Below are 67062 nucleotides of genomic sequence, written 5' to 3'. Positions count from 1 at the left end.
TCTCCGTGGAGGACGGCGCCTTCGTGGCCAGTGCGCGCCAATGGGCTGCCTTCACCCTGCACCTGGGTAACTACGTCAGCAGGTGGGGGCTGGGCATTTTGCATTCATTAGCTTATTTGATATCCACCACCACATTTTAGGGAAGGTAAACTCTGCCTTTGGAACTGAGGCTTTGAAACACAAAAGATTTGCCCAAGTTCCCAGTGAGTCAGTGACTGATCCAAGCCCTTCTGACTCCAGTGTCCAGCCCAGTCCCTCACCTCAGCCCCCCACCCCAGGGGGTGGACATTTGCGAGGATGGCCACAAATGGCCCCTCCAAGATGAGAACCGTCAGCCTTAGCTGCCTCCTTATGTGCCAACCCTACCCACAAAACCCATGTGCAAATGGGGTGGAGTCAGAGGCAAGAAGGGCAGGGTTTGAAGCAGAAGCTTGGGGCTCCCTGAAACCCTCCTTTCTTCCTTCCTTTTACCCCCAGCTGATGATCACTCTTCCCAGGGGGACTTCCCACCTCGAGAGGGCTATGTCCGCTATGGCTCCCTGGTGCAGCTCGTCTGCACTGTCACGGGCATCACACTACCTCCGATGGTATGGGAAGGGAGGGCCCCCCAGATCCATGCAGAAGGTACGATCCATGTGGGCAGGGCTGGTGAGGGCCCAAGGCATAAAGACACCTACTCAGTTCTCACCCAGGATACTCAGTGCTTTGTGAGGCTGGATAGAGGTAAAGGGCTGGCATGGGGGGAATCTGCCAGTGCCCACATGGCTATTGAAGTAACAGAAAGCTGGCTGGGAGGGTGGCCTCTGAGCACCCAGTCACCTTTGCTCCCACACTTCCCACCACCTTTTTGTTGTAGATCATCCGCAAAGTAGTCAAACAGTGTGCGCTCCTTGACGTGGACGAGCCCATCTCACAACTGCACAAGTGTGCATTCCAGTTTCCTGGTGGTCCTCCAGGAGGCGGTGGCACCTACTTATGTCTTGCCACAGAGAAGGTGGTGCAATTCCAGGTAAGAAGCAGAGAAGATCAGCACCAAGCATCTAGGAAAGTCAGGACACAGAGAAGCACAGAATGTAAGACCATCACCGTCATAATGAGCTGCACTGCCTCCCAGCGAATGTTAGAATCATAGGCTATGGAGACAGAGAATGTAGAAAAAATAATAACAGTATTACAGCAATATTCCTTCCCAAAGAATTTTAGAGTCATAGAATGTTCTAATATAAAAGTTTAGAATGTAAATAAAAAATAATAATAGTATTGAGTATTATTGAGCAAAGACTATTAGAACCATAAAACGTTAAGTCATAGAATTGTAGAATGTGGGAGATGATGATTATTCTTGTTACTAAGCAATGCTACTCCCCAAAGAAGATTATCGTGGACAGTTGAGGGATGAAATCATCCTTAAGTAGAAAATAACATGAGTGAGCAATATTCCCTCCCAAAGAACTTTAGAACTGTAGCATGTTAGGGCGCAGAATTGCACAGTGTTAAAAATAGAATTCTAGAGTCCTAACAAAATAGACCTTTAGAAGCCGGCTCATATAGCGAACTCATTTAACCCAGCGAGAACTGAAGGGTCTTGTCTAAGCTCAAAGGGCAGGTAAACCGCAGAGCCTGGGCCGGGAACCGGAGCACGGAAGCCCAGGCACTGCCGGGCTCCCCACGCTGGTGGCCACCACCCGGAGCTTCTGCCCCTCCCCGGGTCTCCTCTCAGGCCTCCCCCTGCCCCAAGGAGGCCAATAGGGCGCTGCTCAACGACAGCTCTTGCTGGACCATCATTGGCACCGAGTCGGTGGAATTCTCCTTCAGCACCAGCCTGGCGTGCACCCGGGAGCCGGTCACCCCGGTGCCCCTCATCAGCACCCTCGAGGTGAATCGGGTGCGGGGGACTCTGGCGGGTGACTGCGCTGGGGGGCGGGGTGCTGGGGAGGGAGGGCAGCAGGCCCTTGGCCACCCCTTCCCCCACACCTCCTGGTCCCACCCTTTCCCAGCTGAGTGGCGGGGGTGACGTGGCCACGCTGGAGCTCCACGGTGAGAACTTCCACGCGGGGCTCAAGGTGTGGTTCGGGGACGTGGAGGCCGAGACCATGTACAGGTATGGGCGGGGGAGCCTCCCTTGGGTCCGGGGGAACGGGGAGAAGAGAGGGCTTGTCGTCAGCCCTAACTGACGTCACTGCAGCCCTAATCCCCGTGCCCCACCCCCAGGAGCCCGCGGTCCCTGGTGTGCGTGGTGCCGGATGTAGCCGCTTTTTGCAGCGACTGGCGCTGGCTGCGCACACCCATCACAGTGGCGGTGAGCCTGGTGCGCCCCGACGGCCTCTTCTACCCCAGCGCCTTCTCCTTCACCTACACCCCCGAATACAGCGCGCGGCCCGGCCCCCCGGGCAACCCCCAGCCCCCCGCGGACGCGGAGGCCGACGCGGACGCGCTCCTGGAGAGCATCCACCGCGAGTTCACGCGCACCAACTTCCACCTCTTCATCCAGACGTAGGCGCGCCGGGCCGGGCGGTTCACGGTCCGAGGCCCTCCCTCTGCGCGGTTTGGAAGGGAAGGACCCTTCCGAGCAGCGGGGGAAGGCTCTCGCCACTGAAACCCGCCCCTGCGCGTCTTCCAGGAGTCACGGCTCCTCCTTTGACATCTAGGAAGACAGGACCTGAGTGACGCTCTCTGTGTCCGGTCACGAGTGTGGCTCTCACCGCCTTTGTCTCTGTTTCTAAATCAAACAATCTGTCTCTCTCCCTCAGTAACTTTGTAGATCTCTCTATTTGTGTGCCCCTGTCGCTCCATCTTTGTCTCTCTCATCTCTGTGTCTCCCATCGTTTCACATGCCCAGGCCTGGCCTGCAGGCCCTGGAGCAGTGGCTCCTGACCGGAGTATGAGATCTGTCTTGGTGTGCCAAGTCCCACCTGGAGCAGTGGGTCCCGCCTGGAGCAGTGGGTCCCGCCTGGAGCACCGGGTCCCACCTGGAGCACTGCGTCCCGCCTGGAGCACTGGGCTCTACCCGGGAACACAGACTCCGGCACTCCCTCATGCTCCTTATGGCCGGAGCAGGCACAGTCGCTGGTGTTTCCTCTTTGGCTCACACCTTTAGTGGCTGGGCAGGTTGCCTGGGGCATTGCGAAGTTCTTGCCATCTTAACTAGCCACCCAGGGATTTCTCTCAGAGGCCCAGTAGGATGAAGTCCTGAGGATCAGGGGTCCCTCTGCTGTGCTAGCAGTGCCCCCAGTCCAAGGCAGAGCCTAATCTATATGACGCACCTGCACAAGGAGGTGCCCAGTGTACTCCCCCTCCTCACACACACACAGAAGAAGGAAACTGCGATGGAGCAGAGAGCCTGCCCTTTGGGCCCTTTCTAGAGAAGAAGCTAGCATCCCTGACCCTGTTCCTGCCGCGGGGGCCACCTGTCAGCTCTGGCAATGAGTTACCCTACTAGCTATCCCCCACCCCAAGCAAAGATGCACCCCAGGCCCAGAGACAAACACAAGATACAGAATAAAACTTTCCCAGGACAATTCTGGGCACAAGTCCTGCGATCAACTGGGCAGTAACCCAGCTGAGAGGGGAGCTTCCTTGCATGAGGCCTGGGGACTAAATCACAAACCATCCCTGCTCAACCTGCCCACCTTCTGTCTGGTCTGTGCTCTACAGGGAAGCAGAAGAACCAGGCAGTATCCTTGCTCAGGCTGCTGGAACCAGGGACACAGATATCACGGGTGCCAGCTACCTGTGCTAGCCCCGGATGGTGCTAAATGGAGAGAACTGGTTTGAAATGTTGGTTCAGGGCTTTCACTTCCCCCTTGTCCTGACCTTCCTTGAACTCTGAGGAGGCGCTCATTTCCTGCAAAACTCCTCCCCCAGAGCATGGAAAGCCCCGTGAGAGAGAAGATGCTGACGTTTTCCAAGAGGTTTGCTCTTTAGACTTCCCAAAGTGTGCAGCAGCAGGCTGAACCCACTATGACAGGGAAGGAGAAGCTTGTTCAAAGCCCCTAATAGCTGCTGAGAGCGAATCCTGGCCAAGGAATGCAGGGCACAAGTTGAATGGAAATGTCCCCAACATGAGTGCACACCTCAGGAGAGCTCGGGCTCAGTGCCTGTGATGATGTGGAAGCAGGAAGCCACTTATAAGGAGGTTAAGAGGAGTTTTATAGCACACCACACAGGAAGTTGGTGCTGAAGGGCCCATCCAGCCCTGTGCTCAAGGACTTCCTCTACCACTCTACAAAGCAGGAGTGTCAGAAGCCAAGAACCTAGGTTGGCCTGAAAGCCCAGGCCCAGCCATGCACCTCTGTCTTCTGCACTCCCCTCAGGGCACCTTAGAACCCTTGGTCCCACCTGCACACCCACCTGGAAGTCTACCACCTCAAAGCTCCAGCCCTAGCCTGTCTTCTGAGTTCCAGCTACTGGACTGTCCTTGGAGGTCCTCCTAGCCCCCGATCCTGAGTTCATGGAACATCAAACCCACCTCCCTGCCCACACCCCTCACAGCCCCTGATCTTTTATCTCCATCCCCCACACCACCCAGTTTCAGAGGCCTAAGGACTGACTCCACCTCTCCTTCCACGCTAAAGTAGGCTTCCTCCTTTCCTCTCCCTTCACTACTGCTCTGTTCTCCAAACCCAGCTCAGATGTCACTGCCTCCAAGATTCCCCCAAGCAGGACCAGCTATATAATTTGTGGGACCCCGGGGCAAAAAAAAAAAAAAAAAGTATGGCCCCTTGTGCCAAAATTATTAAGAATTTCAAGACAGTGACAGCAGAGCCTGAAATCAAGGCCTATTGTGACTCCACACATCACGTGTCCATAAAGCAGGCCCTGGCTTCAGGCTTTCCACCTTGTGGAAAACCTCACTGGGACCATGTCCACCTTGGAACAAAGGGCTTTATGTACATGTCAAGTGTCCCCTATAGATTGTGAGCTTCAAGTGGAAAGGAGCTCATTGCTGCATATCCTGGAGGGCGCAGTACAATACTTGAGCATTGAGTTGGGCTCTATAATAAATACCAAATTGCTTTGCATTGCATTGGCAGATATTTGGAGATTGCAAGGGAAAAGTGAAACCAGCAGGTGGCACTGTTCTCTTCCTGAGAATTGAGTTTTCATGTAATTAAACTGTTAGGGTTCTTAAAGACAATCTTCACGTTTTCAGGCTCTCAGGATCAGGACCCTCCAGGGCTGAGAATCATTGCTCCCATCCACATTTCCTCCTCACTTTCACAGATGGGGAAACAGGCTCTGAGAGAGAAGGCCCAGGAAGCTCTAAGAGCAGGTTGATGACAGAGCCTGATTTGAACCCTATACTCCTGATACTAAGTCTGGGGCTCTGAGGTTCTTTTAATTCTCTACCTAATAGTAATTAATACTTTTAGTTTGCTGGTAGGTGTAGGTAGACTGTGTGTGTTCCAAGGGGCGGGGAGCAGGCGATGGGGCACGTAGTGAGAACAAAGACAAAATCTCTTTCAAAATCTTCCAATTGACCAGCTTTCATGCTGCCTGAGGTTCCACCATGAACAAGCTAGCTTTCTGGCTTATGCATGGATTTTTGGGTCTCTCTGTCTTGTTTAAGTTGGGTTTCCTCAGAACTCATAACCACAGTGTGGGTGAAATTCTCAGGTACCTTTCTCTCTGGGGAAGATGTGGACTGTTCAGGGCATAGACCATGAAGAGAGCAAGAGAGCAAAGAAGTGGCTTTAAGGGTAATTAAACCAATAACACAATAATAAGTTTTGCAAGGGTCAGCTTTGACCATACTCACCAAAAAAGGCCCCACAGCCGGGCTTGGCTCTGTTCCACACCCCAGTGACAAAGGCAGGCAGGGCAGCGGTGACACAGTAATTCGGTAAACACCTGCTCTAACTGGCTGCTAGCCACCCGGGGCAGGGGTGGGGGATGGGAGGAGCAGGCAAAGTCCTGGGGAAAGGCGTGACCTTGTGACCAAGCTCTATGGACTCACTTTGTTATAAAGTGCTGAAGTGGGAACCACTCTACCAAGCTCATCCCCAAGCCCTTACTGATTCAAAACCCCTCCCCAACCCTGGCTGGGGTCTGAAAGTGCATCACTAGCACCTTACCCTGGGGCGGGGTATCCTGGGTTTGGCGGGGTTTGTCCTGGTACATACATGCACTTCTCACACTAATTACTCATGTATATTTTCAGAGGGGTCACTTTAAAATGAAGGAATACAGATTTAGTGACTTTTCAGACAACAGCTATCTCGGAGTCAAAGCAGTATGTACTAGCTGGGTAAGCTTAACAAGTTCAAGTCACTTAACCTCTCTCTGCTTCAGTTTGCTCTTCTGTCAATGGGGGTAATAGTATTTGTTTCATAAGATATCAGAAAGAAAATAATTAATATATGTAAAGCACTTTCAACAGGTCCACAGGCACCACTTTATATGGGCTAGCTGCTGTCATTGTTACCCCAGAACACTTTCAGAGATAGTCCAAATATAGCACTCTCTCCATTTAACAGATGTGGAAACTGATGGTCCAGAAGAGCTAAGTGACCTTCTGTATTAGCTTTCTATGTTGCACAACAGATTACAACAAATGTAGCAGGTTAAAGCAACACACATTTATTGTCCCACAGTTTCCATGGGTCAGGAGTCCCAGCACAGCTTAGCTGGGCCTTCTGCTCAGGGTCTCCCAAAGCTGTAATTAAGGGCTGTGGTCAGGGCTGCAGTGTCTCTGAGGTACAGGGTCCCCTTCCAAGCTCACATGGCTGTTGGCAAAATTTCTTTCCTTGTATTTATAGAACTCAAGGCAACTTGCTTCTTGAAAGTCAACAGGAGAGCATTGCTCTTATCAGGAAGGTTCCAGACCCTCTTTTAAAAGGGCTTTCAACTAATTAAGTCTGGCCCAACTGGTATAATCCCCCTTTTCGGGATCTCAAAAATCAACTAGTTTGGGACCTTCATTACATCTGCAAAATCCTTTCGCCTTTGCCATCCAAAGGAGCCTAATCATGGGAGTGACAGCCATCATATTTATAGGTCCTGCTCACACCCAAGGGGAGGAAATGTCTAGGCTGTAGACACCAGAGGGCAGAAATCTTGTGGGTCATCTCATCTGAGAATTCTGCTTACCCCACTCCCCAAACTATTGGCAAAGGCACATCTCTTTGGCCCGTAGGCCCTCCAGTGCCCTATGATGGAATTGGCCCGTGCGGGAGTCAGTGCTTCAGCTTCTCAGAAGATTGGCAGGAGGAATAATGGCCCAATATTGTCCAAAACCCACTTTGCCCAGTTCTTAGAAATATTATACTAAATTCCAGAGTTAGCTCTCCAGATGAATTAACCTCTGTTCAGAGTTGACCAGCAGTGGGGCTATAGTCACCAGCCTTTAACATGGCTTTTAGTGAGTCTTACCCCCACTTCTTTAGTCCCCTCTTGCAATGAAGACTACTGGCCTGTGTGACCAATAGGACATTGTGGAAGTGACAGAATGTGACTGCTGAGGCTTGGCCATAAAAGGCATCATGGCTTCCACCTGGTTCTCTTGGATCAGTCTATGGGAAAAGCCATCCTTATGTCATGAGAACACTCGATCAGCCCTCCGGAGCCTACAGGGTGAGGAACTGAGGCCTCTTGCCAACAGCCAGCACCAACGTGGCAGACGCGTCAGTGAGCCATCTTGGAAGTAGCTCCTCCATCCCAGTCAAACTTTTAGGTGATCACAGCCCTGACCAACATTTCAAGTGCAACCTCATGAGACCCTGGAACTACCTAGCTGAGCTGCTCCTAAATTCCTGACCCGCAGAAACTATGTGAGATATTTATGCCATCATAAACCCCTAAACTCAGGGGTAAACTACACAGCAATAGATAATACAGGGCCTTGTGGAGCTAACACCTTACCTGATGGAGCTGATGATGGTAATAAAGTGCTATTTCTCAAGCACTTATTGCGCACCAGGCTCTGACCTACCTCCCCGTGGGCTGTTGGAGCACAAGGTAACAGCTGGTGAAAGCTGAAATCCAAACCCAGAAGTCTTACACTACTCAACAGAGCCCTAACAGAAACTCCTAGGACATTAGTGTCTTGTATCTGTGCTGCCCAATAGAATAGCTGCCAGCCACATGTGGCTACTGAGCCCTAGAAATATAGCTAGTGCATCTGAGGAACTGAATTTTAATTTTTAAATTTTAATCAGTTTGTTTAAGTAGCCACATGTGACTAGCAGCCAGTTTGGACAGCATAGATGGAACAGATGTGGGGGCTTTTGCAAGATCCCAGTTATAAGAAGCAGAGACCCCTTCAAGTGTCCTGGGGCTCAGGAAAACCAAGTGTGGCGGGGTCTGGGAAGGGATTTGAGACCAGACTCATTGCTTCAGAGGGGGTTTGTGGGGCCTGAGCAACCCGTGAAGGGGCCCTGAGTGACATAAACCCTCAGATACTGTGATTATGAGCACTCTAGAGTCCGTCTGCCTGGGTTCAAATCCCACCTCTGCCATTGGTGCTTTGCCAATTTGGGCAAGTTATTTAACCTCTTAGCTAGTTTCCTCATCTGTAAAATGGAGGTGTTAACAGATCCTACTTTGTGGAATTGTGATGATTAAGTGGGTCCAGGTGTAAAACACAGAATGGATTTGCTGGTGGCCCACTCAGTAAAAAGGATCTTACTCACCTCACAGCATTGCTATGAGGATCAAAAGAAGTGTCTAGAGCCTGCCAATTACCCTGCCTGCTGAGGCCAAGCAGGCGACGTTAAGTGCAATCGGTGCAGACTGTGGTGAGACAGAGAACCACATCTAGACGGGCTCCTGCCTGCCAGCAGCTCCTAATTGTGGCCATGCTGCCTGAGAGTTGTCAAATCTTTTTTCCCAAGAGAAGTGAGGAATCTGGATTTTTATGGGAAATGGCCTAATTGCTGGTTGGCAACTAATCCAAGGACTTTTATATGTTTATTTTTCAAACACGGTGCCGCCTAAACAAAACAGAGGTAGAGTGCATGGCCCACAGGCCACAGCGTGCACATTCTCACTACTTCCCTCCTCCCAGGTCCCTTCCTGGCTTCTGGAAAGGGCATCTGGGCAGGGCAGTCATCTCAGGCTCCACTGAGGCCAAAGGAAACAGAGCCCAGAAAGAACTTCTTATAAACTTAAAAATCACAGAGGCAGGCGATCTAGAAAGAACCAGGTTTTATTATCTTTTTATCAAAAAATCAGTAACAGACAACAGTGAGGGGGCTACAAGAGATGCTCACTTCCAACATAGCCAGAGGGAAGGACATGGGGGGGGGGCGTGGAGAAGAGGACCCAGCCAGCTGGGAACCCTGGGTTGTGGGGGTGAAGGGTACAGGAAGTGAGGCTGAGTCCCCTCACCCCAGCCAGTGGGGTCATAAGATGCAGCCTACCCAGGCTAAGCCACCAAGCCTCTCCTCCCTGGAAGGGAAGGCACAGGTAACAGGCTCCCGAGCTAGGGCTTAATCAGCCCTCCCCAACCCCGTCCTTTGCCCGGAAGACAAAGGTCACCCCAGCAAAGCTGGGGCTGTGACTTGCTAAGCCAGCTTAGTTCTCTAGCTGTTTTGTTTAGGAGCAGAGACCCCTTCAAGCGTCCTGGGGCGCTTCTATCTCCAATAGATAGAAACGGTCTTTACCTGCCTGCTCACTACAGTAGCCACTAGCCACATGTGGCAACTGAGCACTTGAAATGCAGTTAGTGTAACTGAGGAATGGATTTTTAACTTGATGTAATTTTAATTGACTTTAACAGCACCTGTGGCTGGTGGTTACTGTATTGGCTAGCACAGCTCTCCAGTTTTCTCTTAAATTTGGAGAAATGAAGGAACACCAGCTGGGTTCAAAGCAGAAGCTAGAAAGAAGGCAGAACTATCTACCCTCAACTACTCTAGCCCAGTGAAAAGGCACCAGGAAAGGGGCAAGAGAAACAGGCAAAACCCCCCTCAGCCACATACAAATTCACTCACTCAACCACCCAGCCAACTTCAAATGGGAATTATCACACTATCTCCTGAAAAAATATATTTATCTATTTTTCTAGGACCAAAGAAGAACAATATATTACAAGAAAAGAGACACAAATATCCCACTATCCTGTACATTATATTTTGGGATTTGCTAGAAAACTATGTCTCAGCAAAAACTACTTCTTAGAGGAAGCAGCTTCCGAAAGGGTCCAAGTCATGGACAGAGGACTATAAAGTCTATTTTATAAAATAGGGAGGGGATTTAAAGAAAAAGAGAAAAGCGAGGCCCTGTCTGAAGCTATAAATAGTAAAAAAAAAAATTAATAATAAAAATCATATCTCCGGCTCTTCTCTCACTTTTGAGAAACAAAAACCAAAAACCAAAACAACAAAAACAACCATTAAATACAAACTTAGCAAGTACGGTGGAAATGTGCCAGAGAGCAGAGAGCGCCTTAGCGTCCGTGCACTCCTGCCCAGGCAGAGAGACTCTACACGAAGGAATGAACTGTTAAACAAACCAAAAAAAAGCCCCACTAAAAATAGATTTACAAATATTCTACAAATCCATTTCAGTATGAACTTTCAGCTCTTCTCCCACCCTCCCTCCCCCCCAAAATAAAAAAGGTTGATTTCCAAAAGTCACTTGAAAGAGCCCCATGGCCCAAGGTATACCACAGAGACTCCTGTAGTGTGGACACGGTGCCCTTTGATGGGCACATCTCAGTTCCTGGCAGAGGGACGGGCTGTGAAAGGGAGGGGGCAGGGAGGAAGGCGCTGGAGACAGACCCCCAGCAGGACGCCCGCCACAGCTTCTGAGGGGTTCTGGACGAAGCACGGTAAGTACAGGCTCTAAGCAGGGCCTAGGTTCTAAGCTGGAAGATGAAGAAGTCACGCGATCCTAGACTTGCCTTCGGAAAGGCCAAGTTTAGCCTCATTTTTCTGCTGGGACCGTGAGCCCAGAGGATCTGGAGAGGAGCAGGAACAGGAGATGATGCCTCTCCTGTCCCTTACCACGAATCAGAGCTGAAGATGCTGACAGGTCAGTACTGGGCCGCCCCCCCCTCCCCTAAAGTCCCCCCTCCAAAGTCCCCAGTCCAAGCCGGTCGGCGGTGCGGTGAGGGAGCCTCAGGCGTAGAACTCGTTGGCGGGGGCCTTTCTGTAGATGGGCTTCTTGCCCAGGTCGTAGCTGCCCTCGTCTTTCTTCTTCATGCGGTACATGAGCAGCAGGACCAGCAGCACGGCAAAGAGGACGCCCACGGTGCCGCCCACGATCAGAGCTGGGGAGGGACAGCAAGGTGAGAGCGGCTCCTCGGGGCTTCGGGTGCCCTCCCGCGCCCAGTCGCGTCTCTTACAATGAGACAGCCCCCCATCGCCACTGCCTGTGCCCTGCGTGCCGATGCCTTATCTGATCCTCACGGCCTCACCTACGAGAATGGGGTGTGGGGGGGTCACTGAAGACCACGGGGCCAGCGTGGCAAAGCCACCATTCCAACCCACATCGGCCGAGTCCAAAGCCCGGCTCCTTCCAAACACCCGGCCGGCTCCCCAGCAGCAGCGCAGCCCTAACTGAGCCAGCAGCGAGGGAAACTGCAGACCGTGGCAATGGTCACAGACACGCACTTAGCGCTGTCCCCCAGCTGTCCCCGGGTGCACCTGTATGAACACCGGCCTACACTTCTGCAGACAGACACATCCATGTACACACAGGTATACACTACTGTGCACGGGTGTAACACACTGTCCTGTCCACCCTACTATGTTCTACATAATTGTAAATGGTGGTTCATGATCAGCAGTTAGGGCCTAATGTCCCCTTCCCTCCCTCCCACTTACTGGATGGGTGATCTTAAGTTCCTTCATCTCACTCACTGCAAAATGGAAATAACAGCACCTTTTGCATATGTGTGTTCTACGAATTAAGTACATTAATCCACTTAGAGTGCTTAGAAGTGCATAGCATATGCTCTGCACTCATAAAATGTAAATGTCTGTGGTTTCCATCTGGGTCTCTAGCACCCTGAATCGGGCCTGGCACAACAGCAAAGGACACTCACAGCTGGGCCCAGAGAGGAGCACAGCCCAAGGGCACCTGGCCTGTGCCAGGCAGATGTGGGCTTCTAACTCAGGTGGATGCCCTCTGCACTCTGCCAGGAGGCCAGCACGGCTCACTCCTGTTTATTGAGGGGGCAGGGATGTCTCACAGAATCCTTTCTGTGGCCGATTGAGTCCCCTAATTCGGACTTACTCAGGCTAAGACGATTAATTTTCTTTACCTGCACACACTAAAGCTATGCAGAGAATGGAGCACAGGAGCCAAGTAAGGTTCTTTCTTGGCTAAAACTCTATGAAAAGCAGCAAGAAAGTACCCCCAGGAGATGCCAGGAAGAGAGAATATCAGGCCCAGCAGTTGAGCATCGACCTAGGATCCAGGAGATCGTGGTTCGATTCCTGGTCAGGGCACATGCCTGGGTTACAGGCTCGATCCCCAGTCAGGGGCATGCAGGAGGCAGCTGATCAACAACTCTCTCATCATTGATGTTTCTCTCTCTCTCCCCCTTCCTCTCTCTGAAATCAATAAAGATATGCTTAAAAAAAAAGAGAGAGAGAATATCAGGTACCAATCCATTCTTGTCATTCCCACCTTTCCCTCCAAAGACCCCAGCTCTTCTAGAAGGTCAAGGTTCAAGTAAAGACTCAGAAGTGACTGTGGTCCTAGGTGCCAGGTCTACCACTTTCTGATTTTATGACTTTGGACAAGTGACTTGGCTTCTTGAAGACTCAAGTTTCCTTTTCTGTGAGGGTATCGATAGCCATACCCATCTGATAGGGTTGCTGTGGGGACTCCAATGAGGAGGGCACATGAATCACATGGCACATAGTAAACACTTGATAAGCTCCCAGATGCTGTTTTAAATGTGCGATGGGAGGGTCCTGCCTCAGCTAGCTCAGCAACGTAACTTCACATGAAGATCACATCCTTGTACCCTTGTCTACTGCAAGATTTAACAGAGGACCTGCCTTTAGTCCTGACTCTTGCTATGTAGCCCAAAGCAAGTGGTTTGCCTTTTCTGGGCAACAGCTGCCCCATGTATAAGAAACAGTTGCTTGGAATAGATCAGTGGTTTTTAAAACCACTTTTATGGTTAAAAAAAAAGGAATAGGATCCTTAGTTGGTAAAAACAAAACTTTCTGTGAATCCCACACATGCAGCTGAAAGTGAAACTGTGGTTGAAGAAAGATAGGGGAGGTTTTAAAACACTTCAACCAAAGAGTCTGAAACTTAAAAGACTAAATGGTCTCTAGGGTCCCAGGGTCAGAACTGAGATGGGCTCAAAGTCACCTGGGGTTAGACTCCCAGGAGCTTCATCTGCCAGGTACAGGCAAGATCCCTTATCTGTCCTGGATGGAGGCAGGATACAGGACTCCTTCCCTGTACCTCGAGCCTCCTGGGAGCTACTGGCCCAGCTGGTTGCCAGGAGACAAGAGTTACCCAACCTGGGCCCAGGGTGCCCAGTCACCAGGCTGGTTTAATCCAGACTGGCCGCTGGCCTGTGAAACCTGGTCAGAACACCTCCCTCTGATAATCTCCCCCTCCCCAGCTCTAGAGACCTCCAAGGCTGTCAGCCACCATCGGAGCTGAAGGTCCCACAGTCAGGCTTGACAAAGCCACTCCTGAAGCCTCACTCTGGGACACAGCTCTCCCCATAGCAGCACATTATAGTCAAGGAGCCTACAGCTCTCACCTGAGGCCAACCACTGAACCTCTCTAGGCCTCAGCTTTCAGTCTGTCACATGAAGGTTCCCTGTGTGCCACCTACTGCGAAAGGTCAATGAAGACTCAATGACAAATTTGTGAAAAATAATATGAATGGAGCCACTTCAAAATGGAGCCGGAGCTGCCACCCTAGAAGAACTGCTTTGCTGGTCTCACACCTCAAACCTTTGGAATGTTAAAACTGGACAAAATAACTTTTGGAGGGACTGCGCCTAAAGCAGCATTGTATTCCAAAAACCTGTTTGCCAAGATAATAGGAAAGCAGATATCACGAGTGAAAATGAAAGACATTCTTTAGAATTAGCATCACTATGTTAGTTTATCTGCTTCCTTAGCTTATGTAACACCCATAAGGAATTCCTTTCTTCTATTCATGTACTTATCCCCCCCTTTTTCATCAATACGCCTTGCCTTCACCTCTAATAGGAACACTATTTGGGCTTCTTCTGCATGAATCAGTGCTTCCCAAATAGCTATTCTTTTGGATCTCAAATAAACCCTTGTTGCCTCTCACCTTGACCTTATATTTTAGGTTAACATATCATACTAACAAATCAGAACAGCCCTTTACAGTTTGCCTAGTTATTTCAGATTCCGTTTTTCATGGAGTCATTATACCAGCTCAAGGAGGTATCACTGCCCCCACTTACAGAGGAGGAAACTGAGGCTCACCTCCACTGAGATTCAAAAGCCTCTCAGTCAAGGTCAGAAGATGTCAAGTGACAGGGGGAGGGGAAGCCAGCTTAATCCTAGGGAGTGTCTGGGCTTTCAAGGGAGGTTTTCAAAGAATGTTGACTTTTAATAATTAAATCCTTAGGTACCAAACCCAGAAGGTGAAAAAGCTTTGAAAATAAGAGAGAAGGGCTTGAGGCAAGTGAATGACTCAGCTTGTCTATTCTTTAGAAGACTTTGATGTGCAATCATGCTCCCCCTCCAGCAGGGTGCACAGTCAGAGCCCCCCCTTAGGGAGGTGTAGTCCTTCAAAGTGGGACACCCTGAGGGTGGCTGTAAAGAAGGGCCACCAAGGAGCCCATGGACTCAGGTGTCCCCGCCTGCAGCACTACCTCCCACTGAGCCCTCCCCCTCTTCGAGGTATCCTGTGGGGGTCAGGGGCCTTACCTGCCAGGACCTCTGTTCTCTCAAAGATGTTGCTGCTCTGGGCAGTGCTGGACATGGACACTCTGTTGGACATGTCCTCGCTCCCTTCAGGGGGCGGTGGGAGCTTCCTGGGGATGACTTCATTCTCTTCCAGCTCCTTGGGTTCGGTGGGGGCCTGGCTCCCAGGCCCCGCCCTCTCAGGAATGTGGTTATCTAAGGGCACCTGGGTGGGGACAGGAGAAGAGAAAGGCTCAGTATGGATTGGGGAGAGACCCAGGACAGGGGACAGGGACATTTAGCTAGGTGGAAAATCTGGCTCTGCCATCTTGCTGACTGAACCATGTGGCCCTGGAGCAGAAATCAACTACGAACGACCTCAACAATGATGGCGTCAAATCCTTCCCCTCAACTCTTCTGGCAGGTCTGTCTCAAACTGGGAATGAGTAATGTGGCCAAAGGTACAAGGAAGCAGGTGTCCCCACTCACGCTGCTCGGTGGGTATCCTAAGAGCAACTGCTCTGAAGGGAAAGTTTGGCCAAACTGCAGAAACTGCCTGCCCTTAAATAAGCAATTTTGCCTCTGGGACTCTGTGTTAAGATGCTAACCAGAGATATGTATCAGATGTCTGCTATAATTTCAGAATATCAAAAAGTTATAAACAACTTTTCCATCAATCAGGGGAGTCGGGTGAACTCTAACTATGCAGCCTCCAAAAATAGGAAGAGCATTTAATTATGTGGGGAAATACTCATGACCACTTTAAGTGAAAAATACAACACATAGAACTCGAGATCATTTGATATTCATGTTGGGAAATATCTATAAATTCCAGCAAAGAAAAGGGGCTGGAAACACATCTAAATGTTCACTCACGGTGATTATCTTGCAGGAAGGGGGGCCTACCCATGATCCACAGTGGTGCCCGCCCCCAAGGAGCCCAGGTCACAAATAAAAGCTTTCTTGCAGAGTGAGGTCAGGCCCTCACTTATTCTGTCCCTCTCAACAGGTGTTAGAGAGGAGCCAGGGGAGAAGCAAGGCAAGCAAAGCAAAGTAAGACTTACCAAGTGTTGTATTACTTCAGGGAAGACCTTGGGGTCCTCTGAGTCATCTGTGAGGTCAGAAAGGCTGTGTGAGTGAGGCCAGTTACCCCCAGATAAATGACCCCCGTTCAGCAGCGGCTGCTGGGAGTCCACACTTATAAGCAGCTTGTTCTTGGTTTCCCATCCACACCTCTGCCCTTGTAGGCCCCAGGTCTTTTTCCTTTTCTGAGGAAGGAAAACACTCAGTTCTTCCTACCCCAACCCACTCTCACTATGCCCTATGGGGATAGGTGCAGGCTGGTGCTCAGAAAGCCTAGAGCTACAATCAGCCCAGGGAGGGTCTCAGGGATGGAAATGGTTGATCCAGTTACTTTGTTTCCTCTTATGTGAGCAGGGAGGAGCACTGTAGGAAAATCCCCACAAAAGTGGTCACCCTCCCTGGAGGAGAGCAAATATTCCCTCTAGACCCGCACCCAAGGCTTGCCCATCGCACCTTCCATACCCAGATCTCCAGAGCCAGACAGCTCAAAGTCATCGAGTTCCTCCCCGGGCTCCCCCACATCCTCGTCGTCCGGTAGGGGTCCGGAAAAGTATCTGCCTTCTAGGTCTTGGGGGTCGATGATCTCAGTCTCTCGGATCTAGGGTGAAAAAAGGAGACAGATCAGTCAATAGCCCCCATAATGCTCTACAACAGCCTCTGAGCCCCAAAAGGCAGTGAAATGGGCATTCAAGAAGGTAAACTGAGGTCTGGAAGGGGACCAGGCCAGAGCCTAGAGCCCTGGGTTCTGGACTCCTCCTGGCGCCTAACTTGCTGTATGACCTTAGGCAAGTCCTTTACCCATTCCGGGCTAATAAAAATAATAAAAGTGGTAATAATCAGAATGTAAATATAGTACTAGGTACCATTTACTAAGCACTTGCTATATGCCAGGACCTGTTCTTAATTCTCAAAGCATGACTTTAACCCCATTTTATAAGCAAGGAAAGTGGACACTAAAGACATGAAATCATTTTCTTTTGGTGACAGAAGTAGCAAATGGAGGAGGGAGGAGCCCATGTTGGGCCGCCTGACTTCAGAGCCAGCATTCCCACCCACACAGGCCGGCCAGAGGATACGCTATGCCAGGGTTCTGTGATGCCGCTGCAGCTGATTCACCCATGGCAGAGAGGGCTGCTGGCTCTGGGACACCTTTCCCAGCTGAGTCAGACTTGCCTGGGACAGGCAGGCTTGCTCACCCACACCCCAGGACAGCCTCAGGTCAGGGCGTTGTCCAGACCTAGTGACTCAGAAGTGCATAAACATCTCTTGTATTCAGCCTTCCAAAGAGCTCCCACACATCTATTCTGCTACCAACACGGTACACGACATGGAGAGGCATAGCTCCTGCCTTCACAGACCATCTGCTCCAGCACCCATAAGTGTCATTCAGCCCCTACCCCATGGTCACAACAAAATCTTAGGTCCACCCCAGCTTACAAAAGTAACAAAGGCACAGGATGGCAAAGAACCTTCTCAAGGTCCTACAGTACACCAGCTACTCTGCTCCCAACCCCTAAGCTCAAGAGGGTAGGAAGCACTCAGAATGTCCTACACCCTTCCTCTTAGCTCCTGGGCTGAGGTTCTGTCTGCCCACAAAAGAGCAGCCTTGCACCAAGTTCATGATTGCACTAATTAATTCAAATATCAAAATGTCTACTATTTGCCAGAAGGGTTAGGGTTTCGATTAAGTTCAATACACACCCCAACAGTTTCTCATCCTCTGTCCCAGAACCCCTAACTGCAGGAGCCTGGGCTCTGCTCAGAACCATAGGATACCAGCTGGAGGGGCGAGGGATGTCTTATTCTCTAAATTCAAAGAATATGAGAAAATATTAGTCCTGGACAGTCAGTAACTTGGCCAAGTTCACATAGTGAGTTGACTACATAGCTCACAGAGGGAAGAGGCCAGGTCTGTTTCTGATGCCCCAGAAACAGGCTGGCCCTCACCCAGCCGAGACTGCCTGTGACAGGAGGAAGCCTGAGAAGGAATACTGGTTCCTAAGACAAGGCTACCATTGCAGGAAGGGCCCAGGGCCTCCTGCACTCCTTCCACTGGCTTCCAGGGAGAGGCTGGTGGAAGCTGTCAGGCCCTTTCCCTCTTCCTCTCCCACGAGGACATATGCTGGATTCCCAGAAGGGAGCAGGGCCAGGCTGGGAAGAGGCAGTGGGGGCACCACACCCCCTGCAGGAGGGGAGAATCTTTGCTGACTGCTTGGCACACATGGGGGTGGGGAGCCAGAAGGGGTTAAGCCCTGGTCAGGGATGACTTCATGACTTGGGAATCAGGAGCTGCTGAGCCACTGGTGTTGGAATTCCAGCCCCCCGCACATAGCCCTGTGCCTGCGGCTTTGGTTTGGCAGCTCAGAAGTAAGGTTTCCCGGTGGTTGCACAAACTGCCAGTACCTAGGGCGGGGTTCCTGTGCTCCTACCCCCTTCTGCTGCAAAGTCCTCTGTGGGCCAGGACCTGAGCGCAGGACCTGTGGCTTACCTAGCTAAGCACTTAGCATGAAGTGGTTCTGCTAATAGATCTTTCTTTACAGAAGTGGAAAAGGGGTGGGAAGGGGACTCAGAAAGGTGAACTCACTTGCCCAAGTTCACACAGGTAGGAAATGGCCACACTGGGCTAGAACCCAAGCATGGGTCCCCTGAGCCTTTACCCATGTACACTTAAACCCACATGCATAAACACACGTGCACATAAAGTGCCCACCTACCCAGGGAGCCCTGTTCGGTGGATGTCAAACTAGCCCAGGAGGGAAAGATGGTGTCATGACCACTTGTTGACCTGGCCTGGAGACCAGACTGGCTGTGGGAGTCAGAGCTCCAAGTCCTCAAGACAGGGGCTGGGGTCCCAGCAGGGGCTGTTTCAGGCCGAGACCCTCCTTGTCCCCAGGAGCCGTATAACGTTGCTTCCTCACCTGCCTTTCAGTGCACACGAGTGTTTCAAAACAACCCATGGGTTAGCACCCACTGGCTGAGCACACACCTCCGCCCAACAGGGGTGAACCGAAGACTAAGGCAAGGCAGGTCCGGCGTCGCTGGCGCCACGCCTGCAAAGTGAGGCCTAACCAGATTTACTCCTGGTTCGTCTCTCTTTGTGGTCACCTGGTCACCCATAGCCCTTCATATTTACGCAGGGCTCCTGGAGAGGGTGAAGGGCCTCCCTAAAGTCACACCTGGAGTCCGCAGCCCCGTCAGGACTGGACCCCGTTAGGTACCTGCTCTGGCTCTGGAGGGACCGGGTCCCTAAAGGCTGAGTTAGAGCAGCCTAGGTGCCCTCCTGCAGCAAGTCCAGGTGGTTTGGCAGAATTGTGAGGTGTGCTGATAAGAGGAAACAGGAAATTAAATTCTTCAGCTCCAGAAGCACCCTCTCTGGCTCCTTCTCTGCCCATGACCCTTGACAACAGGCAAATTCCCAAGTGGGCAGGAACCCTTGAAGACGAGGCCAGCATGCCAGGACCGAGCTGCAGGGGCTTGTGGGTAATCATCCCTTTGTGTGTGTGGGGGGGTTCCAACAGCCCTCCCTTCCCCCACTCTCTTTACAGCAAAGCCCATTCAGTCTGGGGTGGCTTTGAAGAACCAGGCCACCCAGCAGCCAGGCCCAGCCCTGACCAGAGAAGGACCCCACCCTGCTCCTGGCTAAGGATGTGGTCTGTTCTCCTCAGCTCACCCCATCCCTGCCCAAGGAACGTGTATTCACACGTGTGTGCATGCACAGGCATCCTCTCTGGGCCTTTGGGTCTCCCTGTGTCTTTGTCCTCACAGACACACAACAGAAATCACCAGGGGGACAAGGCAGTGGGCCTGGGTCTCCTGGACCCTGCTGGCCCCATGGCTGGTGCGCACCTGGGGTTGGTGCCTGGAGGGTTAGAGATGCTGGATGCTTCCCACACTATCCATGGAAAGAAGGAGGGTAGGTGCTGTTTTGTTCTAAAGGGACTAACACCTGCCAACAGAAGGTATCTGAGGCCACAGAGCCCAAGCGTCTCATTTTATAACCCAGCAAACAGATTAAAAGACAAGGGGCTTTGCCAAGGTCACCCAAGCAGCTGGTGGCTGCGACAGAGCAGGACTTAGAACCTAGGTCTCCTGGCGCTCAGGCTAGAGTGTCCTCCCTCCCCTCTTCAAGGGTTTTGGTTGCCCCTAAGGGTCTGAACAGGTCCACAGGCAGTAGCTGTCAATCCAGATATACCTCCTTCCAGTTCTTAGGCTACAGGCATAAAGCTAGGAAAAGGTCACCAACCTTATCCCGAAGTCCTACAGCTTTTGTCACCCGGGACAAGCATGGGGGTTGGGGTGGCTATCACAAGTATCCACTGCATGCCAGGCACCAAGCCGGGTTCTTTTCTATATGAGCTCACTTTGTTGGCACAAACTGGTAGGGTGTTCTACCCATTTTGCGGGAAACTGAGGTTCAGTTGGGTTATTCATCTCAAGTCACAGAGCTAGAAAGTGACAGAGCTGGGATTCAATCCTAGATCTTTCTCAAGACTATATCTTAGTCACAACCAGACTTCTCACTGCCACCCATGCTTCACCTGTCCACTCCAACCTCACAGCCCACAGCACACACACACTGCCAGGCCAGGGCTCCAGGGCACCCCTTCCCTTTGCCAGGGAGTAAACACCGCTGAAAGTGATATTGCTTAAACAAAAGAACAGAAACTAGGCTGGGGCACCAGGGAGAAGTTCAGGGTCAGGGCTTGGTTAACTATGAACCGGTGCAAGGAGGGAGGAGAGCCCTCCCCCACCTGGCTCTTCCCCAAGGGGGACCACAATCAGGAAAGGAAGCCCCACCCCAGCAGAAAGGAAGGCTCTTCTAGAGCGGTTACCTGAAAAGGCAGGTTCATGAGCAAAATTGTATGAGTCTGGGGCCTTATTTCACACCTTGAACCCTCAGTTTCCTCTTTTTGTAACCAGGGCTAGTAGCACCTGGCAGGATGGGGAGGATTACGTGAAATGTACTAGTGTGTGCAAGGGACCCAGCACGTGGCCTGGTACGCAGCAGGTGCTCAACGACAGTGGCTATTATTAATCCCCATCTGTCTTCCTTCTGGATAAGGGGGTTAATGGTCAAAGAGTCAGAGAGACCTGGGAAAAGCTGAAGCAATTCCATTGCCGGAAAGGACGCGGTCGGAGGTACTTTGCAAACTGCACAGGGCTATACCCTATACTGGATCAGAGACCTTTCCACAACCAATCATGTCCCCTTCAGACTGTGCAAGGGGGAAAGACCCCAAGAGGGGCAGAGACCTGCCCAAGGTCACACAACATGGAGCAACCTGTCCTATGCAAAAAAGACCAGTTGTATTTCAGTTGTATTTTTCCAAAAGGATCAAACAGCAAAGGCGAGGGATGCCTGAAATTCTATGCCAGAGTATTTCCTGACCTGCCTTGGGGATAAAAGAAATTATCTAGAAGGCAAAAACAACCACACACCAATCCCCAACCCGGTGCTCTGGTGCCTAAAGGGTTAAGCCAGGTCTGGGGGTGGGGTGGGGGTTCGAATGTCCTCTCTGCCCAGGCTCTGCCCACTCTGAGGTCGGGTTACTCTGAACACAATCACTCAGGAGAGTAGCCAGGCCTGGCACTGCCAGCAGCCAGCTTTTCACCAACCCCCCAGGGCAACCCATTCCCACAGCAAGGGCTCCAGGATCCTGGGGTGCCAGCTAGGAATGGGGGCAGGGGGAGGGGCAGGGAGCCTCTGGATGTCTCCCTGCCAGGAGCCGATGTCACACCCGTCACTAACTCCCAAGCGATCTTGGGAGACTGCCTCTTTGGGCCTTGGTTTCCCCACCTGTAAAAGACAGTTCTCAAAGAGACAAGCCTCCCTCTGTCTTGAAGCCTGGTAACTAAGCTGGGCACTGCTCCGATTACCGATTACTGGTGGAGACAGCCGGGAGGGGCTGGCTCCCGCAGGGCCTCGGAGACAGAGGTGCATTGAAGCTGGGGTTTGTAATCTAGGCAGCGGATCCTGGATCCGAGGTCCCTGCTGGATGTCGGGCAGGACATAAACAAGCCTCCCTGTTCTCAAGAGCAGAGTTGATAGCCTTGTCTGGGGTGATTAGATCAGCTCTGGGTGCTGGCTTCCTGCCCCTTCAAAGCCTCCCCTACCACTTGGGGAAGCCACGGCTCTAGACCAAGTCAGTCTGTCCCAAAGACATCTTAGCCCAGCTTCCCCAGGGCAAGGACTGTCTCTACTCCAGGTGACTCGCCCAGCCACAGGTCACCCCTGCCCCCATGCCCCAAGGCTGCAGTGGTACAGCCAGTCCCTGCAGGCCTGGCCGTGACCGGCAGGCTCCATCAAGTCACTGTTTCCACACATACCAGCCTCTCCCTGCCTCCCCTTTCCATTACCCCAGGTGTCACCTGACTAGCAGCCTCTTCCACTGTGCCAGAGAAAACTGGGACAGCCGAGTTTGGGCCTGAAGGACAGGGAGGGGGACATGCAGAGTAAGGGGGATGGGGCTGAGTTGGAGGGCCTGGATGGGGAGTGAGAGAGGGGAGTAACAGAGGGCACAGAGGTGGGTGGAAAGTAAAAGGGGTGGGGACTGCAGAAGGCCAAAGCTAGAAAGAACTGTTCAGACCAGAGTGATCTTTTGAGGACTCCTAGAGTTTTCTGAAAAAAGTAAAAAGTTTTGAACCCCAAGAACTGTAACCATCAGTTTACATTTTCAACGTGGGTACAGACCACCTTTCTGAAGCCAGCCTCTGGCCAGGTTAAGAACCCTTGTCTAGCTGACAATACTGAACGAAACTTAAGCCAGCACTTTACAAGTTTGCCAAGCACGGATTATGACCCTCGAGCGACACAGGTGTTTTATAGAGGACACTGGGGCTCCAGTTGGCGAAGTGACTTATTAACTTACTGTGTGTCACTGAGGGTAAGAGGCAGAGCTGGGACGGGGCTCGGGTTTTCCTGGCTGTGAAACATACCCATTCTCCAGGCGCCCAGCCTCCAGCCGACAGGGCCAGCGGCCCCTTGGAGATGTGTGAGATGGCACCCAAAGCTCAGCAGCGAGTTAATAACAAACCAGCTCACGAAGTCAGGTTTGTCTTCTCCTTCCTAAGCGAAATCAGGCCCCCAGTGTTGACAAATGCTGTCTCCTCCTCCCTCTCTAGGCACCAGGCAATGAAAACACAGGAAAACTGGCTTTTCAGAACACTACCTTTCTGTCCACCATCACACCCCCTCAAAGCCCAAAGTCAGATCTGCAATTCACTCAGTCTCTAACCTGACGACCCCCAAGTCCTGGGCCCTGTCCCAGTGTTCCGAAGCCTTTAGAAACCCCAGCACCCTCTCCCTCCAGGTTGCAAACTTCTCAGCAAGGGGTTTCTACTGATCAGGCCAGGAGGGTGGGGCTGCCTGGAACTGGTTCTTGATTAAATATAAACCCATCTGATAATTAGCAAACAGCCTACTTCTAAGACAAACAAATAGAAGATTTGGGCTCCATCAGCCCCACCCTGGACTCCTCCCTCCCCACCTTGCAGTTCTGGGTTGAAATGGGGGAGGGGATAAAGCTTTCCAGGGACCAAGGGGGGTGGGTTCCTCAAAGGTACCAGGTAGCATCCAAGTAGCCTGGACAAAGAAGGGCACTGTCACTAAGAACGCCCCCTCCCTACCAAGCATGACACTGGGAGCTTTATTTGCGGTCCTGTCATCTCCTACAAGCCTTACCACAGTCCAGACCATCTTACAGACCAAGAAGCTGAGTGGCTGAGTGGCCCATCCTGAGTCAGACAGGACCTCACATCTCTGGAGTTAGCTTAGCCTAACTCCAAACCAATGTTCCAATGCCCTGTAGCCAGTCCCAGAAAGCAAGGAAGGGGTGTCCAAAAAACCAGACTCCTCAGGTCAAATCCAATCTGGACTGTGCCAGCTTTGCTCTATAAAAGACCAGTTGCAGCCTTAGTTTTGCTATAAGGAAAAAAAGAGAGAAAAAGCATTACCTGCTCAGCAGAGGCCAAATAACCAACTTTGAGGACTGGCTAAATTCTATTCTTTCAAAGTCCTCACACAGGGCAAGGCACTGTGAAGGACTGGGCCAAGTACTATTATTTCTGATGTGTCCCCTCGAGGCCTTGGAGATGCTGACTGTCTTTAGTAGGCTCTCAGAGAACAAGGTAAAATTCTGGAGCCTATTGCAATAACCCCACCATAGAGCCATCCTATAGCCAAGCAGTAGAAAGGAATGGGTGGCTCAGGCAGGCCAGCCATCGCTCTCCTCCAGTGACTCACACAGAGCCCTGTCCAGTCCCTTTCCCGAATTTGAAACATCATTTGGAACTCACACCCAGCAGTCCAGGAGGCTGAGGACAGCTAGGAGTCAATTCCTCCCAGGAGGGAGCTGGGGCGGGTAGCCCAGCCCCGCTCTCCCAGGCGCTCATTCAGGCCGCTCAGCACTAAGTTCTTGGAAAAGCCCTCTGTTTCCAGGAGCTGGGGATGGCAGGAGCTGAATGTCCCTCCCCACCCCCAACTTCTCTTGTTCAGGCTCTTTACCAAGAAGGCCAAGAAAGCTCTCCTCCCCCTAGCAGTAAGCTCTCAGGACAGGAAGGATCCTGAAGGGCTCTGGTCCAACCTCCTCATTTTAGAGTTGGGGACACTGAGATCCAGAAATAGGGCATTATAGCTCAAGGTCACCCAGCAATTCAGAGGTAGGACCTAAGGTATCTACCTTCAACCCAAGCAATTTCCTGACCTGGAATGTTCTCTGAGGACGACCAAAGTAAACATTTTGTGTTATCAGACAGACCTTGTTTTGACCTTGGCAAACCACTACATTCCTCTGAGCATCAGTTCCTTGTAAAAATGGAGATAGTCATACCTACCTTGCAGTACACCAGGAGGCATTCACATCAGTATTAAATAACCCCGGTGCCCTTTTTAGAATGAAGTTACATGCCTGAATATTACTTATTCATTCATACAAACATTTCCTGAGTACTAACTACAAGACAAGTGTTTCACTAAAAAGGAATAGAGCAGAGTCCCTGCCTTGGGGGTGTGTGGGTGGAAGTGGTATGTGTGTGTGCAGGGGGGGAGACAACTCAGAATTTGGTGGAGTGTATCATTCCCTCAACAAATGTAACTTTCTTCAAGGGAGGGAAAGCCTTAGGGTGCCTTTATGGTTTCCAAAGCCCTTTTCAAAGTGTAGGTACTTAATCATTAATAAACTACTCGAGCTGGAAAGGGCTCTGGAGGCCATTTGGTTGAAATCCCATTTTACAGATGGGAAATATCAACCCAGAGAGGGAAAGGGACTCGACCCCATGGGACCCATGGGACTCACCGCCCCTAAACTGTGGTCCAAATATTCTCCTGGGTGCTTGGTGGCTTTCAGGGCTTCTAAGAATTCCAAAGAGCTCTCACTGGTCACTCAAGGATCCTAGACCCTTTGGCTTCCTCCCCAGCCCTATTTCCATGCAATCAAGGAGAGAATTCTCAAGGAGACCAGACACATCTCTAAGCTAAAGTACACTGATGGGTGGGGGACACTTCCCCAGAACCAACTGGGCCTGATGCCACATAGGTGGGTTGTGCTCCTGGACAGCACCACCTGGAAGGTGGGGGTCAGACTCCCAAAACAAGGCTGCCTTTAATTGGCTAGGGAGGGAGTGGCAGGAAGGCAGTTCAGGGGAATACTCCCAGCTGGACAAGAAGAACTGGTTTAGGAAGGCAAGCCCTAGCTAAATGGAGAAGAGGCTGGGTGCTTAGCCAGAGTTTCCTTCCCAAAACTTCTGGCACCTTAGGAGGTGGGGGAAACCACCTGAGGGGAGGGCAGGCCTTTGGCTTAAACCTAAAATTTGGGGAGGGGCCCCAATAGCACTATTGGAGAGGACTACTGGACAGACTGATGGCCTAGATGCTCTCTGCTACCTCAAAGTGGTACCCATTTTACCACTCTCAGTTCTCTCATCTGCAGAGTGGGCACGGTACAATCCCCCACAGGCTTTTTGTGGAGTGCTTTCCATATACCCAACCTGGCACAGGGAAAGCACCCAATAAATCATAGCTATTAGCAAAACCTTTCTTCCTGCAGTGAGGTCTGATTTTTCTGGCCACAGCCTTGGGAAGAAAGGGGGGGTGGTGGGCCAAAAGGGGAAGCCCTCTGACCCAGTTAGAGGTGGAAGGTCTGTGACATTAGCCAGGAAGGGGAGCACTGAGGTCAGGATGAAACAGAAGAACACCTCTCTCAGGAAGCAGTTGCTCAGGGCTGAAATCTCCCCCATCTGATGGGTCACCACACTCAGGGCTGACAGCCCTTCCCCAAACCACATCCTTTGGGGACACAGCTGTCTGCTTCTACTCAGGGACTTGCAAGCTCAGCAGTCCCTGAGCCAAGACTGGCACGTGATTGCCCATGCACTGACCTCACAGCCTCCGGGGTCTTTCCCCTCCCATTGCCCAGGCCAACGGGATCCAACATGGCATTCCTTTGGATGCCTCTCGGACTGCTGGACTCCAACACATCCTTCAGGGCCTAGTAAGGACCACTGCACCAGGGAGCAGCAGGCTTGGGTTTGAGTCCTGGCTCAGCCACTAACTTTTCGGCAAGGCTGCCCTTAGTTTGGGGGAGTCATCACCTTCCACCTCAGAATTCCGTGAGGCTGGACAGCCAGCCCCAAATCTTTAGATTCGAAATTAGTCTTGAGTTATCGCAGGGTGGGACACAGCAGCTGCCACTCAGAGTAGCATCAGACTACATACAAGTTAAGATGAGAGCAGAGAGAATCTGCTCAGCCCCTAATTAGCTGTGTGGCCTTGGGCAGGTTAGTTAGCTTTTCTAGCCTCAGGAACAGTTTAAGAACAGTAAACAGGGTTGTTGCCAGAATTAAGCTAGTTGACAGAGTCATTAGAAAGCTATTACTCAGGGTCCCATTCATTCCTCACCCGTGGCCTGCCCTGCAGAACCGACTTTCCCCTAAGCAATCCCAGAAAAACAGGAATCCAGAGGAACTGACGATAGGGATTCGCTTCGTTCCCCACCCCTCCCCCCCAAAAAAACTGGGCTTAAGGACAGGAAGGGGGCACAAAGCCCAGGCCCTTGGAGGGCAGATCGCCTCTCCCAGCAATTCCTGCGCCCTCAACTTCCCACAGGTCGCCTCCCTTCTCCCCAGCTGGCTGCTGGGATGAATGACGCTTCAGGTGGCCCAGGACTTCGCCCACGACAGGGACCAGTGGGCAGCGACAGGGAAAGACTCGCGGCTCCCGGAGGCCTTCTCTCCCCAGCCCCCTTCACCTCATTCTCACTCGAGGTGGGTGCTTCGACTTTCCAGTCTTCACCGGGCGAAAGTAAACGCTCTTCTCGCGTAAGGCCCAGGGCGGCCGGGCGAGGCGGGGGCGGCGCGCGGTGAAGCGCGGAGCCCCAACCACCGCTCCGGTCGGCTGTCGGAGGATCAGAGTCTCCACTTTGTAAAGACCGACCCTAGAGAAACACTGGTCACCTCCCGCCGCACTCCCCCAAACCCTTGGCGGTGCAGATGGGGGAACGGAGACTCAGCGGGGGCAGGGCCCTGCCCTAAGTCACAAGCCAGCGGCAACGCTGCGGCCAGAAGTGAGGTCAGGGCTCGGTCGTCCACTCCCGGGTGTGTGAAACGAGGCCCCGCAGGACCCCAAACCCCGCCCCCTCCCGCGCACTCGCCGTCTCCCTCATCCCCAGGCGTCCGGGATTCCGGGGCTGCCCGCTCCCGGCGCCGAGCAGACGAGGAGGAGGTTCGGGGCTCCCAGCCAGCCCCAGGATCACCAGGGAAGGGGGGGGAAGGTGACACCGGCTTAGTCACGTCCGAGCCCGGAGCCCGCGGCGGGGCGGAGGCCACGGGGAGGCGGGACGAGCAACAGGCTGGGGGCGCACGGCGAGCAAAGGAGCTCTCCCCGCCCCCCGCCGCCCCCCGGGGCCTCTCTGTGACCTCGGAGCCAAGTTTCCAACAAAGTTTCCCCGGCCTCGGCATCTCCTTGGGGGTGGCGCAGCTCCCCGATCACCCCCTATCCCAGGCTCCCAGGAACAAAGGAGATCCTGGTCCGCCCCCCCGGGGATCTCCAAGCACCTACCGACTCCGCGGCGGCGGCCGGGGCGCCCACGAGGAGCAGCAGCAGCGCGAGCAGGCGAGCGGGGGCCATGGTGCCGCGGTGCGGAAAGGGCGCGCAGGCGAGTGGCCGCGGCCCGCGGGCGGCCGCCCTTATAGGCGGTGTCCGCCCCGCCCCGCCCCGCCCCGCCCCGCGCCCGCACCCCTGCCCCCTCCCCCAGGAATTCCCCGGGAAAGCTGGGCCTCCGGGGCGCAGCGCCCGCGGGCGGAGATGGAAACCCCGAGGGACCCGCCCTGTGCGCGTCCGCCGGGTCCCCATCTCCCCCGAGTCACCGTCCTACAGAAGCCCCAACCCCCTTTATTGATTTGATGCCCTGCTAGACAGGCCCCCAAAGATCACTGCGTCTAACTTCATTGTGCAGTGGGGGAAACTGAGGCCCACGCACAGAAGGACTTGCCCAGGGTCGTCAGTTTAGACCAGCGCCCTTCAAACCAAGTACGCTCCCCTCCGAGGGTACGGGAGACGGTCCTCATGGGGCGCGAACACCGCTAGTTTTAAGGGGTCCAGAAATGCTTTCTGTGAAGAGCTAAGTATTTTTTAGTCTTTGCCGGCCACACGGCCTCTTGTCACAATTACTTAAACTCTAGAGCTGTGTAGCACAAGGGGAGCCAATGCGTACTTAAAAGCATGGCGGGGCTGTGTTGTAACGAAACACTGGTTGTGGATACTGAAATCTGAATTTTATAAAAGTTTCACGGTCACTAAATAGCATTCTTCTTTTGATCTCTCCCCCCCCCCCCAATCATTTAAAAATGTCAAAATCATTCTTAGCAGTGAGCTGAACAAAAGTAAGCCATGGGCAGACTTCTTGGTTTCAGGGTGGCTGACTCCTGTTTCAAGGGATTTGTTTTCCCAGGTTTTGAACTTCCTGAAAAGTCTGATCTCTCAGAGAACTGCTCTGCAAGTTTACCTCCATTCTCACATCTGCTTCCACCTTTGCAAAAAAAAACAAAAACAAAATAAAACAGTCCTGTGTGACCCTTATCCCTGCACCCCCCCAACAGTGTGTATGAGGGTGGGGGGTGGGGGGTGAGGGGGAGGGTGGGGGAGAGCAAGGGGGTAAATCCCCTGGGGCCCCAAGTACAGGTACTGTTGGAATTCTTAGAGGGGAGCATCCCATGATAATCAAAGTACCAATGGTGTCTAGCCTCCGTAGCTCTTCTTATTTTATATGGTGTAAAGATATGAAAATATGATATAAAGATATATAAACACATAGATAATATGTCTTTATAAGAATATGTGTGTCTATTTGTCTTTCGAAGGCTGAAGCATGGGTCCAGAACCAGGATATTTCGGCCTCTGCTGGCTTCCTATGAAGAGTGTGTGAAGAGCAGAAAGTGGGCGCCCCTGCGCCGTCCCAGCCCTTAATTACCCAAAGAGGAAAATCCTCCCGGCAGACAGCCTCGGAAGTAAAGCAAGCTTCAGATGCCGCTCAGGTGCTTCCCGACGGATTTAAAGGAAAGCCAATTTTCTCAGCTTGGCTTTGGAAATAAGCTGAGAAAATGAATGAATTTCATGTCAGAATAGGAAATCCTTTTGCCAGCCAGATGGATTTTGCCATCTTTTCTGTCCACAGAATTGAAGGAGCTTCTAATCTAGTTGTCAGTAGGTAGATCATTAAAAATACTTTTTGTTGATAAATCGCTGTGTGATTTTAATTATCAGTCATCACATTGCTTTAACAAAGCACCTTTCGTTCCCACCAGCTCTTTAAGTGAAGAGGGTTTCTCAGCACCTACAGCCACTGGTGTGCTGGTAAATATTTAACGATATGTGGTGCATGGAGGGAAAGTGGGGAGAGTCAGAAAGTGCTATTTGTTCCATTTGCCAATTTCTGTGGTGTCAATATTCCCACCACAGCTGATTTCAATTACCAGCGTGATGCCACTGAATTTAGAGTTAGTTAGGGATGCCACACAAATACAATAGGTGCAAATAATATCAAGAACATAGATAACAGTAAAATGTAGGCAAATAATTAGGCAGTCATGTTTTGAGTACTTATTTTCTTTGTTTCTTATATAGTTTATTTAATTGTAAGTTTATATAATTTAATTTTTAGTAATGATTATGTTTAGCTACCACCCACAAAATGCCCCAAACATGAAACCAGTTTGTACTGGTTTCACCACACCACTCACTGTTCAACAGCCGTAAAAATTAGCAATAAAATTATTGCTAAAGTGATCTCATTCTAGCACAAGCAGTATTCACCCAGGGATGTGTGAACTAACTGGTGAGGAAAATCACCCACTGTACTTTTTCTGTTTAATAATTATTTCTCAAAGTTTGGGAACTGGCTTCATGAGTGTATACATATCAAATTGTACACTTTAAATATGTGTAGTTTATTTTATGTCTGTTGTATCTCAATAAAGGTGTTAAAATTTTTGGTGGGACATTAAAAAATTATGATGTATTTACATTTTTTTTATCAATTACATTCTTATGATAATTGTAATGATAGAAAAATTTAATACCTAGTGTTATGGTCATAGAAAGTAAAATAATGATCCAATATATCCATATATATTTTTTAGGCAGAGGAATATGACCGAGTTATCAATAAGCCACGCCTCACGTAAGACCAAGAACCAAGGAAGGAAAAAACAAAACAAAATAAAAGACCGAGAACTGACCGGCAAGAAGGGTTAAGTTGGGACATTCCCCCACCATACTCAGTGTAGCCCCAGCGTTCAACTTCTGGGTTTCGATTATTGCTAGGAGCTGCGTGGGGTTCTTGTAAGTTTACTGTTGAACACTGTCCACAGTAGGGCCTTACAGCTCGGTCTAACGGTGGTGACTTCTGTAGCCCTCTCGTGTACTATGGTCTCTCATTTTACTGTGTGCTGCAGATGGACCATTTAGCTGACCTGCTTTCACCGTGCCTGCTCATCTGTCCCCTCCTGGACATCTTATAGGTCAGTCCCTTGAAATACTCTGGAAGATCAGCATATTCAATTCCATAAGGGACAATGTAAATCCCTTTGTCCCCCAGGTCTTCTCGAAGCTTCTTGAACTCTATCTCCTATCCGAACTAGCATGAAATGTGTTATGTCCGATTTATGCTTCTGAGTCTACACCAATCCTGTGGCACTGACCTCATCCAACTTGGAAATGAGAAAAGGGCTTGGAAAGTGGTGTCACCCACAGCCCCTCCTCAACCAGGGAAAGAAATGACTTGTTTGCGTAGAGTTTCTACATCTCTCTCATAACTTCAGTGTTTCTGAGCACATCCTGATACCCAGCTGGATGAGGTCAGTGCCGCAGGATTGGTGTAGACCCCGTGGATGGTAACACTTTCAGCTTCCGCTTCTCTGGAGAACCTTTTGTTCATCAGTAAGGTCAGAGGGTGCGCGTGGTTTCCCCTGGGCTGCTTCATACACTGTTGAAAACCGTAGCCAATACCAGGGCTCCATTTCCCATCAGATGGAGCACTGACCGAAGCAGAGTCTTCCGTCTTTGACTCCAAGTCATTGAATGCTGCATGTAACAGTCTTTGTCGCACGTGGATCGATCATTACTACCATCAGGAGAGAGTTCCCAAATAAGGTCATGGGCCACATGAGCAAGACACTTGTCTTCATGGAGACATTTCTGAAGTTGTTTGCTCTCCTCATCTTCTAGAAGGTCAAAATCGGTGGCAGCATCCAGGAAGGCCTGAATTAACCCCTTCCAGGATTTCGGGGCTGGAACCTGAGGTGCAGCCGCAGCTCTCATGTCTGTTCCAATCACCAGCACAAGTTCCCCGGGGCTTCTTACTTTTTAAGCTTGGAGAAAGCGTCCTGGGCTTCGTGGTGGGGGCTGCACCATTGCTGAAGAATCTGCAAACGTCTGTATCAGAGACTTGGCTCCCTGTAGAAGTCATCGAGTTTCATGTCCGCGACAAAAGCAGCCACGGCTCTAACTCCGTTCATGTATTTTTTAAATGGAGGGTTGTAAGTATCAAATTGCTAGGGTATTTAATTAACTGGATATGTTTAAAAGAGTTAGGTAACTATTTATTTTTAAGTGTATGACTTTATAATGTATCAGAAATTACAACCATTGTAACTTTGTCAACTTTCAATGACAAAGGTTAGCTGTCAACTAAAAAGTGTGCCAGGAAGTAGTTTTTCAATAATCATTTAGAGAGTACACGAGCAAAAACGACTGAAAACTGCTAGTTGAGACAGTTAGTGGAAGCTCTTCTACAAAACTATGCCAACCCCCTGAAATTAAGAAATTAACTTCCCCTTCTCCAAGGTGTGAGAATCTCTCTGAAGGTGCGCAGTATGTTTGAATACAGCTATCCGTGGCTTTGTGGGGTTTTAACCTGTGCTCCTTGGATTGGGGGCAAAGGGTACATGATGGTCACTACCTTTGTAGGGTATGTTTCTATGTAAATTTTTCTGGGGTAAGAAACTTCAGATTCTCTCTTTAGATCCACAATGAAGTTATGACCTCCAAAGACTTAAAAACAATTTGGTGGAACCCTGAGGCACTTTACAAAGTTCTAATGGGTTCTTCTTTGGCTCCCAGAAAACAAAATGCAGTAGTCAAAGTTTTGTAGAACTCAGCTGGAGTACACACACACACACACACACACACACACACACACACACACACACACCCCAAACAAGAAAACAAAAAGCCAACCAGCAAAACAAACAGAGCTCACACAGGTTTTAGGGTAAGAAGCGCTTGACTAAAATCCTGGTTCCATTACCTACTTAAACAAACAAACAAATAGCAGTGAAGACCACGAAAGAGGAAGAGGAAGGGGGAGGGGAAGGAGGGGGAGGAGGAGGAGGAAGGGGGAGGGGAGGGGAAGGGAGGAGGAAGGGGGAGGGGGGGAGGGGGAGGAGAAACATAGAAGGGAAATAAATAGGTAGATAGATGATGATAGATGATAGATAGATAGATGATAGATAGATAGATAGATAGATAGATAGATAGATAGATAGATAGATAGATGATGATAGATTGATAGATAGATAGATAGATGATAGATAGATAGATAGATAGATAGATAGATAGATAGATAGATAGATAGATAGATAGATAGATAGATGATAGATAGATGATAGATAGATGATAGAATAGATGATAGAATCCTGGTTCCAGCACATGACTTGCCAGTTAGAGGAAAGTTTGAGTTATTTTGCTCCTCAGTAAAATGAGGGTAAAAGACATATTTCTTGGGGAATTAGGAAGATGGAACAAGGTGAAGGCCAGGTCCATGGTCCGTGCCTCCACATTGGTTCCCCCACCTCTTTCTGATTTTCCTACCCCTGAGATGGAGCAGTCAGGCCATGATCTCCTCCCAGCCTCCTTTCAGCCGGAGGAGTGATCCAGGGAGCCCAGAGGCCCTGCCCACCACCCCTCAAAAGCAGAGCTGACCCCCGCCCTAGGCCAGGGGTGAAGCTGTCCCCACCCCCCCCAGGCCTCCCAGGCCAGAGTTACCTGAGGCTGTGTGAACAGCTGGAGCATCCACGACACCAAGGCCAAGAAGCTACTACAATCCTGTCCCTACTAGCCCAGCTCAAATGCCTCCTCCTCTTGGAAGCCTTCTTAAATCTCTCACTTCTCATGTAGCTCTTATCTCTCTTTCCCCTGAGACGTCTAGTTCTCTATCTGTCCCCTTCCTTGGGCAGACGTTCCTTTCTCTGTGTGTCTCAGAGGTTAAAAGCATAAGCTTCAGGGTCAGAGAGACCTGGGCTGTAATCCTGGCTGTGTGACTTGGGACACTTGACCTCTCTGTGCCTCGGTTTCCTCATCTGTAGCTTGTGAGTCATTATAGTTGTTCTACAGTGAGAGTGGAGAGTGTGATGCCTAGCACAGTACCTAGCACATAAATGTTATCTGTTTTTATGATCACAGGGGTCTCCTCTGCGTCTGGAGTTATCCCCCTCCCCAGCAGCTCCTCACACAGAGCAAGTAACAGTAACCATGTCACTATTTTCAGGACAGTTGAGAGAGTGGGTGTGGGGCTCTCTCCCAGAATGGCTCTCCCCCCCCCCCCCCCCAGCCTTCCTCAACATGCAAATCTCTCTCCAGTTCCAGACAATGCGCTTCCAGAGGCCATGGAATGTCCAGCCGCTGCCTTGCATAACTACAGAACTGGGAAGGTCCCTCCTAGACCTTTCAACCCTGGAGACAGGCAAACCCATTGTAAGATATGCAAACCAAGGCCCCACACAGTGAGTCAGCATCCACCTGAGGTATTTTAAAGAATTCTAAAAATAACCCTCCCCCCTCCAATCACCTTCTCCTTGCTTTTCTTTATTTTTGTTACAACACTTCCTTACTTGACAACACATTTATTCTTTAACTTATGTATCATCTGTTTCCCCACCAGATGTAGCTCCATGAAAGCAGGGACACTATCTTGTTCACAGACGTATCTCTAGTGCACTGAAAGGTAACCAGTTGGATTCCAGGCTAGGGTTCATGCCTAGGTTTTGGGTCCAATCCCCGGTGTGGTGTGTGTTGGAGCAATGGATTGATATTTCTTTCATATTGATGTTTCTCTCTCTGTCTCTCTCCCTCTCTAAAATCAATAAAAACATATTTTTATTTTATTTATTTATTTTAAAATATAACTTTATTGATTTCAGAGAGAGGAAAGGAGAGGGAGACAGAGAGACAGAAACATCAATGATGAGAGGGTCACTGATCGAGCCCACAACCCAGGCATGTGCCCTGACCAGGAATCAAATCCTGACAGCCTGGATCCTAGGTCGACACTCAACCACTGAGCCACGCCTGGCCAGGCAAAAACATATTTTTTTTATTTCTTATTTTTGTAATACATCTTTATTGATTTCAGAGAGAGGAAAGGAGAGGGAGAGAGAGAGACAGAAACATCAATGATGAGAAAGTCATTGATCGAGCCTGCAACCCGGGCATGTGCCCTGACCGGGAATTGAACCCCGATCTCCTGGATCCCAGGTCGACGCTCAACTGCTGAGCCACACCCGGCTGGACCAAAAACATATTTTTTAAAAATATTTGTTGGACGAGAGAATGAAGCTGTCGCCCTCCAGCGCTCCCACCTACTCCCACCCTTAGTCCCCCCTCTCCTCTCCCAGGGGTGTTGTAAGGTTACAATGAACTGTAAGCTGGAGATTCTTGGGCAAGGGTTGATGGCTGGCGCCTCCACTCCTCCCTTTGTTCACTCAGTTCCTGGGACACTGGCCTCCTTGCTATCCCTCCAATGTGCCAATCTCACTCCTGCCTCAGGGGTTTGCACTTGTGTTTCCTCTATCTGGAATGTTCTTCCCAGATACTCAGTTGGCTCCATCCCTCACTTCAATCAGATCTCTGCTTAAAAAGCCACCTCTTCAGGGAAGTCTTTCCCGACTGCCATCTCTGACCTAGTTCCTCTCACCTTCCCTATTCTCTCCCCCTCTCCCCCTATTTCCTTCACAGCACTTCTCGTGACTTGATGTTAAATTTTATAATTTGGTTGACTTGTTTGTTGTCTTTCTCCTCCGTGATAACATGAACTCTATGAAGTCAGAGTTTTTCTCTCTTCACTTTATTTCTATATATCTGCATCACCCAGATCAGTTCCTGGTAAATACCAATGAATATTTATCAAATGAATGACTGAATGAACAAATGATAATGAAAAGGTGAAGAAAACAGCTTTTCTTCTTAAAATAAAGCCCTGAATCCTCCAAGGTCAGAGAAAGAAATCATTTCTAGTTAGGGTCAAGACCAACCACACCCAGCTGTGAACTGAGCGAGTCACTTCCTTCTTGGAGCCTCAGTTTCTTCATCTGTTAAGTGGGAATATTGTATCCACAACTCACAGGCTTGTTTTAGAAATTACATAAGGATTAAACGAACTAATATAAATGTCTGGCACACAGTAAGTGCTGAGCAAATGCTCCTCTCCAAATATGGAGCCTCACACAGCCTTTAAAAAAGTCTGGGTAACAAAGGATTCTCAATCTTGGGGAGAAAACAGGCAGGCAATGAGCTCTCTCTCCTCTCTCTCCAATTTCCCTTCTAAGAGACGAACTCACTGGCCAGAGCCCAGGATGGCCACTGATGCAGAGGACAAGCAGCCAAATGCTGGCCTCCCACATAGTTTCCAAAAACTGTGAGTGCCGAGTTGTATGACGTGTCCCTGAGACACGTGTCTCCACTACGTGTTTTCATCAAACATTCCTTGAAAGGGTCATGTGAGCTGGGCTGTAAGGCAGCCTAGGGGAGGAAGAAGGGAGAAAGGTAGGGAGCTGGAGACCCTTGGGGAGGGATTAGAGAGAGGGTCCCACATTTACTGAGTTCCTACTATGTACCAGGCACTGGGCTCACTCTGATAACTATCTAGATCCTTGCCATAAATCTGAGAGATCAGGTATTGCCACTCCTACATTCCAAGAGAAGAAAAATAACAATAATTAATATCTCCAACATTTACATAATGCTGAGTGTGTATCAGGCAGTGACGTAAGCACACATTGGACTCTCAGGACAGCCCATGACATGGATACTACTCTGATCCTCATTTAATAGAGGAGGAAACAGACCCACAGAGATGAAGTAACTCCCCCAAGGTCACCCAGCGAGATAGTAGTAGAGCCAGGATTCAAATACAAGCTGGGCTCCAAAGCCCTTAGACCTATATGAGGACATTTCCCAAGGGCTTTGGGGGTGGATTTGGAAGTGACCCCAGTAGCAGTTGTCCTTACTTGCCCATAGTGGGGGCCTAGTGTGGAAATTACATAAGTGACGTCACCAAGTGATCAGAGGAGTTCCTGGGGAACAGTTTGTCCCAGCTTGTGGCTGTTTGTCACTCTGCCTCTGACCTGAAGTTTAAAATTTCATTCATAAGTTTGGAATCACAAACTTGGCCGTGAGAGAAGGGCCCTTGGAGATCAGCTATTCTAGTCCAACCCCCTCATATTACAGATGGAAAAAAACCTTGAGGTCCAAAGAGAGGCATGCACATGGCAAGGTCACAGAGCAATTTTCTGTTAGAAGGAAGAGTTGGTTTGAAGTCAATTACAGATCTTGTTCTGTAATTACCAAAGATAGCTGCCCCCGAATCACGTGCGGAGCTCTTTAAATATACAGATTTCTGCGCTCTGCTTCTGGAGATCCAGACTTTGGTTTGTAACAAGGCCTGGGAATCTGCTACATGATATGTTCCTAAGGTGATTCAGATGGAACAGGGCCATGGCCTGCATTTGCAAGTTGAGTCCAATGCCCCTCTCTGGGTTTATAGTTTGGTATACTAAGAACCAGCATGGGACCTGCCTAAGGTCACATGACAAGCCAGTCCAGTCCTAGCTCAGGCTTTGTGGTCTGAACCCAAAGCTCATTCTTCTCCAGCTGCCTGTGGTCAGATTCTTAAAATGGACCAAGGAGCCTGGCCAAGGGAGTTACTGTGGTTTTCCCCAGTGCTTGGTTTCCTTGTACCTTAATAAAAACACAGGATGGTGCCCATTTCTGGGGCTAGGAATGGTGAGAATTCAAGAGCTGCAATCCTCCATGGAAAAGGAAACTGCAACAGGCTGTCCTGCTGGCCCTTGGGGGTTTCCCAGAAACAAAATTCCAGGCTCTGATGTCAGCTACCAGCACCAGCTAGTCAGACTGCTTCAACACTCCAGGCTCCAGGCTACTGGCATATTCCACTTCAGGAGAAAGGGTAGGAGGAGATGGGGTGGATAGGGTCCAGCTTCGACGTCAGGAGACACACCTCAGGAAGAGCCACACATTCCAGCACCTGGAAGGAAGATGAAGCTGCTTTCAGGAAGTTAAGCCTCTCAAGCACCTTTCCTCGAGCCTCTCCTCCCACCACCCTTAATCCCTTAGCCAGAGCTATTTGAGCTGAGGGCTTCACCGTTCCTTTTCCACTTCCCACTACTACAACACTCATTTCAGTTTCCTTTCTTTTTTTTCTTCTGGCATGGTATCTTGGTGTTTGGCGTCAGATATCCTGGGTTTGAATTCCAGCTCAGCTTCCTATGAGCTCTCTGATCTAGGCAGAGTCAGCCCCCTCTGAACCTCAGTTTCCACTTTTAAAAAGGACCCTAACATCTATCTTCTTAGATTGTGAGGATGAAACAAGATCATGTAGGTACCTAAAAAGATGTTTTCTCAGAAAAACTAATCATGTAATTAGGGTGGGCAAAAGTAGGTTGATAATAGTAATAAAAAATACAATAAATAGTAAATAAATAATACAAGAATAAACTGTTTCTAGTACTCACAACTGTAAACCTACTTTTGCCCACCCCCGTATTTTTTTCCAAGTGAAACAATAGTTTGAATTGAGGCATAAAAGCACATGTGTTTCTGTCACACAGAAGGGGTTGGCATTAGGGTTCTGGTTTCTAAGATAAGATTCTGTCTGTCTGAGACACAGCTTCTATCACAGCTTCTTGCGAAATGAATTAGAAAGGGAGCAAGATATAGCCTGGAAAGAAAATCATTACTATTGCTGGGAAGCTGTAAAGGATGGGAAGATCTTAATCAAATTGGTGCACATTTAATAAAGCCCCAAGGATGAAGGGCATGGTGTGGGGGAAATGGTCTAAGTTTCTGGTGTTGGCAGTGATGCTGGCATCTCTTTCCACAGCAAGAACTCACCCCTAACTGGAGGCAGCAGGGTGGACTTGGCAATTTTGACTGCAGCAGCATATTGGGGCTCCCCTGTTCTCTTTCTGGATTTCCAGATCAGTCACCCCTTTCCCTGAAGAATTCAGAGAGGAATGGCAGGGTCTAGGTCATGGACACTGCTATTGTTCCATGAAGCTGGCCAGGTTTATGTCCCATTCTGACAGGCCTGCACACTCAGGGGCGCTCAGGGTGATGAAGACCTTGTTGTACATGTTAAATCATTCAGGATGGTGGTCCAGTTTCTCAGCCTGCAGGGCTACTGTTGTTATGAAGCCAAAAGCCCTGTTGAAGTCTTTGAAATGGAATTGCTTGAAGATGGCATCTTGGCCTTCCAGCTCGTTCCACCCCACAGCCCTCAGGTTTGGCAGCAGCTGGTTCCTCTCCTTAGCCTGTGTGCTTTGCCAGGCATGTCAGGATGTAATGAATGTGGCGATGGAGAGGGCGAGAGTGGTGTGGCTCCAGGTGCACCCATCCCTGTATTTTTATTGAACTTAATTGAGGCACGTAAGAGAATGATTGAGCTGGAAAGTCCCTCAGAAGTCTCTGGCCTTAATAACTTCCACACTGGAGTCCAAGCGAACTGTTTACAGTATTTCCAAATGATAAGGGAAATCACATACTTATTCTTGATAAAGTCTCAAGTTTCTTTACTTTTGTCTGGAATTGTATCAACCCAAGGTGATAATATGGTTATCACATGCTGTTCATAAGTTCTGATTGGTAGTTACATGGGTCTTTGACACTTTTTTAAAATGGGAAAATCATTAGCAGAGGGTAGATTAAATGTTGGAAAACATTAATGTCTAACTCCTCACTTCATAAACAGGGAAGCTAAGGTTAAAGGAGGAAGCTAGTTATACTTCTAGTAGAGCTGCTCCAAAATCCAGATTCCTTTTCTGGGACCAGTGACTTCCCTTCTTCCCATTCTGGGGAGGGGAAAACTATTACCAATGAGGTTGAGGAGTTTGGGTTTGCTGGTGCAGGAATAAAGTGACTCATCAGTTTGCTGTTGCCCTTTCTTTTTCTTACTCACTCAGCAAATATTTACTTGCTGCCCATACTCTTTGGACTCGAAAGAGGAAGGCTGAGGGAAAACAGTCACGGCGGCAAGCAGTCAGGGTCCGCTCCCAGGTCCTTCAGGACTTCTGACCCTGTGTTGTTGTTTTCATACATGACGCAACACCTACTACTCTGCCTAACTAGGTTTTGTCTGAGGGCAGGGACATTTAGTATGAGTCCAAACTTTCCCGGCACCCGGTAGGTACAAAATCAATACTGCGGTGTTGGCAACGCCTGGATTCTAATCCCGAGTGCCACTGACTCACGTCTTTGAGACAGTACGTTGCTTTCCTTCGCTCACCCTTAGTGAAACACGAACGGTGGCAAAATCCTAGGTGGAAGAGCTGGTGGATTAATTTCAAATATCCCAGACTTCAGGGGAAAGAAAATACTGGAAATCTTTGCTAAAGAGTCAACACTTCCTCACCCTGGGCTACCACTCCTTCTCCTCCCCAGTTGCTCTCTTTTCTCCCAAATTCCCCTCTAGAGGGCACGCAAGCTCTTCGGTTCTCGTGCCTCACTTCCGATTGCCGTCATTCTTGCTTTTACGCATGCGCACACTTCCCTACCCGGCGCCGAAACCCCCGTTTTGGTGGCCCAGCCGAAGCTGGCGCCCACGACGCCTGCGCAACCTCAGCCCCGCCCCTCCTCCGCCGTCCCCGGAAACGCTTCCTTCCTACGCAGCCGCGGCAGGCGCCCGGGTCGCAGGAGCTTTGCCTCTCTAGGCTGGTAGGGCCTCTCCTCCATGGTCCTGTCTGTCAGGACTGTTTCGGGGGTCGGCTGGTGAGGCAGGCTGGGCCGCGCTCGGACGTCTGGATCCTCCAGTCGGTCGCTGGTGAGTGAACCCCAAGGGAGCCTGAGTACGGCCTGGGCCCGAGCAGTCGGACGGGCAGGATTTCCCCGCACTCCGGGAATGGGTCTGTCCGCCCCGCCCTCCCCCGACACCCGAAATGGGCTCGCCCCCTCCGTCCCAGTCCTTCCTCCCTGGCTGGGTGGTGTTGCCATGGTGACGGCCGCCAAGCTGAGGCTCGGCTGTGTCCTCGCAGGTGCCGGGGCGTCCCGGAGCCCATGGCTCGGCAGCTTTGACTCAGGCCCCAGGCGGAGGCAGAGCCCCGCGGGCCGGCATGGCGGGCCAGTTCCGCAGCTACGTGTGGGACCCGGTGCTCATCCTGTCGCAGATCGTCCTCATGCAGAACGTCTATTACGGCTCTCTGGGCCTGTGGCTGGCGCTGGTGGACGGGCTGTTGCGCGGCAGCCCCTCGCTGGACCAGATGTTCAACGCCGAGGTAGGGTCCTCGGGCGGGGTCTCGGCCTCACGGAGTGAGCTTTGTGGCACACCACCCCTGGGCTCTAGACCTGGCTGGGCCACCTTCTAGCTTTGTGGCTCTGGAGAATGGATCGCACCTTGCTGAGCCTCTGCTGCCCCATCTGTAAAATGGAATGGCTGATAAGAGAGAGGCTGAGTTATGATTTAATACAAAGGAAAGGGGCTGGGTGTTATAACAAACAGGCCAGCGTTCTAGGCAACCCGATACATCTCCTTTCTGACACTCTTGAGAAAGTGACTTCACTTCTCTGAGCTCCAAGATTCTCAGGTGCCAAATTGGGGAAGGGGATGGGTAAAAGAGTATTCAAGGAGGCGTAATGGAAACTGCCTGGACTTTGAAGTCAGGCCTCCGTTTAAGTTCCACTGACTAGCTGTGTGACTTGAGGCAAGTGTCGTCCTATTTCTGAACCTCAGTTTTTCTGTTTGCAAAATCATGAGACCAATAACAGAGAGGTCATGGACTGCAGTACAAAGAGCCTGTACTTTTGTTTCAAAAAGGCTAAGTATTCAATCTGGGCCCAAACATACTAGCTATGAGATTTTGGGCAAGTTGTTTCACCTTTAGGAGCTGTTTCCTCTTCTGGAAACCAGACAGAATAACCCTCAGCAAAATGTTATGAGGTCCAAAGGAATAAGAAAGTACTCTATAAGGTGTAGTGGGGGCCTCAGAGGTGTCTGCATCTGAGAGGCAGCTGTGGTGTCTGGTAATGAGCACTGTACTTGAAGCCTCGAGACCTGGGATGGAATCTTTACTTCTGTTGCTTATGCTCTGTGTAGCCCTTGGGTAAGTTCTATCCAAAAAGAGGTAAGAGTAACAACAACAAAAGTAATAGCTCTGTGAGGTTGTTTTGAGGATAATATGAAATTATGGATATCAAAGGCCTTTGCATACTGAAAGCGTTGTGCAAATGTTTGGTATTCAGTAGTATTTCGTCAAGAGTGGTGAAGGTCGCACACCCATAGGTGCCCGGCAGTCCCCTCTTAGTAGCCTGTGTCCTCCTGAGAAGGGTATTGGGCATCCTGCACTTTGTTGAAGGGCCATCTCATGCACACACAACCTGAATTCTAGACCAGGGGTGGGTCAACCTTTTCTTAAAGGATGAACTAGTAAAGATTCTAAGTCATAACTACTCAACTTTGCCATGGTAGCAAAAAAGGAGCCATAGACAATACTAAGTGAATAAGTGTGGCTGTGCTTCAATAAAACTTTATTTGTCAAAATAGGTGCCTGGCTCCTGGGGCCATAGTTTTCTGAGCCCTGTTCTATACCTTGCTCTTGCTTTTTACTTACTATATCACTTTGGGCAAGTTACTTAACTTCTCTGAGCTTTTATTCCTCCTTTGTAAGATGAGAGTTCATAACGCCTTCCTGGCTGCTGTGAGATTCAAATGGGATGCCATAATGGATGTTTGTGAAAGCACCTTGTGGAAATAGGCTGTCATAGAGATGAAGGGGCATAGTGTCTTCTGTGCTCTGGGAAAAGTTCCTTAGGAGGCTGGCTGAGGTCCTGGAGCCCGGGGCTCTACTAAGTCATTTCTCCAGTATGTTTCCATTTGTGATTCCCCCTCAGATCCTGGGCTTTTCAACCCCTTCAGGCCGGCTCTCCATGATGTCCTTCATCCTCAACGCTCTCACCTGGTGAGTATCACCAGTTTTGCTGTCCAGCTTTTGGGGTCTTAGCACTGGAACTAACTTCCTAAATTTGGACATGAGACAGGCTGGCATTTGTTCCTGGGGAGGAGACTAAAGTGGGTGGCAGAGGCCAATTCTGGGACTGACTCCATCACAGGGCTCCTTTCATCGCTGTTTGAACTTATCTGGAAAGCTCTGTGTCACTGTGTGCATGCTGCCTGTGGGACAGCATCTTTCTCAGATCACTTCCCTGATGTGGAATGAGGTGAGGAAAGGATCAGATTGAGAGTCAGGAGAACTGAGTTCTATTCTTGGCCCTGTGACACTAGCCAAGTTACTTCCTTCCTCTCTGGGCCTCTGGCTTCTCATCTGTACACTGAAGGGTTTCACTAAGTAATGCCTAACATCACTCATGACCATTACCTTTCTCTTGAGAGGCAGGTTAGCATAGATTAAGATCTCAGGCTCTAAAGGCAGACACACTTGGCTTTGAACCTCAGCTTTACCACTAGTCTAGTGACTATGGACAAGTTAATCTGTCTAAGCCTCAGTTTTGTCATCAGTAAAAATGAGGCTAATAATATTACCCATTTCATAGTTGTAAGGATTAAATGAGCTAATTCATGGAAGTACTTAGAATAATACCTTACACATTACTACTTTTGACCTTACACTGGGGGTTGACAATTGGTGGGCTGACTCCAGTTTGGCTCCCAGATATGTCTGTTTGGCTTACACAGTGTCAGTACATGTATGGTGTTTAAAACATTTTTCCACTTAGTTGAAAGGATATTTTATATTAAAAAATCCAGACTTCTAGCTTCTCTTGAAAAGTGGGAGGATTGATTCTAGGCCAGACTTCTAGCATGCTGATTTGCCCAGCTGCAAGTAGCTCTTGTTTCCACTTTAGATGGAACATGTATGCTTCATTGTGCCTCAATCTCCACCAATTTCTAGGATTTCCCTGAGTGACAGTTGCCATTTATCATCAAGCTCGTACTTTTGTTTTTCTTCTACCCAGCCTGACTCACTCTCAGCATTACTTGCTAGGTTCCTCTGAGCATCTAATAATGTAACCCTTGCTTCTCACTTATCTCGCTTGCTTCTGATCTCTATGCTGTCATCCTAATTGTCCCCACTCCCCACATAACCTAATCTAAGGCCAGGACAACCCAGTGACAACTCACTGCTGTCCTCTCCCCACAGTGCCCTGGGCTTGCTGTACTTCATCCGGCGAGGGAAGCAGTGTCTGGATTTCACTGTCACTGTCCATTTCTTTCATCTCCTGGGCTGCTGGTTCTACAGCTCCCGTTTCCCCTCGGCGTTGACCTGGTGGCTGGTCCAAGCTGTGTGCATTGCGCTCATGGCTGTCATCGGGGAGTACCTGTGCATGCGGACGGAGCTCAAGGAGATCCCCCTCAACTCAGCCCCTAAATCCAATGTCTAGAATTGGGTCCTTTGGACACCCTGCTGGGCAGTTGTGCCCCCCCCAACATGTTGGGTTGCTCAGACCTTCTAGATGAGGTCCAGCCCAGGTCTGAGAGGAACCCTGGAAATGTGAAGTCTGTTGGTGTGGGAGAGATAGTGAGGCCCTGTCAAGAAGGCAGGTAGCAGTCAGGATCACAGCTACAAGAATGGCCTCGTCTGCTGAAGCCTTGGTATGTGGGAGGTCAGCAAAGGGACCTCTTTCAGGGTAATAACAGAATTGGAACCATGTCACTCTTGAGCCATCATACCTGTCACCAGCCTGTTGTTTTAAAAAAGAAAAAAATCAAGGATATCTGATTGGAGCAAACCACTCTTCTAGTCATCTGTCTTATCTCCCTAGGACAGCTGTTATCTTTGTCATGTTGCCGAACCGCAGCTATTCTGTTTGGAGAATCACTTGGTGCCTGGATTCATAGCCACAGAAAAAGATGTAGGTGCAAAGTATTAGGCTGCTCTCAGGGAGAGGACAGCAGATGGAGGCAATCAAGCACAAAGAAAATGCACAGCCTGTGTCCTGCTACATGCATGTGTGTGTGCACCCATGAACCCATGACTGACTTCCAGTTTTCTCTACTGGGTCCCCACCCTGCTGCCAGCTTTCAGCATAATAGGCCTTAGGACCCAGAGAAGAGTCCCAGCATTGCTCTCAACCTAACCCTCGCAATAGAATCTCTGGGAATGATCAGGCACCTCAGCTCCCACTGACGTCAGTTCTGGCAGTAGGTCCTTTTTCCTGACTTATTTGGAATTCTGCAGTGGGAGGGGTATGAGGGGCGCACAGAGACAGGAAGCCCAATCTTCCAGCTCAACCTGCACTGACAGGGCTGAGGGAGATAGGAATTTGCTGTTAAGATTTTTCTTGGGAGTGGAGTGTCCTCTGTGAGGGGCTTGCAGCTGTCCTTCCTATGTACATAAATACAGTATTTTCCACGGTTCTGCCTGTACTTACTTTGTAATGCCATGGGTGGGACTGTGAGAGATCAGCATAGCCAGGCAAGGGAGCTGTAGATAAAGAATTATTAGGTCACCTTCTCTTCTAGATCCAGATTATTCCTCCATTTGGTTAAAATATTAAGTGCAGGGAACTCCTGTGTCCCACTCCCTCCACCTGCAGCCTCCTCTACTATATCTTGGGTGAACCGCCATGACTCTCAGGATTCCTTTCTCACTTGCTGGTGATTTCTGAACATGTCCAGTGGAATGCACTGGTCTGTACCTACTTCTGCATTGAAACCACTGGTGTTCCTATTTGAGTTCTCTGGAGTCTGCCCACGAGAGCTGTCAGTTCTCAGCTTTTAATGTTAGGGCTACACAGATGAGTTTTGCATCTCCCCAGGAAGCCTTTCTAACCTCCTAGCCCCCACCCCTCCGGAGTAGGGTGTTGAGGCTGACAAGATGAAGGTTTAAGAGTGAATGTGCCTGGGCAGAGGCTTGGGAAAGTTCTAGGGTGAGGCACCTCCGTAACTCAGGGTGCTCTGGCTAAGTTGGAAGCAGCTTTATAATAGATTCTGATCCTGGCTGCAGGGTCCTGGAGGCAAGACCAGCTGAGATGACTTCCCCTAGGTTGCTGGATTTTTCTCCAGACACCACAAACACTAAAGGCACGTGACTGACTATTTTGAGAAAGGCATCATCACACTTATGGCTGCCATCTCCCTTGGTCACCTGTGGTGGTTGCTCCAAGGGTGATGGCATACCTCTTTGGGGGTTTCCTTCAGGAGCTTGCGCTCTTCTACGTATTTCCTGAGATGACAAATCTTTTTTGGATACTGCTGAAAGTCAGGAGAGCCAATTTAAAAAAAACAAAACACAATGACTGAGCCGAATGATGGGGTAAAAACATGTGACCTTCGTTATTTTATATATATATATATTTATAAAGTAACAATAAAAGCAGTATCTAGAGGCAAGTTCCAGAGAGAATTGGGCAATGGCAGTGATGTCATTTTATTAATAAATAACATCTATTGAGTGCTTAACAGATGTCCACCAGTGGGCTAAGTGTTTTACATCTTCTTGCTCACTTAATCTTAACAATTTTCTGAAGTAGAAAATATTTTCTGTATTTTACAGATGAGGAAACTGTAAGGAATTTCCAAAGGTTACATGTTAGGAGCTGGCAGAGCCAGGATTTAGGCTTCAGTAGTGACATTAATAAACTTTCTGAAGACTTTAAATAGTTCAAGGATGTGTAAGTTCTTATTGGTTAAATAACCTATCACCTTATAATCATAATTCCACATCCTGCTATACTGTTTTAAATACTAAGGGTGTATACTGCTTTATAAAATTTTACTAGCTTTCCAAGAAAAACTGATATACATAAAATATGGTCACAGATTTCCAAGTGAACAGAGGAATGTAGGAAGTATTTTTATTTCCAAAGGATAAAGGAAAGTTACATCCACCCCACCACTGAGTTGTATCTTTTGACTTTCTAGGGGTCTGAAGTCTGGACCTCTCTTTATCCCACCCACTACCTGAACTCAGGCCATTTGCAGAGAAGTGGAGACTAGTGCATAGCAAGTGCTCAGAATAGTTTATAAGTCGCAAGTAGGATGGGAAAGGAGAAAGGAATGTGTAGCTCTGAGGGTGTCTCTAACTTCTAGTTCTAGGCAGTCCTGTCCAGATCAGAGCCAAATGGGGCCAGATGGCAGTCAGTAGACACTAGGGGGTGGGGTGGAAAGCTCCAGGTCCCCATGAGTCCTATGGAGAGCACAGCTCAAATAGGCACCCCTGGAAGCAGTTTCTTAGACTTTAGACTCTTCCTTCAGTGACTCCCAGATCAGGGTAGCTTCCTTCTAATAGTCCCAGAAGGCAGTCAGAGTGCAGGCAAGGAGCTCCTGCCCAAGGACAACAGAGCCTCAGGAGCTGGGGAAGTAGAGGCAGATTCAAGGCACAAGAGCGGCCCTCTGTGGAGAGGGACTTAAAAGCCACTGTTGTGCTTGAGGCTTTCTGTAGGAAATTAGTGAAGGGTGGTGCAAACAGCATTGAGATGAGGGGGTAGAGAGTTTTAGTCCCTGCCCTGCCTCTACCTGGGCAAGTCAGAATTCTAGGGCTCTAATATGGAAGGTTTTGGGGGGTTGTAATGGATTGCAGAGTTAAGTCCTGGAGTCCCATTACTAGCTGTGAGACCTTGGATAAGCTACTTAACCTTTCCCTACCTTGGTTTCCTTGTTTGTCAACTGAGGGTAATAATACTTCCCTGAGTGGTTGTGAGGATTCGCTGAGATGTCATGTGTAAAGCACTCTGTACTGGGCCTGGCAGTTATAGGAAGTGATCCATAAATCTGTTATAGTTACTGCCCCCTCCCCCCCAGTTGTACAGAGGACATACCTTTCTTCTGAGCCAGCAAGTATTGGGCTCCTATGTGCCGTGCACTGCAAAGTGACTTACATATATTTTCACTTAACCCAATGAGATAGGCACCATTATTTTCCTCATTTTGCAGACAAATCGAGGGTAAGGAGCTAGGCCTGTCTGCTTCTATAGCTTCATGTTTTCATGTTCCAGTCATGTTTGAGTGGTACATGATCCAGACAGGGAGAGGAGCAGTCTCAGGAATCCAGATGCCATTCTAGCAAAAGATTGTGAGCATAGGATTGGATTTTTAACAAGCAGCTAGTTCCCTTTAGTGGGCAGTTAGGCAGGTGCTCATAAGTGAGAAATGGCCAGTACCAGCCTTGGGGCTTCGTTATGGTGCAGGGCCACGGAAAATGGCCAAACATTTGTTCAGTACCCCACAATCAGTACCCCTTGCCTACATCAAGCCTGATTTTCTCAAAACCCTCTGGAATGGATATTAGTATCTCTATTTAATAAACAGATGAAATAGCCTCAGAGACTTGTTAAAAGCCACTCAAACACTTTAATCCCCCTCCCTGACCAGTTAGCTGTTAGGGAGCCATTTCTGGGATGGTTTCTAATCCTTGTTGCAGCCTCTTGCCCAAGTCAGGATCTGAGCCCAGAAGAGGAGCCACAGATTAAAGTGGTTAAACAAAGGGTGGGTATAGTGGGGAGCCCCCAATTGTGGGATTGTGGTAGGCAGATTGCCTGAGGACCAACTGCCAGTGCAGGTGGGGAGAAGGTTGGAAGAAGTGCACCTGCTAGGAGTCACTCATGCAGGTGGCCTGCATCCTTGCTCCCCTGAGGTGCCCTGGCAAGGTTGGGGCCCAGCCTGGGCACCCAGGTTCCTGTCTTCTTCATGCCATTCCCTGTGGGCAGTTCTGTCTCCTCTAGGGCAAAGCCAAAGCTGCTGATGTTTCCGTGCCCCCAGTTGGGGTTCCCTGGGTAGGCCCCCACAAAAAATAGTGCAGCCCCCCCCAACAGTTTTTTTGGTTTGAGCTGGGAGGCACACTGCCTGGACCCCAGCCTGCTGAGAACCTGCTGTGAGCACAAGACAGAAGTTCACCGCAGGTGGGATGAAGGAATGGAAAGTGCTTGAGAGGAAAGATCCAGTAGAGGTTATTTTCGAAGTTTGATGAGATTGATGATGTCCAGCAAGGGAACCAAAATGGAGACTCAGGAACTGGGCTGGGATGCAAGCTGAGCCGGAAAAAACAGCGTAAAGTGGAGGTTACTGGGTGGCTGTCACATGGAAGTGGTGGGGGCTGGGGATGGGCGGTGGGAGGGAGGGAGGGGGGGTGCGGGATGCACCATAGCCTGCAGCCGGGAGGGAGTGCTGCTGGGCCACCTTACCCCGGCAGAGCCATGCACCACAGAGCAGCCGGTGTAGGGCACCCAGGCTGTCCCGCTGCCCCAAGGGAAGCACACTCCATTTTCTGCTGGATGCTCGGTCATGGTGCTGAGCAGCAGTGGGGTAGAAGATCAAGAGTGGAGAGTTCAAGGGGAACCCCTCCCATGCTTTTCCCTCTCTCCCAGTCTGGAGATCTCGCTCCTTCACTGCCTGGCTCCTGGGGGTGGGGTGAGGTGGAGTGGGGGCTCTGCGTCCCTGGATGGCTCCGCTGCTTTCCTTCAGGCAACACATCCTGCTTCTAGGGGAAGGAGTACTGAGGATTATAGTCTTCTTTCCAGAAAGCCTGGGCTTTCCTCTTCCCAACCACATGTTCAGGGCCCTATACCTTCTACTGACAGGGTGACTCTGACCGGATGGGTGGACTTAGGGTTGGATGATGTGCCATGTGACATGAGAGCAGTAGGAACATAGTACCAAGTTCCTACTGCTTTCCGTGATCTGTGACTCAGGTGGGGCCCAACGACACCCTTTTATTGACACCAGAGCTGAGATAATCAGGGCAAAATGCATGTGCATGACAGGCTGGATGGATGCTCCCTTGGGCCTCTTTCCTTTCTTCGGAAAAGGGAATGGGGAATAGCCAGGAGATTAGAGTTCTTGCTCCATGCCTCCTAGTGGTGTGAGCTTGGGCAAGTACTTTCCTTCTCAGCACCGTGGTTTCCTTTTCTCCTGGGCTTGAAAGGCTATTGTGAGGCATCTGGCATCCAGGAAACACCCAGAAAGCACCCAGGAAATGTTCCCTTTCTATGACTTCATAGAGTACACCACTCAGGAGGCCAGTTAGGGGTCGTGGGGAAGGGTGCAGCCCTCTGGCTTCTTTGTTCCAGGTTCTAGACTGACCTTAGGGGCCTGGCAATGGGGTGGAAGAAGCCTGAATTCTTGATGCACACTTTCCCCCCACCTCCACAGAGGGCCTCTCTTTCCAGGCTTTCTAGCCCCAGGCAGACAAGCAGAGCTAGCGGAAGTATTCTTCAGTGCCATATGGCAGGTTTTATTTGTATACTTCCAAATTTTCCCGTCCAACTCTCCCATTCAGATGATTGTACAATCTCCTCTCTGTGCTCACACTCTGGCTCCCATCCGAGGTCACACCACCTGCGAGCAGAGACTTCAGTGTCAGGAGATAAGAGCACCCCCAGGAGGCGCTGCCGTCTAGGGAGAGGGCTTAGGGACAGGGCTCTGCAATGTCTCGCAGGTTGGAGATGTGGGTTTTGTGAAGGGGAAGCCGCCTTTTCCACTGGACTTCCAAGCCCATCACCCCCTTCCTTTTTGGGGATCTGAATTCTCTCTCAGAGGGCCTGGAGTATTTTCTTTCTTTTTCATGCTAAGGAACTTTTTCAGGGTAAATTAATTTGAAGCATGAATAGAAAAACAAATGGAGAGGTGACTTGGTCCGAGAGGGGATGGGAAGTGGCAGAGCCCTACTTGACCACATCACTTCCCCCAACATTTAGAAATTCCTGAACTGCTTACTCAGACTTCTGTGAGATTCTGAGTCGTAGCAGTTGTGGCCCCTCATGAGGCCTCCAGCCAGTGGGATGACCACCCACCTCAGAGGCCACACTCCCAGAGTGTGCCTCTCCTTCCTTAAGTGCCCCTAGTTGGATCCTGAGAGGCTCCGTTCTAGCCACTAGGCTGGTGTGTGGTCTTGGTCAATGACTTCCCCCTCTCTGAGCTTCCCTTTCTAGTCATGAAGGTGAGGCCTCCCAGCACTGCCAGCCACAGCCCCCAAGACCGTATTCTGAGCCCTCTGATTCTGGGGCCCAGCTCTGGACCTGGCTTGGGGCCCGTATCTCACCCTGGCCTGGCAGTGGCGTTGTCACATCCTGTATGGATGGCACATAGGCAGCTCAAGTGATGCAGAGCAGAAGCGGGTGCAGCAGCGCTTGATGCAGCGCAAGGTAGATGACCTGCACATCACCCGGGGTCCTGGGAGATGGATTCGCGTGGGCAGCCCCTCAAACCAGCTCCCCTGCTCAGCTACTTCCAGCTGCTCCGTGTCCCCATGGTGGGTCTTCAGGAAAACAACTCCAGGGTCCCTAGTGGGTAGTTGCCTCCCCCAGGCTCCAGGGCACGTGGTCAGGCCATGACCCCTCGATGACTCTGGGACCTCAGACTCCACCTGTTCTTCTCCCTCTGGCACCACTGCACATGATTTCCGAACCTTTTTCCTCCCCGGCATCCCCACCTTGGCCTTCGACTCCTTAGGCTTCCCTAAGTTCTTGGACTTCGTTTTTTTCTTGGAGCACCTAGCCTTCTGGAGCTCTTCATTGTTCTGATCCACTTTATTGCAGACAGTGTTGTTCCTGGAAAGGAGAATAGCAGTAAGTAGAGCAGGACCGAGGCCTGGTCCTCTAGCCTGGCCCTGAGACAGCTGCTGTGCAGCCAGCTCAGGGGAGCCTGTGAAGAAAGCTAGGAAGGGCCTGAAAAGGAACTTCTCTACCACCCAGAGGCCTTGCACCTCAGGGCAGGGGATGTGATACTTATTGGCAGCAAGGATGTGAGAGGTTGGGAAGGCAAAAGGTGATGACTAGTAGCAGGTAGGACACCTGGGAATATTGATGGTCCGCACCAGCCATAGGTCAGGGTTCTACCTGTGCGGATTCCACTTGATGGGGTGAACTAGTCCAGTGTTTTGTTTTGGTTTTCAAATTGTGTTCCAAGAAGCCTGAGGATTCTAAGGAATTCCCTCCTCCCCCCAGGGGCAGGGTGAAGGTAAGAGACTTTCCCCCACAACAACACAATTGGGACTTGGGGACAGATTTTGAAGAGAGGTTCTGCTGCTTTATTTTTTATTATTATTATTTTTTTATATATCTTTATTGGTTTCAGAGAGAGGAAAGGAGAGGGAGAGAGAGATAGAAACATCAATGATGAGAGTCATTGATCAGCTGCCTCCTGCACGCCCCGACTGGGGATCGAGCCCACAACCCGGGGTGTGCCCTGACTGGGAATTAAACCTGATCGCCTGGATCCTAGGTCGACGCTCAACCGCTGAGCCATGCCCAGCCGGGCTCTGCTGCTTTAAAAGGGTTAGAAAACTATGGGACTGGATGATCCTGACCCTCTGGCTCAGTGTTTCCTGATTGCCTGCATCTAGGAGGCCAACTTAGGGAGAGGAGCCCAGAGAGGAGGAGTTATCCAGAGGTATTAAATGCTGGAAAGGATGTGTAATAGATTGGGTCCCCTGCAAAGTGGTAGCACCGTCCTAGCTGAGTGTGTGGAGGGGGGTGAGGCCTTGGGCTCAAGATAAGGACACTACTGATAATGGTAATGGCCAGCGTTCACTGAGTGCCCACTATGTGTGTGGCCTGGGACCTCACAACAGTCCTGCACGGTGGGCAGCAGTGAAGCGGCAGAGTGGCTTGGAGAACACAGGTTTTTGCCACAGACAAGCTGGGATCAAATTCGCTTCTGCCTCTTCCCATCTATGTGATTTGGGGCCAGAAATGTAACCTCTCACAGCCTTAGTTTCATCATCTGTAAAATTGGGATAATTCTGTCTCCCTAATAGAATTATTGTGAAGAATAAACTAAATGGGAAAATGCTTGTAAAGTACTTAGCATAGTACCTGGCCCTTAGCAGGTGCCTAATAAATGTGAGTTTTCTTAATATTCTGATGAGACTAATAAGGAAACTGAGCCTCAGCAAGATGCCTAGTCTTCAGGTGAATGTAGGGGTTATGTTGACCTGAGAGGGGGAGCAGGAGGGGTGCCCACGGTGCTCAATGGTGCAGGTGGTAGTTAGTCCCATAACTGCATGAGTATGACCATGGTTATGATCACAGCTCTGATGATAGACAGGAATGGTTTCAAATTCTTGCTCTGCCACTTACCAGGTCAGATAACTGGGACAAGTCAGTTCATCTCCTGAGCCTCAGCTTTTTATTAGTAAAATGGAGGTCATAAATACCTTTCTCCCAGAGCCTTTGTGAAAATTAGGTTTCTAAATTCTTTAGCACAGTGTCTGTTCCTAGTAAAGATAGCTGTTGGGGGCGTGAGTGGCCTGAGCTCACCTAGAGGCGTTCGGGAGGACCTTCTGAACTTTGAACAGTGAATTCCAACACATTTTTGCCAGGTTATGCAGTTCTTGGATCCGGGGGTTCGAGCTCTTGAGTAACCTCAAAAGCGACAAGTTTTTTAACACCTGCCAGAGTAGAGAAACCAGAAAAACAGACACTTCAGTTCTGCGATAGCCTCCCACTCCCCATCCAGACTTTGGTTCAACTCAGCCTGGTGACTTTCCTGGATCACTGAACTATGGCACCCAGAAGCAGTACTGCACGGGTGGCCAGGCTTTCCTCAGCTGGGACCAAAATGGAGCCTCTTACCATTTAAGTCTGTTCCTCTCAGTCCATTTATTGATAAGAAGCTGCCTATTGTCTTGTGCTTCCTTATGTTGCATCTGGGAGAGAGGGAGCGATAACCCTACCCCCTACCCTCTGAGTGCCTCCATTAGGCCTCTCCATTTGGCTCAGCATGATTTCACCAACCCTAGACCGAGAGTTATCTCGCTTCTGTTTGGTGGCAGAAATGGGGAGACCATTTTAACTCTTCTGACCTCCCTTCACCCTTCAGCGCTCCCTTTCCCTCCACCTGCCCTGGGTGTGGTTGGACTCTTTGTAAGACCCCCTCTAGGTCCAGTCCCTAGTCCAACCTTGAAAACCACGCTATTCTGGGGCCTCTTCTTTGCTGATGGACTCATGCTGGGGCTGTGAAGGATGCCTCAGACAGATGGAGCAAGACTGGTACCAGGCACTGCCTGAGCCCTGCCCCTCTCAGTTCAGCCAGCACGCAGGCTGGGCATTGGTATGGTCATGCTGCAGCTCCCAGGGAGGGGAGCTGTGACATCACTGAAATATATGACGACAGCAGGGCTGGGTCTCCAAGGAGTATGTGTGGCAGGGGTAGAGGGTGAGGAAGAAACTCCCATCTGCAGAGAAACCTGGTAGGTGCCAGGCAGAGGCATATATTGTTACGACCTCCCTGTGAGGTAAGAGGATTATTCCCTCTTTTTAAATGAAGAAGCCAAGGTTCAAAGAGGTTAAATAATTTATTCAAGGCCATAAGTTGGATAATGGTAGAGCTGGAAACCTAAGGTGTGACAGTCAACCCATGAAACCAGGGGTTCCCACCTATGGTTATCTATTATTCTTTCATGTCACATGTGTTAACTGTGCCCCGGCTACATGTCAGGTGTTGTTCCAAGTACCAGAATAAAAGAAAATTTCTACCCTTAAGGAACTTACCTTCCAGTAGAGGGCAAACCAAACAGTGTGTGTGCTTGTAAATGTTCAATAATTGGCTCTCTAAAACAAAGTGTGCGTATGTGTGTGTTTATTATAAATTTAACTAATAGACATCTAAAGTAATGAAATTTGACAATACTTTTTATTGTAAATTCCATAGTCAGCTGATTCATACAGAATACTCTCCTTGAATTGTGCCTAACTCTTGTATCCATAGCCAAATTATGGTTGTAATGGATGAATGTAGTTCCAACATGAATGTTGGTATTTTCATTTATACTAAGAGAAGAAAGTGAAAAAATGAAAGAACAACAATGTTGGAATTCTACCCATTCATCAATGACATGATCAACTTATTTGCTGAATTAGATCATAGTTTTCAAATACTGGAAGTATATTTCTTATTTTGGGGTGTGTGCGTGTGTTGCTATTTCCATGTAACAGCTGTAGACAGAACACATATTTACATTTAATCTGCATTATCAACATCTCCATTACTTTCTCAAGGCTAGACCAGGGGTCAGGAAATTTCTCCTGTAAAGGCCATATAGTTGCAACTGCTCAGCTCTGCTCTTGTAGTTTGAATGCAGCCATAGATAGTATGTAAATGAGTAGGCATGGCTGTGTTGTAATAAAACTTTATTTACAAAAATAGTTGGTGGGCTGGATTTGGTCCATAGCCAATCCCTGGTCTAGACATCAACAAAATAATAAATCAAACCTGATTTACCACATTTACCTATGTCTGTGCTGTAAATACTCCTTCCACAGCTGTTTTCAAGCTACCAATGTGATGTCACTGAAAGCAGAGCTGAACAGAAATGGAGAATACCATACCATTATATATTATATATTTCTACAGATGTACACTCTCAAGAACATAGATCATAGTAAAAGGCAGTAAAAAGATTAGAAACTGATGAGTTTGAGCATTTTCATCTTTGTTTTTAATATCATTAATTAAGCTTGTATAATTTAATTTTTTTTTTTTTAATCCTCACCCAAGGATATTTTTTCCATTGCTTTTCAGAGACAGTGGAAGAGAGAGAGAGAGAGATTGATGTGAGAGAGACACATTGATTGCTTGCCTTCCTCCTGCACACTCCCCAACAGGGCCAGGGATTGAGCCTGCAACCGAGGTTTGTGCCCTTGACTGGAATTGAACCTGAGACCCTTCAGTCCAAGGGCCAACGCTCTAATCATTGAGCCAAACCAGCTAGGGCTGTATAATTTAATTTTTAATAATGGCTATGTTTAACAACCAGCCAGCAGAGTTCCTGAAAATGTAAGAGGCTTTTGTGAGCCCTTATGAGTCAGTTCCAGCACACCACTTTTCTGTCAGATGGAAATAAGTATGTGGAGAAAATTTAACAGGGCAGTGGGGAACAGGAGAGCAAAGACAGAAGCTTTGCTATGTTAAAAGGACAGAATGGAAAAGATTCCCCAACAAGATGAGATCTGAGAAGAGACCTGAGGGAAGGAAGGGAAGGGGCATGGAGAGTGCCAGTGGCAGGAGATGAGGGCAGAGACGGAGCTGTGGTGAAGGGTTGGGACAGATGAGGTAGACTTTAATAACTCTGGCTGCTTTGAATAATCTGCCTAGGTGGCTGCATTAGAATAATCAGCTTCTCAGGTACCACCCAATAGAGTCAGCCAATCTGATACCCATCCAAGTGTGGGAACCACTTCATATCATACAGCTTCTAAGGCAGAGAGATGTGCACGCATAGGGAGTGCGTAGCTCCACCTTTTAGGAGTGATGAACCAAGCTTAGACTGCAGACAGTTTCTTACATGTAAATGTCCTTTATCATTGGGGTGGGGAGAGCATCATGTGTGAGGCTAAATGTGCTGTGGCCTAGGGAAGAAACCAGGAGGTGACTTGGGAGGGAAGACACAAAGGACAGCCTCCCTTCTCCCTCCTGTCTACCCCAGTACTCCTTGGCCACTCTGCCTGCTCAGGCATCCCTCTTCTTGCCAGCACAACTTCAGCTCACATCAGCTGGACTCTCCTGGACCCTGGTGGGCTGCATTAGAAGCATATACACCTGCCAGTCAGCCCTGGCTGCCAAGGGCTGGGGACCCATTATGTCCTTGTACCAAGAACAGCAACATCAGAAGCAGAGCATGCCTCCCTCAAGAAGCTCAGAGGCCCAAGGGAGAGGTACCTCTAGAATATGGGCTTCTCAAAGTCTATTGCCCAGTTCTAATGCCACTCCCATACTTTAACTTTTTTTAAATATCTTTATTGATTTCAGAGAGAGGAAGGGAGAGCGAGAGAGAGATAGAAACATCAATGATGAGTTGTCATTGATTGGCTGCCTCCTGCCAATCGAGCCCACAACCCAGGCATGTGCCCTGACTGGGAATCGAACCGCAATCTTCTGGATGGATCCTAGGTCAATGCTCAACCGCTGAGCCATGCCCGGCCAGGCACCACTCCCATACTTTAGAGTGCTGTGACAGCAACCCTCTGCCCCAGTGCCATGTTATCTATTGCTACACAGCAAATTTTTCCAAAAGTTAGTAGTTTAAAACAAGAAGTATTTATTACCTCAAAGGTTTTGAGCATCAGGAATCCAGTAATGCTCTAGCTGAGTGGTTCTGCCTCAGTTTCTCATGAGGTTGCTGTCAAGCTGCTCTGTTATTAGATATATACACATTTGAGGGCTGATGAACCTGTTTCCATGCTCACTCATGTGGTTGCTGGCAGGCCTCTGTTCTCTTCCGGCTCTTGACTGGAATCTTCAGTTCCTTGCCATGTGGGCCTGTGGGGCTGTTGACAGTGTAGTAACTTGCTTTCCCAAGAATGAGCGATCCAAGCAATAGAGAGGACACCCAAGATGGAAGTTGTGGTCCCTTTTTGTTTTTATAAGTCCTAATTTTGGAAGCGATATATACCATCATTTCTGCCATGTCTTATTGGTCACATAGAATAACCTTGATACAGTGTACGAGAGAACTATACAAAGGTCTGAATGAACAAAAGGCAAGGAACATTAGGAGATTTTAGGTGTCTGGTTGCTGCATTTCAATTTTATTCAAGATATTTTTGTAATTTCCTTTTCAACTTCATCTTTGACTAAGGGATTATTTTGAATTGTTGTGTTTTATTTCTAAGTGTTGTGCTGTTTTCCAAGTATCTTTTTGTCATTATTTATCTTTTAGTTTTTTTAAAGTCATAAAACATATTTTGTATGATTTAAATTCTTTTAAATTTATTAAGGTTTGTTTTTTGGCCCAGAATATGATGTATCTTGGTGAATGTTTTGTGTGTGGATGAAAAGAATGTTCTATAGCCTTAGATTTTTAACTGTGTTATAGATTTTTCTTTCTTATTCTACATACATTCATTTTTATTTAATGTATTTTTGAAGCTGTTATTAGTTATATACACATTTATGATTGTTAATTCTTCTTAGTGAATTGAACCTTTTATCATTACATAATGTCTCTCTCCATCCCTGGTAATAGTCCTTTTTTTGAAGTCTACTTTTTCTGATATTAATACTGCCACTCCAATTTGCTTTGATTAGTGTTTGTATGGTATATCTTACTCCACCTATTTACTTTTAACTCATATATTTCTTTATAGTTAAATTGGGTTTCTTGTAGACAGCACATTATTTCCTCTTGCTTTTATTCACCCAATTTAGTAATTGGTCTTTTAATTGGTTGTTACTACATTTGGATTAAAACCTCCATCTTACTATTTGTTTTATATTTTTTCATCTGTGCTTTCTCCTCTTTTTCTTCCTTACTTTGGTTTGATTATGTTTTGTCAGGGAAAAACCTTAACGTCATGGCTTAACCTCATGGGTACCAAAAGTAGACAATGAGACTTACTGTATCCAGTCAAGACAGTTTATTGCTCATGGCACACCAGACAACATGAATATCAGCATAGTTTTGTGTTGGTTCCCTCAACTCTAAGTCCAGCAAGTGATACAGTGGTCCTAGATGCACAGTACACACACAGTGGGTTTGCATTGTGGCTGAGAAACCCAAGTCCAGCACTTTTATAGCAAGCAGTAAACAAGCCTGCCTTTGTTTGAGAAAGACATGATCTCACCTCTCAAAATTGCCAGCTGTATTAACATTCCTGAGCCAAGGGTCCAGGTGAAAGAGAAGTCAGGGCCTTGCAATCTTGACATACGTAACTAGTCATATTGAACACAAAGAGGCCCAGGTAGGATGCATTCCAATATTTTTATGATTCCATTTTATCTCCACTATTGGCTTGTTGGTTATACCCCTTAAAGATTGCTGTTGTTTTTTTAAGTGGTTGCCCTTGTATTTACAATATATAGCTTTAATTAATCAAATCAATCTTCAAATAATATTATACCACTTCTAATATAGCATAAGGACTCTTTAACAGTATATTTCCAATTCCTCATCCCATCATTTTTTACTATTGTTTTTGTCATACGTTTTTCTTTTATATATCTGTGAACCCACAGTGGATTGCTATTCTTTTGCTTTATATTGTCTATTATCTTTTAAGGGATTAAAAAAAGAAAAATGTTTTATATTTACCTTTATTCCATCCATTTCCAGAGATCTTCATTTCTATAGTAGATCCAGGTTTCTCTTTGGTATCATATTCTTTCTGCCGCTAGAACTTTCTTTACTATTTCTTCTAGTGCTGATCTGCTGGTAATGAATTTTATTTTTGTTCATCTGAAAAAAGTGTATCTCCTTCAAGTATGCAAGACATTTTTGCTGGGTATAGAATTCTGGGTTGACACTTTTTTCTTTCAGCATCATTCTATTTTCTTCTGGTCATATAACTTCTCTGGTGAGAAGTCTGCTTTAATTCTTACTTTTGTTCCTTTGTAAGTAGTGTGCCTTTTCCCTCTAGATGCCTTAATGATTTTCTCTTTATCTTTGGTTTTCAACAGTTTGAATATGTAGATAGGTGATATTGTGTGTGTGGGGGGAAGGGTATGCATTTTTAAATGTATCTCTTCTCCTCTGGGACTCAAATTCCACATTTGTTAGCTCTTGGATGTTCTGTTCTGGTTTTTTTTTCCTGTTTTGTTTTACTTCACTCTTTTTTCTCTTTCTCAGTTTGGGTGGCCTCTGTTGACCTATCTTCAAGTTCACTGATTCTTTCCTCAGATGTGTTAAGTTTACTGATGAGCTTGCCAATGGCATTCTTGATCTTTGTTACGTGTTTTAAAAATTCTTAGAATTTTCCATATGACTTTTTTTTTATAGTCTCCATCTCTCTGCTAAAATTCCCCTTTTGTTTATGCATATTGTCCACATTTTCCAATGGAGCCTTTCACATATTGTTATAATTGTTTTAAATTCTCTGCTCAGATAACTCCTTCAGTCTGGTTCGGTTCATTACTTTGTCTCTTGACAATAGAGCTGTGTGTGTGTGTGTGTGTTTTGTTTTTGTAAAGTTGCTTTTTTATGTACGTATTTTAATTTTTTTATTGATTTCTGGACATAATGTGTAGAACAGTAGAGACTGAGGACAATGTTATTTATGCCTATAAATTGTCATATCTCTTCTTAGTCCGTTAGTGTGGAGGACTGAGTCAATCTTGTGAGGAGTTGAACTAGATTTAGGTTTTGTTGTTTCCATGATTACTTGTAGTATCTGCTAGCCACACTAGGGCCTTCAGCAATTCAATAAAAACTGTAGCTGAATTCTTCTTACCTACTTGTGTAGAGACCTTGTCTTCTTCCTGCTTCATAAGTGTGCCACTGCCTGCATCCCATTTCTCCTTGGAGGCTCCTGTCCTTCTTTGGAATTCAGGTTAATTGGTTATTCTGCAACCTCAGCTCTCTGATGGATTCAACAAAAGTTATAAATTTATGGATCATCTAACAATTTAAAGAAATTATTAATGTGGGAGTGATGCTCTTCTCAGCTTTCTGCATCCTAGACAGAAGCTAGAAGTCTAAGCCATCTACTTTTTCACCTCCTTTTGCCATCCACATCTAGGTCCACTGCCTGGGTCTTTCTCTTGGCTGACACTCTTCCAGGATCGCCCCCTAAATTATTTCTAGCTTGGATGCTTTCTTCCTCCTCAACCCTTTCATCTGGCAAATATCTGGCAAAGAAAAGGGACAGAGGTTCCTGATCTGTCACCATCTTGGGGACAGCTCAAAATAATCCATGGAGTCCTGTTCCTAGGGATGAGCCTGAAAAAGGGGGAGATGACTTTGTGACCTGAGTTTTTATCCACTGTACCCCTGACTTGGCCTTACTCCTTTCTGCTAGGAAATGGAACCAAGTATCTACTCCATCCATTAATGAGGAATGAGAACCAACTGACCAAAACATTTATCTGGAAGATGAAAACTGCAACAGGTCAAAGAGAAACAGGCCAGGAGTAGTGGTTATAACTACAGTCTCTGGAGGCAGCCTACCTGGGTTCAGATTCCAGCTCCTTCACTTACTAGCTGTATGGCCTTGGGCAAGTCCCTTCACTTCTCTGCATCTTAGTTTCTGTATCTGTAAAATGGAAATAATAATAATATCTCACAAGATTGTTAAGAGGATTAAAAGAGTTAATATAATAAGCTCTGTAGAAGTATTAACTATTAGGGCGTACTTTTATAATTTCAGAAATTCGCGGAAGAAAGCAGTTTCTTCTCTGTTTCAGAACCCATTACAATCGAAACAGCTAATGTTTATTGAACATCTCCAAAGAGCTCGAGTCCTGTACTAAGCATTTTATATGAATTATCTCAGAAGAGGTAGGGGTCAAGCCTTCCTATCTATTTGGCAAGGAAATCCAGGAGCAGAGAAATTAAGTGTTTACACAGCTGACTTGATGCAGAGCTAGGTTTACAACCCAAGAGGGTCTGACTACCATGCCTGTGCTCTTAACCACTGCACTCCTTTCTTCCCACAAACTAGTTTCCTTGCTTGTAAAATAGTGGGAAAGCTGCTTGCTGTTTTTATCTCACAGAGTTGTTTTGAGATCCCAATAACAACAGAAGAGGCAGTGCTTTAAGTATCTGCATAGAGTACTGGTCTCCTGAATGGAGACCTGAATGTGTCATGAATTTTCACACTTCCATTCCTTTCCCCCTCTTCTCTGCTTGTTGAACTAATTTATTCAAAACTCAGCTCAGATATTAGGCCTAGATATTATTCTGACAAGGGAGGGGTTTAAGCAGAGGGTGACATGTCAAACTTGCATGTTGAAATGACTGACTGCTGTGTGGGGAATGGGGTGTAGCAGGCCAGAGTGAGGATAGGAAATCCAGCTAGAAAGCTGTTGCAGGAGTCAAGGGAGATGGTGGTGGGAGCAGAGAAGAATGGTGGATTGGAAAGATATTTAGGAAAGAGAATCGACAGGAAATGAAGATGCATTTTAATGAGGGCAGCGAAGGAAAGGGAGGTGACAAGGACGAGTCCTTAGTTCTTGGCTTGTTCAAGGGTGTTTGATGTTCGTTGAATGAATAATCAAGTGACCCCACCACAGAAGCATCTCTAACAGACACCTCGGGCCGCCAGCCTTCCCCACCACCCTACTCCCCGCGGCTTCTGGAGCTACGAGCCCGAGAGAAAGGGTGGGAGGGAGGAGGAAGAGAATGGGCGGCCTCTCTGACCGAGAACTGCTAGACTGGACACTGGCACTCGTCTGAGCCAGGAGGCGCTGCGAGGAGGCCAACCTTTCCCCTTTCAGCCCGCAATTTGCGCCTCTGCCCCCACCCCCGCCCGCCCGGGCCTGCCGCGCCCCTTAGCACCTCGCAGGAGTTGGCTCCTCGCTGGCGTCTAGGGGTGCGGCGCAGCGGCCCACCCCTCTAGCTCTGACCCGCCCCGTCCGGGCGCCCACCCCACCCAGTTGGCACTGCCCAGCCCCCGACCCTGGAACCAGGGACTGCCTGGTGAGTGCCAGGGTAAAGGGGTCCTCCAGCCCAGCGCACCAGCCCTGATGGGCGGCACCGGGTCGGTGCCCTCCCCCTCCCGCCGGTCCTCAGCTTCTCTTCCCCGGCCTGCGCCCTCCTGAGATGTGCGCCCATCAACGTGCGAGTGTGGCTGCGGGTGCAGTGGTGCGGGTTCGTGCTGGTTGCTTCGGGGCTTCCCGGGAGTCCGAGAGCAGCAAGTGTGCGTGGGCCGGGAGTCGCGCGTGTTCCCGCGGCGGGTCTGCGCCGGCAGCGGGGCGCGGCTAGTGGAGCAGAGCGTGCGGAACCGGGCGCACGGGCGGAGCGCGGAGGGGCAGGCTGGGCGCCGGGAGGAAGGATGCATGCGGGCCGGCAACTTTTCTCCCGCCCTCGAAGTACAAGCTTTGGCGCCCGTAGGGGCTCCCCCGGGACCGCCCGGCGAAAGGCGAGCGCGTGTGCCCGCCGCCGCCCCTCCCCCACTTCCGCCTCCCGCCTCTTCCTCGTTCCCGGCTCCCAGGGCCGGTGCGTCCCGGGGGAGACCCGGCGCAGCCCCACCCCGGCCGGCGCGGCCCGCTCCCACGCCCCCGCCGCCGTCTCGCCGGAGCGGACAGACTGAGTCAGCCGGGGCGCCGGCAGGCAGGTAGGGGCTCCGCGGCGGCGGGGGCGCAGGTGCTGCGGGAGGGCGGGGGGGGGGGGGGCGCGAGCTGGGGCAGAACGGCCCCGGGGAAGGGGGCCTGCGTCGCCTCCCCCTTTCCCCCGCGGACACGGCGCGTCCCTTTTTAGGGCATTCTTTCGCTCTCTCTGACTACACTGCGGGTGGGGCAGAGACCAGGAGGGCGCTCTCCATTTCACTGGTCCCCTGGCAGGCTCCTGCCCCCAGATCTTTTCACCCCTGTCCCCAGCACCTCTAGTCGCATAAACAACTCCCTTCTCTCCCTCACTCGGCTCTGTAGACCCCCCGGGGGGCAGCTCCGTCCGTCTCTTGAGGTTGATGGGGTTGGGGGAGGGGGAAAAGAGGGGCTGTCCCAGAGCCCCTGGTCGCCGTCACTCCCCTGCGCTCTCGTGGCCCTCCCCCACCCGCTGCTGAAGCTGTCGGCCTCAGGGGCCCGGGTATTTTTAGCGTTGTGACCTGGGCCGCAGATCTGAGCCTTTCCCAGGAATCGGCGTCAGCGCCTTGCTCCTCCATGGCCAGCCGGCGGCCACAGGGTCCCCCCACACTTCCTTGGCCCTGCCTGGTCCACTGGGTTTGGGTCCCTCGCCGCTGCCCGAGCGCCTGTGGAGCTGACCAGGGTCTTGAATACACTGAGCACAGATGAGGCGGGGAAAGCAGTCTGCGGAGGAGGCTGATCTGGCCCTCAGGTTAGATACTTCTCCCTTGCCTCCGGTGATGGGCTCTGAGCCGAATGCCTGGAAGGAGACTGAGCGAATGCGAGTGAATGCCCAGGGCCTGGCCTGGCCCAGAGCTTGATGTTCTGGAAAGCTCTCAGCACTGGGGGCCTGGTCTGAATTGGACCCACTGACTAGGGGAGGATAAGACAGTGAGATGTGTCAGAGAACATGTATGTTAGAGCAGACATCAGCGCAAATAAAGAGCTGTGGGAGTGCTGAGAAGAGACAGAGCGCCCGCATAAGCAGTGACTTGTGTTTGAGGCAGGTAGGATGATTATGCCATTTTCAGATGGGGGGACTGAGGCCAAGTCTGGAAGTAAGGTCGGTGACTTCAGAGCAGGGTTGGGAGGGGATGGAGGTGAAGGTGAATGGGGTATGTGAATGTAGAGAGAGAGAGGAGGGGAGACTTTTGTCTGGATTTTGAGGAATGGGCAGGAACCAGAGCACTAGAGGAAGAGGACCTTCCACCCTGAGATGGCCTCTGAGGAGAGGCAGGTCCATTAAGTGACAAATGCCTCCTCTATTTGGGCTGGAGCAGTTTCTCCAACCCCTCTCAGATGGGCATGATTCTGAGACTTGGCCATTGGCTCTGTCTGTCCCCTGAACACAGAGGAGCCTCTCTTGCCGTGCCTGGAACTGGCATCCCCTTTGTGGAGCTAGGTTCAGCCCCGCCTCCGTATGAGACTTGAAGTTTGTGGTAATAGACTTTGTTTTAGGGAAGGGAAAGGAGGAAGCCAAGTCCAGAGGTGTCCGGGCTGGAACCAGAGGCCTCACTGCTGGGATGCTGGCTGCAGTGGGGCTCTCCAAGCTCAGTCCCCCACTGCATTGCCTCTCAGTTTCACAGCTTCATCTTCCACCCTCCAGGAGCTGACATGGACCCAAATCCTCGAGCATCCCTGGAGCGCCAGCAGCTCCGCCTGCGGGAGCGGCAGAAATTCTTTGAGGACATTTTGCAGCCAGAGACAGAGTTTGTCTTCCCACTGTCCCACCTGCATCTCGAGGCACAGAGACGTAAGTTCTAAGTCCTGGGGAGAGGGACTGGGATAGGGAGAAAGCCTTGTAGATCCAGAATCTTGTTTTCTTGGCCCTCTAAACTTCTATTTCTAGACCTGACAGATATCTCTGATCATCCTATCTGCTTCAGTCTGTATCCTCCTGACTTGCCCCCTTCTTGATCTACAGCCCCCATAGGTAGTATATCATCCATGGAAGTGAATGTGGACACGCTGGAGCAAGTGGAATTTATTGATCTTGGGGATCAAGACGGAGCAGATGTGTTCTTGCCTTGCGAAGACCCACCGCCAACCCCCCAGACGTCTGGTATGCTAATGTGCTGAGACTTGGGCACCAGTTAGCTGGAGCCGGATGTTGGGGTTCTGAAGTGTGGCTGCAAGACTGGGGAAGTAAACCCACAGGGGCTGGAAGTGGGCGTTTCTACCAATGAAACAGCTGTCTGATTTTAGGGAAGTTGACCCTGAGGACAACTTGGCTATGGATGCCCAATCCAAAATTCTAGGAATGCCCAATCCCCACTCCCCTGTAGCCTAATTAATTTTACATTTATAAAATTAATGTAATTAAAATTATATACAAATGTAATTTTTACATTAGAGAACTTAAGCAATTTTAGTCATCTTAATAATATAGTATTTGTTGAGCACTTTATAAAGTTTCTAATACTGTACTAAAGTACTTTACATATATTACCTCAATCCTTACAAATGTCCTATTAGGGTAGGTAGTATCTCCATTTTATAAAGAAGAATATTAGACTCAGAGAAGTTGTTACATAGCCAAAAAGTAGAAAACCTGGGTTCAGACCATGGCTTTCTGACTCCAAAGCCCATATACTTAACTTATAAGATAGATATTCTCTTACTTAAAACTGCTGCTATTAATCGATAGCCTACTACTATGTGCCAGACATTTTATAAACATTATTATATTTCATCCTCAAAACTCTTCTGGAATGTAGAAATCCCTTTTTTTACAGAGAGGGAGCAGAGTCCTTTCGAGTAAAAGTGACTTACCCAAAGCCAATAAGTAAATTAGTGACATAAGTAAAACTTGAAATCTTGAATTGATTGACTCGACTCTAAAACCCAGATGTGATCCCAGAAGTAGAAGGAGCTGGGAGTCAGAAGAACTGGCTTTTTGCTGGACTGGCTAAGTGACTTTGGACAAGTCCCTACCCCTGTCTGGGTTTCATTCTGTCCTGACCAGATCATCATCCTGAGAGTCCTCTGAAGCCCTGACCAGCTCTTCTCTCTGGGCAGGGGTAGACGACCATCTGGAGGAGCTGAGCCTGCCGATGCACACGCCAGACAGGACCACATCCCGCACCTCCTCCTCATCTTCTGACTCCTCTACCAACCTGCACAGCCCAAATCCCAGTGACAGTGGAGCAGACACGCCCTTGGCACAGTCTGACGAGGAGGATGGGGGTGAGGGAGGGGCAGAGCCTGGAGCCTGTAGCTAGCAGTGGGCCCCGACCTATGGACTGACAGAGCTGGCTATTCTCCACATGAAACTTAGGCCCAGCCAGAGCTCTTTGGGGAAGACCAGACTCTACTTGTAGTTGGGCACCAGAGGGAGGAAAGAAAGGTGGGTGGTGTGCCTCCCTGGGAGTGAACCCTCTCCTATTTTATTGCTAACCTCTTCCTGCTGCAACCCTCCCACTAGTAGAGCTCCTGAGGTAGAGCTTGCAAGCAAGGAGATGGAGATGAGGTAGGACAAGATGCCACTGCTTTTCTTAGCACCCCTTTTCCCCCAAACTACCCTTGCCATCTTCTAACAATCTCCTATACCAATGTCTCTAAACAGACATGAACTCTTTAGCACTCAAGTAAGGTGGTACTCCAACCATCCTGCTTCCTTATGTCCTTTTTTTGGAATAGGGCACGGTATAAATAATAAATGATAATATGCCAACCATTCCACTTCATTTTTCACGTTGCAAAGATATCATACCCACTGTGTTTGTTTAGTTCTGTAGCCAACACCATATCCCCCTGACGCATTTGCTCCATTTATTCTAGAAATATTTATTGCATACCTGTGCTGGTTATTGGGGATACTGTTTTGAATAAGACAGGCTGTATTCCTGCCTTCATGGAATTTATTGTCTCTGCAGGAGGAGATGAAATACCACAATTCTCAGTGCAGTAAGTAGCATGACAAGGAGCTACCCTGCTATCAGAAAATGGGCATCTTAACCTGGCTAGTATGGTTTGTTGAAGAGCTGATTTTGAAGCTGAAATCCAAAGGATAGGTAGGAGTTAGCTAGGTGGGGGCTGTATTCTAGGCAGAAAGAGCAACTTGGGAAAATTTTAAATGGAGAGAAAAGCTGTGAGGAGCTGAAAAATATTCAGCTTGGCTGAACTGTTGAACTTGAGGAAGTGAAGGGAGAGGTAAGATTGACAATGGTCAGGTCATAAAATGCTTAGAGCCTGTATCAAGTTTCAGTTTGACTGCAAGAAAAATATCAGTACCTTAAGATATAGATTTATGTCCTCATCTTAAAGAAGCCCAAAATACAGGGCTGTATGGCCACTCCCTCCTGGGATCAGGGTCCTGTTTGGCTCTTTTGTCAGCCATCCTGGGCATGTGGCTCGAATTCTCATTGATATTTCATGTCTAAGATGGCTGTTGAAACCCCCACCATCGTGTCCTTGAAACTGGCAGAAAGCAGAAGAAATTGAGGCGGGG

The 67062-nt window shown here is 49.2% G+C and overlaps 5 protein-coding genes and 2 pseudogenes across 7 annotated transcripts in view; 3 read left to right on the top strand and 4 right to left on the bottom strand.

Annotated features, from left to right (window-relative positions):
- RBPJL (recombination signal binding protein for immunoglobulin kappa J region like) overlaps window positions 1-2961 on the top strand; it is a 9662-nt gene extending 6701 nt beyond the window's left edge. Inside the window, exons 7-12 of the mRNA XM_087818722.1 lie at window positions 1-66; window positions 478-587; window positions 857-1009; window positions 1721-1876; window positions 1998-2101; window positions 2212-2961. The exon at window positions 1-66 is cut by the window's left edge and continues 72 nt beyond it. Of these exons, the coding sequence (XP_087674848.1) occupies window positions 1-66; window positions 478-587; window positions 857-1009; window positions 1721-1876; window positions 1998-2101; window positions 2212-2497 (875 nt within the window). The 3' untranslated portion in view covers window positions 2498-2961. The remainder of the gene's footprint in view (window positions 67-477; window positions 588-856; window positions 1010-1720; window positions 1877-1997; window positions 2102-2211) is intronic.
- Window positions 2962-9129: 6168 nt separating this feature from the next.
- SDC4 (syndecan 4) lies at window positions 9130-28032 on the bottom strand. Of its 2 annotated transcripts, none has more exons than XM_016204852.2 (5): window positions 27941-28032; window positions 16342-16486; window positions 15870-15916; window positions 14830-15031; window positions 9130-11212 (listed from the first exon to the last, which is right to left on the bottom strand). In XM_016204852.2, exons 1-5 carry the CDS (start codon window positions 28007-28009, stop codon window positions 11061-11063), a joined length of 615 nt encoding a protein of 204 aa, XP_016060338.2. In that variant the 5' UTR covers window positions 28010-28032; the 3' UTR covers window positions 9130-11060. The 2 variants fall into 2 exon arrangements, with proteins under 2 accessions (XP_016060338.2, XP_016060339.2); XM_016204853.2 differs by having other exon boundaries at window positions 16351-16486.
- Window positions 28033-30769: 2737 nt separating this feature from the next.
- On the bottom strand, window positions 30770-31847 carry LOC107530866 (protein FAM118B pseudogene; annotated as a pseudogene).
- Window positions 31848-38698: 6851 nt separating this feature from the next.
- LOC107530880 (pterin-4-alpha-carbinolamine dehydratase pseudogene) lies at window positions 38699-39005 on the bottom strand (annotated as a pseudogene).
- Window positions 39006-40332: 1327 nt separating this feature from the next.
- SYS1 (SYS1 golgi trafficking protein) lies at window positions 40333-46280 on the top strand. Its single transcript, XM_016204850.2, has 4 exons — window positions 40333-40490; window positions 40702-40941; window positions 42554-42621; window positions 43822-46280. The coding sequence occupies exons 2-4, from the start codon at window positions 40780-40782 to the stop codon at window positions 44060-44062; spliced, it is 471 nt and encodes a 156-aa protein (XP_016060336.2). The 5' UTR covers window positions 40333-40490; window positions 40702-40779; the 3' UTR covers window positions 44063-46280.
- DBNDD2 (dysbindin domain containing 2) lies at window positions 42561-66654 on the top strand. Of its 2 annotated transcripts, none has more exons than XM_087818711.1 (4): window positions 42561-42621; window positions 64219-64365; window positions 64537-64674; window positions 65631-66654. In XM_087818711.1, the coding sequence occupies exons 2-4, from the start codon at window positions 64227-64229 to the stop codon at window positions 65831-65833; spliced, it is 480 nt and encodes a 159-aa protein (XP_087674837.1). In that variant the 5' UTR covers window positions 42561-42621; window positions 64219-64226; the 3' UTR covers window positions 65834-66654. The 2 variants fall into 2 exon arrangements, with proteins under 2 accessions (XP_087674837.1, XP_087674838.1); XM_087818712.1 differs by lacking the exon at window positions 42561-42621 and adding an exon at window positions 62536-62605.
- On the bottom strand, window positions 50680-53565 carry TP53TG5 (TP53 target 5). The gene is made up of 5 exons (XM_087818536.1): window positions 53518-53565; window positions 53192-53265; window position 53039; window positions 52877-53007; window positions 50680-51166 (listed from the first exon to the last, which is right to left on the bottom strand). The coding sequence occupies exons 1-5, from the start codon at window positions 53563-53565 to the stop codon at window positions 50680-50682; spliced, it is 741 nt and encodes a 246-aa protein (XP_087674662.1).
- Window positions 66655-67062: the final 408 nt, after the last annotated feature.

Source organism: Miniopterus natalensis, chromosome 7 (genome assembly GCF_054644295.1).
Source record: "Miniopterus natalensis isolate mMinNat1 chromosome 7, mMinNat1.hap1, whole genome shotgun sequence".
Taxonomy (NCBI): domain Eukaryota; kingdom Metazoa; phylum Chordata; class Mammalia; order Chiroptera; family Miniopteridae; genus Miniopterus; species Miniopterus natalensis.
This window is presented reverse-complemented; position numbering and strand designations above follow the sequence as displayed.

Bases quoted from the DNA above. Each gene is read 5' to 3' on its own strand.
- SDC4 (XM_016204852.2), bottom strand. From the start codon at position 28,009: ATGGCCCCCGCTCGCCTGCTCGCGCTGCTGCTGCTCCTCGTGGGCGCC. The intron at 16,487-27,940 runs GTAGGTGCTTGG...TTTTCACCCTAG, and splicing joins CGGCCGCCGCCGCGGAGTCG to ATCCGAGAGACTGAGATCAT. The intron at 11,213-14,829 runs GTAAGGCCCCTG...GTCCCTCCCCAG, and splicing joins GAGAACAGAGGTCCTGGCAG to CTCTGATCGTGGGCGGCACC.
- SYS1 (XM_016204850.2), top strand. From the start codon at position 40,780: ATGGCGGGCCAGTTCCGCAGCTACGTGTGGGACCCGGTGCTCATCCTG. The intron at 40,942-42,553 runs GTAGGGTCCTCG...ATTCCCCCTCAG, and splicing joins ACCAGATGTTCAACGCCGAG to ATCCTGGGCTTTTCAACCCC. The intron at 42,622-43,821 runs GTGAGTATCACC...CTCTCCCCACAG, and splicing joins ATCCTCAACGCTCTCACCTG to TGCCCTGGGCTTGCTGTACT.
- TP53TG5 (XM_087818536.1), bottom strand. From the start codon at position 53,565: ATGAGTCCATCAGCAAAGAAGAGGCCCCAGAATAGCGTGGTTTTCAAG. The intron at 53,266-53,517 runs GTTGGACTAGGG...CCTCTCTCCCAG, and splicing joins AGAATAGCGTGGTTTTCAAG to ATGCAACATAAGGAAGCACA. The intron at 51,167-52,876 runs GTGAGCTCAGGC...TCTCCTTTCCAG, and splicing joins GTCCTCCCGAACGCCTCTAG to GAACAACACTGTCTGCAATA.
- DBNDD2 (XM_087818711.1), top strand. From the start codon at position 64,227: ATGGACCCAAATCCTCGAGCATCCCTGGAGCGCCAGCAGCTCCGCCTG. The intron at 64,366-64,536 runs GTAAGTTCTAAG...CTTGATCTACAG, and splicing joins GCATCTCGAGGCACAGAGAC to CCCCCATAGGTAGTATATCA. The intron at 64,675-65,630 runs GTATGCTAATGT...CTCTCTGGGCAG, and splicing joins GCCAACCCCCCAGACGTCTG to GGGTAGACGACCATCTGGAG.